Source organism: Papaver somniferum, chromosome 9, assembly GCF_003573695.1.
Source record: "Papaver somniferum cultivar HN1 chromosome 9, ASM357369v1, whole genome shotgun sequence".
Lineage (NCBI taxonomy): Eukaryota > Viridiplantae > Streptophyta > Magnoliopsida > Ranunculales > Papaveraceae > Papaver > Papaver somniferum.
The window spans coordinates 58963045-59035133 of NC_039366.1; positions in this window are offsets into that span (position 1 = coordinate 58963045).

Sequence of the window (72089 nt, forward strand, 5' to 3'; positions counted from 1 at the left end):
ATTCGAAAATAGCCTGGAACAATGATACGTGTCATTGTTATTTATTCAGGAATGTTTCGAATTGATTTAGAGAAATATAGAACTACTATATTCGGAATACAATACAGTGTTATCAGTCTTACAAACTGACAAAATTTTTATATGACTGAAGCCGTATTACATGTATTCGTACGCGTGGCGGAGTAGCTATATATCGACTTTCAGATTTGTGTGATATGCATATTCATATGTACATCATGGAAAAATTTGTTTGTTTTGTGATCCGGATAGGTATGTATATTCGTATACAAGCTATTGTGGTAAGGGAACCGAGTTAAAATAATCAAACTTGTAAGAGAGCCAAAACAGTTCTATGTTCTATAACCAGTTTAGTACCCAAACCGGTACGCAAGCTAAATGTTCTGTGAACTCCGGAACTGGCGAAGGTCTTAATTTTGCAAACCAGTACATGAACTAAAAAGTTCTATAGAATGCGGAACTTTGAGTTGAGTCAAAATTTGCAAAACGGTACGTGAACTGAAAATTTATGTAGAGTCCGGAAATTGGTAATTCCATAAAGTGTGCAAACCGGTTTATGAACTGAAAAGTTCTGTAGACTCTAGAACTCGGTAATTGCATATAAGTTTTCAAACCGGTCCGTGTACTATGACTCAGCCGATTCACCAACGGTTCAAGTAATTTTTTGTACATTTACAAACTATGTCTATCATGATTCAATTGCAATTAAATTATTTCTATGAAGTAATTTGCATTTGATCATTTCTCTATTTAACACTAGCCTCAGTTAATCACATGATTGTGACTTAATATTAATGTCTTAGTAAACATGAAAATGAGTATTAAGCTTTTGAGTTCAAATCGGCTAGTTTCGGCTAACCAAGTTGAACAAAGTCTTTATACACGGTTCGGTTACGGTTTACATAACTATAGTGTATATCTTGTATATGTAATTGAGATTCAAAGCTTTCATCTAACGATGGATATTGTTTGCTTGGTTCCAAAGCTATCTTAGCTTAAACCTAAAGCAACCTCAGCTTTGAAGTTTATATAAGTGGAATTCTTGGAAACTCGGATCTTTGAATCCCGATACTACTTTTTGTTGTGTCCTAGTTGTATCTAGATTCATACTCTCCAGAAAACCTTTTAGGGTTTAGTGATTATAAAGACTTCACAGGGATTCGTGAAGTCAGGTCCAGTTATCTTTTATCTTGATAACTTGAGTATAATGATCTCGATATAAATAAAAAATACAGACATTTGTGAGTTCAATGCGAAAGTTTTTATGGGTTAAATTATAATAAAAAAAAAAGTCAAAACTCAATGTTTGTGAACAATGCGGATATCATTTGAAAATGAGCAGTTCAGATAGAATCGAGCTTTCGGTTGATCCAGGCACTTGGGATCCTATGAGTGAAGACATGGTTTTTATGGACCCCATTGAATTTCATTCAGAAGAGGAACCTTATAAATATCGTATCGATTCTTATCAAATAAAAACTTTCGCATTGAACCCACAAATGTCTATGTCTTGATTGTTTGTAGAGCTTGCTCCAACGATCAAGATAGATAGTAATCAGCAGAGTCTCTTCGTCTCATATTTTGTTGATTCCACAAGTTTTATACTTGTGAAAGGAATAATAATCTAGGTTGCACTTTGGTTTGAATAAGTCCGGATTTTGAGGATAGCTAGACTTTTGTCTAAGTTGCTATCAATTTCCATCAATTGGATCTATCATTTGATCTGATCATCCGTTTAGATCGTAAACCAGGAAATCAGTTATAGGCTTAATCTGTAGGAGTCAGATTTAGTTTAAAGTCTTCAATTGAGGTTGAAGAAACTCTTAGTTGTGGGTGAGATCAACTAAGGGAATCAATTATGCAGAGTCTTACGAGATTCAAGAGGTGTAAGGAACGCAACTGTACCTTAATCGGTGGATTTCCTTTTAGGGCTCAACTACATGTCAGATCGAAGTTAATTGGTAGTAGGCTAGTGCCTGTAGTGGTTTAATACAGTTTGGATTTCAATCTGGACTAGGTCCCGGGGGTTTTCTGCACTTGCGGTTTCCTTGTTAACAACATTTCTGGTGTCTGTGTTATTTCTTTTCCGCATTATATTGTTTATCTTTATAATTGAAATATCACAGGTTGTGCGTTGATCAATCACAATATCTAGGTCCAACCTTGTTATTTGGAAAAGACTTGATTGATCCTTGGTCATTGGTCTTTATGCTAGAGCATATATAGATCGGTTGAACCCACCAAGCGTTGGTATGTCAAGTTTGGTTGTCATATTTTAGTGAATCAAAACTCATCTTAAGAGTCGCTTTATTATGTACTAGAGTCAACTTCGTATAGGTTAGCTTGAAAGTATTAGGATTTGAGACATTACAAGTATTGCGAAGACTTGAAGAAGTGAAGAAGTAAGAAGCTACAACGACAACATCATCCTTCCACTTAAGGTTAGTGATATTTGACTTGAACTGTTTCATTCCCTAATGTATCTTTCAAGTCGTGCATATTGAAAACGAAACTGCGAAGCATGAACACTCTAGATAGACATAGTATTAAGGAATAAAATATGAAGTTTATTGCTTAACCATTAAACTTTGTAGATAAGACATCGACATAATCGCTCACGACTTGTTTGTGAACATCGACATCATACCATCTCAGGTGATTATGTATGGGTATGAGATGAGGATTTCATCCTAGGAAACAATGTTTTACATATGTTTTAAGGAAGTAAGTTCATAAACTTGTTTATGAATCGAAAAGGAAATCGACAGGCGTCATTGGGATTGTTATTCATTGCATATCTTGTGAACATCCAATATGTGTGATTTAGTATAACCGCTCACGACTTGTTTGTGTTCTTGGTAAAACTATTCACAAAGGCCTGACTTATGTACTGGTATGACTTTTATTAGTGAAACCGATCTTAAGTAATCACCTGAGATGGTATGATCGAGTTTGTGATTTTTTGAACCGAATCTGGGTAAAGAGGAACTGATCCTATGAAGAGGTGAAACACATCACAAAGGGGAATCGATCCTTGTATGAGGTGCAACAAGTTTGTAGCAGAAAGGGGAACCGAACCTATGGACATGTGCAACACGTTTTTAGGAAAAGGGGGACCGATCCTATGGACATGTGCAACACATATAAGTTAGATACCATATATATGCGGGGAACCAATCCTAGTACCTAGTCAACTGAATTTTGGAAAGCTAGTGTGACTATGCACAATACTCACATGGAGGTAGAACCGAAACTTGTTTTGGTAGAACCATTAAACCCATGATTTGTGATTGAGTGTTTCTTAATCAATAGCGTAGTTCTTGAAAGTCAGATGAACCAATTCTAAACTTGTTTGGAAGTGTGGGAAATCGGTTTCAAGGTTGTAAGTATGAAAGAGGACTTACAAAGTAAGGATGTCGACATACTTTGAACACGTACAGTAATGTTTATCTTTTATTGTTCAAAGTTATTCCTTAATAGCTACAGGAAGAAAATCCTAGGATCGAAACATAAATAAGTTAAAAATCTTTTAATTAAGGTTGTTAATTTTATTTTAGGAAAATGAGAATTAGTAATGTGCATTTACTAGTTAAGATTTTCCAAAGAGATTTTCGGTCATTATTTTGGACAGAGCATTTCCAGGAATTATGAAAACCGAATTTGGAATATATTGAATATCTTTGAGAATATTTTCGGTTTTGGAAATTCCTCGGTGTCCAAACTTCCTTGTCTATAAATACTTGAAGTTTGCATTTCTAGCAAACTAATCCTTCGTGACAGCAAAATTCCTCAGTTGTGTTGTTACTGGTGTAGCCGCCTATTCGGAGAGGAGAGTAACCTTATTAGGCGAAATCTCTTACGACCTCTCAGTTAAAAATCTTCTTTGGGATTGATAAGCTCTACGAGTACCATTGGTGGGAAACTAGATAATTGCTGTTTATCTTGTGTTTTCGATTGATTTGATTGACTATCGGTGGTTGAACTTTGATTGCATCTAGTTTGTTTATGCTTGAGAATCTTCTCTTCTGATATAAAATTCACTCAAAATAGATCGAAGTTTTGACAGGGATCTTTAGACTGTCGTTGGTGCTAAAGACGATCTTGTGATAATCCATTGTTAACAGACTCCGTTCTGTGCATGATTGATCACAAGAGATTCAACTTGTTGTGTGCAGGTGTTTATTGAAGATCTAAGAAGATTTGAAGATATTGAAGATATTGAAGATTTCTGATTTGGGGTTCAGAATCTTTGGTGTGCACAATACTTTTTTCGATATAAGAGGATCCAATTATAATCGTTTTATCCTTGTGGTAGATTGGATTGATTAGTTGTGTAGATCGGCATCAATACAATTCTTTGTGATTAAAATTATTTATTGCAAAATCTTAACAATTACTTCGGTAGTTGAACATAAGATAGATCTAAGAACCCGACGAAGGAGTTTATGTTAAGATAAACAGAAGAGCCTTTGTCCGACTCACATCACTTGGTTGAATAGAGTTGATACCAAACAGATTTTTTGTTCATTTACTGTTTGGAATACGAACCAAAGGAATTGTTCCAAGTACGTGACTTATTCATAAGTTGGAGGCGTGGGAATACAGACGGAACTAGGTGAACTATAGGTTTAGTTACTCGGTCTCAACTATACGAAGTTAGGTTTAATTTTGTGTAGCGACTTAATCCTGAGAGTATTCAATTATGGAAAAGGTCCCGGGGTTTTTCTGCATTTGCGGTTTCCTTGTTAACAAAATCTTGCTGTGTCATTTACTTTATATTTCTGCATTATAATTGTTTTATTATAATTAAAGTAAATTACACAAATTTTAATTCCTATTTACTTGATAAGCAATCCTATTGTGTTTGGTTAAGTCCGAACCTTTTTATCAAGTAAACATACTTCGTTGTTGTATTGTCTCGATCTCGTATCCATAGACGATCACACTAAGTGTGAACCGATTAGTTGCATTGTCTCGACTCAGTCCATAGACAATCACTTTCGGAGAAAGGACTTATAGGTAGGAAATGTTTTAGCTTGAGGTATATTTGGGTATCGTCGCCTTTTCAATTGGTATCAGAGCAGGCAAACACGAAAAGATCTAACAATCTGTGTTTGGTGTGATCCAACCTATAAGAAATTGAATCAGATGAACGATTCGTTTAACGTTTTAAAGATTTTAGATTGTCTGAAAAGGGACTCTGAAGAATATCCCTCTGCTCTTGTTAAAATGTTAGATAAAAGGATTGCACAGAACCAGTCATATACTGATGAGTTCGGTAATATCATGATTGATAGAAAACTGGTAAAAAACTCTGAAGAGTCAAAATCAAGATATTCTCAAGAATGCTCAATTCTTTCATCCAGACATCTTAAACAGTCTAAAAAGAGTCAGATCAGGAACCGTTATAAAAAAGGATGGAATTGTTTAATTCAGAAGATTTGTTTTACAAAATGTCTGATTAATCGTGTTAAGAAACTTTTTAGAAACTTAACAAACCATGTAAATCTGATGAACAATGTCTTGGAGATTTTGCACTTAAAACAACGTCACCATTTCAATGGTTTCTAGATAGTGGATGTAGTAGACATATGACAAGTGATCTTTCTTGGTTCACAAAAACTGAAGACTACAAAGGAGGATCTGTGACCTTTGGAGATGGAAGCAGCTGTCTTATTAGCAAAAAGGTTACTATCAAACTTCCAGGTATTCCCGAAATCCATGATGTTGTTTATGTTAAAGGAATGAAATCTAATCTTATGTCTGTCAGTCAAATTTGTGATAAAGGTCACAAAGTTATCTTCAATATGAGAGGATGTGATATTGAAGATAATTCCTGAAAAGTAATTTTTCGAGGACGAAGAAGTATGAATAATTGTTATCTCCTTGATATACAATCCAATCTATATTGTAACTTGACTAAAGTTGAGTCCACTCATTTGTGGCATGGACGCTTTGGTCATATCAACTACCGAATGCTAGGAAATCTCATTAACCGTGAACTTGTCAAAGGCGCTCCAAAAATTAACACTAAAGTAGAAGGTGTTTGTGGTGCATGCCAAAAGGGTAAGCAAGGAAAAATTCCACACAAAATTTCTCGAGATATAGCCACTCGTGCTCCTCTCGATCTTATACATATGGATCTATTCGGTCAAATCCAACAAGCATCTGTTGGAGGGAATAAGTATGCTTTAGTGGTGGTAGATGATTATACTCGGTTCACATGAGTTGCTTTTCTGAAGCACAAAAATGACACTCTTGAGGAGTTCAAAATCATTGTGAATAGAATTCAAAATGAACAAGGTCGCAAGCTTAAGAAGATAAGAAGCGATTGTGGTACAGAATTTAAGGATACGAAAGTATATGAATACTGTAATAGTCTTGGAATAAGTCATCAATTCTCTGCTCCTATTACACCTCAGGCAAATGGGGTAGCTGAGAGAAAGAATAGAAATATTCAAGAAATGGCAAGAGTAATGCTTCATAATAAAAACCTACCATTAACCTTCTGGGGGGAAGCTGTATTTACAGCCTGTTATCTTATAAACAGAGTCTATTTAAGATCAAAAACTCTAAATACCCCATATGAATTATGGTATGGAAGAAAACCCAATCTAAGCTATTTAAGGGTTTTCAGAAGCAAATGCTATATTCTCAAAGACGAAGAACATAGAGGAAAATCTGATTCCAAAAGTGATGAAGGAATTTTTCTTGGGTATGCATCTGACAGTCGTGCCTTCAGGGTATACAATCTTAGAACCAAAGTCATGATGAAATCAATTAATGTGGTCATTTATGAAATTAGCGATTTTTTCCAAGAAAATCACACTGCAACAGAGCTTCCTCCCTCTGAAACTGTTGTTAAAGAAAAACAGACTGAAGTGGAATCATCTATTGTTCCTTTAATTATTGACACCGATGATAAAGATGATAATGAAAGTATTGTTGAACAACCCAATGATACCAAAAATATTTTCCAAAAACCCGCTAAATGGGTACATCAAAGACACTCGTCTGAAGACATTATTGGAGATGCCAATGCTAGAGTTATGACTTGAAGAGAACTTCAGAATGTCTATCACTATTCTTGTTTTCTTTCTTCAATAGAGCCGAAAAATGTTGAGTAAGCACTCAGTGAACCTGCTTGGGTAAACTCAATGCACGAGGAACTCAATCAGTTTAAAAGACAAGAAGTGTGGGAACTTGTTCCTAAGCCACCAGGAGTAAACATCGTTGGAACAAAGTGGATCTACAAGAACAAATCAGATGAATTTGGGACGACTATCAGAAATAAATTTAGGCTCGTTGCTCAAGGATATTCTCAAATAGAAGGTATTGATTTTGATGAAACTTTTTCTCATGTTGCTCGTTTAGAATCAATAAGATTATTACTTGCCTATGCATGTTATCTTAAGATAAAACCCTTTCAAATGGATATTAAATCTGCATTTCTAAATGGGGATTTGAAAGAAGAAGTTTTTGTTGCTCAACCTAAAGGATTTGAAGATCCATTATTCCCAGATTATGTCTTTGTTGATGGTGGTTTTTAGTATAGGGCGAAAACTGTAAAAGTCTATCTACCTGACCCGGCATCAGATGTAGTAGACATTGATATGTCTATATTCCGCAGGGAATTTGGAGAATATATCAAAATCTAATGAGTGCCTATGTATCTCTTCATATTATATTGAAACTCAAGCTCTTAGATAAATTGTTCACTAGTATAGAGCCTAATGAGTATATAAGCTCCTAGCTGCATTACTCACTAATGCCGGAGCCTGCCGAGTATTTTTCTTATGCTATGTTCCCTAGCTGAACCCTTTATATTGATATGGTATGACAATTTGTGTTCACTCGCAGCAGAGTAATACGAATTTCCAAGTATCAAGGTTAAGGTCCTTGCATAAAAGTACTCAATCGGAAAGCATACTGCTCTCTGGCAATAAACTTAAAGAACTCTGTGTCATCACATGGAATTCAATCAATTTTGTGATAATTCACAAGATTCAGATATTACCCTGACTAATTTGCAAAAATTAGGGTTTTGCGCCCTGCGCGGTATATTAGACCCCGTCGGTCGAAATTAAGCTTAGGCGAACTAGGAAATTAATCCGCCATGGATTAATAGGTGCAAAATCCTACCCAAAATCAGAAAATACGGAATAAAAGGAGTCGCGGAATAGGAGCAGATACAAAGGGAGGTGTGGCCATGCCATAGGCCAGCCGGCGCCACTTGCTAGTGGCCACACCCCATGTTGCCTGACCGGCCCATGTTTCCCGTCGACCAATCAGGTCGCTTTAAACCCGCCACACGCACATGATTTGTGTCTGGGCCCATACTTTCCGGCCCTATTTCCCATCGACCAATCAGGTCGCTTTAAATCTGCCACACGCACACCAGAAGTGTGGCCACACCCCATGTTGCCCGATCGGCCCCTATTTCCCGTCGACAAATCAGGTCGCTTTAAACCCATCACACGTACATGAGTTGTGGCTGGGCCCATACTTGCCGGCCCTATTTCCCATCGACCAATCAGGTCGCTTTAAATCCGCCACATGTACACCAGAAGTGTGGCCACACCCATGCTTGGCTGACCCCTCTTTTTAATCGACCAATCAGGTCGCTTTAAACCTGCCACAGTATCAAAAGAGGAAAAGTTGCGCCATATGGTCACAATGCCAAATTGGTTTTCCAAAGTCGCGCCAATACGCTAATTGGCATGCCGAACATGCCAAACGTGTCATTCCGCTCCGGCATGCTAGTGACATGCCGAACATGCCATGCCGCGCCAATACGCTAATTGGCATGCCAAACATGCCAAATGTGCCACTTTTTCCACAGAAACATGCCGAACGTGGCAACATACCATAAATAGCGCGACAACGTGCTAACCCACTTCTTGTTCATGGCCAAACGCCATAACATATTCCAATTAGGGTATTCTAAACACGACTCTGCCTTAGTGGCATTAGTCGAAACCCTTATTTCCAGTCGTGGCCCAATTACGCTACTTTGGCCGTACAACATGCCACGAGCCATGTGGGACCAGCCAAACCCTAAAAACGGCGCCATTCTATAATCACCCGTGGTCATCCTTGCGCCTGTGGTTATCCCATATTATGGCCTGCCATAATTCCTTTAATGTGGCCATGGCACCGATTGCATAAAGCGCCACCGTGTCGCGGCCATGCCACACGCGCTAATTAGGGTTTCGATATTTATAAACCCTAATTTAGCTAAAGTTGCCACGCCAATTAAGTCAAGTAATTCTCCTAAGGCCTTAAGTTTGATATAGCAACAAGGCCAATGTTGCCAGAGCCATATTTGGGTCTAACACCAATATGCCAAAATAGTTGTCATGGCTACACCAGGCGCCACTATGCCATTGGCATGCCGCTTTATGCCACTACACCATTGGCATATGCTAATGAAGCCACCGTGCTACCATCAGGCGCCAACAGAATGTGGCCATAATCAATGGCCACCCTTTCTCATGAGTTATGATCTCAGCCGTCCAAATTCGCCACATAATTGACAGGCCTGTGGCAAGTTTTGGGCGACCAACTAAGAGAAGCCAAATAACATCACGTGCTATTCTCATGTGGAAAGTCTCTTGACTTTGACTTGCCACACATAGCAACCTTCTACATGTTTTCCATGAAAACACTCGAGACATCAAACATGTCACAAACTGGGGGATGCTCATCAGGGTATTGGTCTGGCGGTTTACAACGTGCAGCGTGCAGCACGCCCATTATAAGAAAGTGTCAGAAAGCAGGGCAGTTAGTTGCGGCAAGAAGTAGTGGGTGTAAACTAACCAGTTTCCTCCATAGTGGGAACGTGGTTTCTGACAGTTACACATAACCCCACTTCTCCATCACTCAATCACTACTACTTTCTACGAGATCAGGGTGCGTTCAATATGACTTGTATAACTAGGTTTTACCTATTTTTGACCAGACAACAAGTTTTGGTGAGAACAACAACACAGTATCCAGAAAAATACCAAAGAACTGATAGCTTTCATTCCGCAAGCCAGTTCCAAATTCTGATACACGTCATAAAATAACCACACCTTCAGAATTAACCATTCTGGTCTCAACACCTTCTCCGCTTCCCTCCCTAAGACCATCCCTTCTCCTTCACTTTGTGACCGAAGCAAGACTGGAACGACCATTTCTTGGTTTAGGCCAGGATTGTACAGATTGATCTCTCGAATCTAAAGTACTTCCGTGCAGTGCATTTGTTTTAGGTTTAGATTCGTTTCTCATCCACACACCCAAATTTACCAAAACCAGCAGAAACAATTTTTACCCATAAACAATCTTTAAACTTAAAAAGACCTTGTACGGTCTAAAACAAGCTCCAAGAGCTTGGTATGATAAACTGACATCATTCTTACTCCAAAAGGGGTTCTCTAGAGGTGGTGCTGATAAGACACTTTTCACCAAGTGGAGTGGAAAAAATGTACTTGTAGCATAAATATATGTAGGTGACATCATCTATGGATCCACCTCAAAGACTCTAACAGATTAATTTCTGAACCTTATGAGTGGAGGATTCGAAATGAGTAATGTTGGAGAATTATCATATTTTCTTGGTTTGCAAATACAACAACAAAAGGAAAATATTCTTCTTTCTCAAGAAAAATATGCAAGGAATTTAGTTGAAAAATTCTAACTAAGAGATGCACAACCTATGGCAACTCCAATGCCAACTACTGGAAAACTTCAATAAAATCCAGGAGAAAAATCAGTTGATCAGAAACTATACATATCTATGATAGGGAGCTTGCTATATCTAACTGCAACAAGACCAGACATTGATTTTAGTGTGGGTTGATGTGCTAGATTTCAAGCGGATCCAAGAGAATCACATCTCAAAGATGTAAAACGAATCATTAGATATGTTAATGGTACAATAGATTATGGTCTTTCATACTCTATGGTTACGAACAACAGTCTTGTTGCCTATTCAGATGATGATTGGGCATGATGTATAGATGATCGTAAAACCATCTCTGGTGGTTGCTTCTATGTTGGTCAAAATCTTGTAGCTTGGCATAGAAAGAAACAAAATTCACAGTCCTTAGCAACCTGTGAAGCAGAATATATTGCTGCTGGTACATGTTGTACCCAACTTTTGTGGATGAAACAAATTCTCATTGACTATGGAATAAATATTTCAACTATGAGCATACTGTGTGATAACTCAAGCGCTATTCTATTGACTGAGAACCCAGTTGAACATTCTCGTACTAAACACATAGATATCAGATATCACTTTATTAGAGAGTTATATGAGAATGGTGTTATCAAATTGGAGTATGTTCCATCCGAACGTCAGCTAGCTGATATTCTTACCAAACCCTTAGATAGAGAAACTTTCGAAAATCTAAGGAAATCCATAGGGATTGTCAAGGCACATTAGTAACTTGTGTGTCTGGTTTTCAACTTTTGCTTGCAATTGTTAAAATCGGTTTTCAATCTTTCTCTGGTAAAGGTTGGTTGTTGTTGTTATTCTTTTGTTTTGCATAAGGATGAAAACATAATGATATTTTGATATCAATTCTCCCTGGAAGAAGATGCAAAAATATTGGAGAAGTGGATGCGAAATTTGAGGTAACAATGTAGTTAGTTAATTGTTTTCCTATTTAAGAAAAGCCTGATTTTTTCATATATATTTTGCTTTTGCTTAACAAAATTTCAGTAGAATTGATGTTTTATTCAATTATGTGTATAGATGTGTGTGTGATTTAATTGGTTCCGGTTAAGAAAAACTATTTTTATCTTGCTTTATTGTGTGGTATCAATTATTTAGGCGTACAAAATTTCGGTGCAATTGCAGTGTTTTAATGCTTATGTTGAATCAATTGCTTCCGGTTGAGGTGAATAATTTTGAAAGTTGATTTATTTGGTTTGTATGAATTATTTATGGCTTAACGAAAGAAAAGGTTTACGGGATGGATTGTTTAGTCCAATTCGATTCCGGATAAGAGAAGCTAAGTTTATCTTAGTTAAACTTATCAAAGTGGAGGTTTCGATTATTCAAGTCTAATCGAATGCCTTAACAAGAAATGCTAGTTAACTAACCTAGTACTTGTCTTGTTTAAAATTGAAAGTGAAAAAGCGGGGGTATAACAACCACACCCAATATTTTTCTTAGCAATCTGTATGGACAAACTCCAACATACTTTCTAGGGAATCAACTAGACAGTCAGACTCAATCTAGAGAAAATTATATTGAGGAGTTAATATCTCTCTCACTTGATTTGATCTTTACTCAAGCAAATAAGAATTTGTGAGTCATTATCAAATACAAGGATAATAAACTTGGATGGTACCAAAGACCAATATCCAAGGATCAATCAATTTCCAATCAACAACCAAGGTTGGATTTCACAATTGATCGATACAACGCATAACCTGTGATATTTCAATTATATAAAAAAATATAATGCGGAATAGAAATAACACAAACACCAGAAATTTTGCTAACGAGGAAACCGCAAATGCAGAAAAACCCCGGGACCTAGTCCATATTGAACATCACACTGTATTAAACTGCTACAGATACTAGCCTACTGCAAACTAACTTCGGCCTGGACTGTAGTTGAACCCCAATCAATCTCATACTGATTCAAGGTATAGTTGCGCTCCTTACGTCTCTGATCCCAGCAGGATACTACGCACTTGATTCCCTTAGCTGATCTCACCCACAACTAAGAATTGCTTCTGAAAAAGCGGGGGTCTAACAACAACACCCAATATTTTGCTTAGCAATCTGTATGGACAAACTCGAATATACTTTTAAGAGAATCAACATGACTCAATCAATTAAAAGTATATCAACGAGTTTATATCTCTCACTTGATTTGATTTCCTCAAACAGAAACTGCGAGTACTAATCAAATACAAGGAATAACTCGGATGGTACCAAAGACCAATATCCAAGTGTCAATCAATATCAATCAACAACCGTTAGGTCGGATTCTCCAATTGATTGATCTAACGCACAACCTGTATTATTTCAATTATAAAGATAAAACGATATAATGGGGAAATTGAAATAACACAGACACCCGAAATTCTGTTAACGAGGAAACCGCAAATGCAGAAAAACCCCGGGACCTAGTCCAGATTGAACACACATTGTATTAAGCCACTACAGACACTAACCTACTCAAAGCTAACTTCGGAATGGACTGTAGTTGAACCCCAATCAGTCTCCCAGTGATCCAAGGTACAGTTGTACTCCCTACGCCTCTGATCCCAGCAGGATACTGCGCACTTGATTCCCTTAGATGATCTCACCCACAATTAAGAGTTGCTACGACCCAAAATCGCAGGCTTTGACAATAAACAAATCTGTCTCACACAGACAAGTCTATCAAAGGATCAATCTGTTTCCCAAAGAAAAACCCTAAAGTTTTTGTTTCGTCTTTTGATAATAATCAAGGTGGACAGGAACCAATTGATAATCCGGTCTTATATTCCCGAAGAACAACCTAGATTAATCAATCACAACACAACAATTTTAATTGTATGGTAGCGAAACAAGATGTTGTGGAATCACAAACAATGAGACAACGATGTTTGTGATTGCTTTTTATATCTTGCCTATCGGAGATATCAAATCTCAAGCCAATCAATCTGATTGTACTCATACGATAGAAGATGCAATATCAGATCACACAACTACGATAACAGTAGTATCGGTCTGGCTTCACAATCCCAATGAAGTCTTTAAGTCGTTAACCTGGTTTTAGAAGAAGAAAACCAAAGGTTAAAGGAGAATCGACTCTAGTACGCAAACTAGTATCACACGTAAGGTGTGGGGAATAGTTTTGCACAATACTAGATGTCTCCTTTATATAGTCTTTCAAATCAGGGTTTTGCTTGGTAAAAAAGCAATCAATATTCACCGTTAGATGAAAACCCGATTTAGATTCAAGCTAATATTTCCCAACCGTTAGATCGAAAACTTAGCTTGTTATACACAAATGAACTGCACGCTTCTAGGTTTGTTAACAGTACCCAACCGTGTACATTGTTGGTTCGACAATAGTTATCCAAAAGCTTAGCCATATGAGCATTTCATATCAACCATGTTCTTCTTCACCATAACTAGTTCAAATGACTCAAATGAACTAGTTAGAGAGTTGTTCAATTGCAAGGAAATCTTATGTAACTACACAAGACACAATTGAAGCAAGGATGATTTGATTTACTTGAATCGGTTCATGACTTTTATAGCCACGATTTGCAAACTGCATTCCTTAGTCTTTTCAAAGTTTAAGTTCAGAAATCATCTTAAGATATATAACCTTCTTAAGTCCGCACACTAGGTTCGCGGACTTAAGACACCGGACAGACATAAATTCTCAGGATAAGAACTTCGCCGGTTCGCGGACTGGGTTCGCTGACTGAGTTCGCGGACTTAGCTCACGCAAGTAGTTTGTCAACTCCAGCAGAAATTCTCGGGTTTGAGAACTTCGGTAGTTCGCGGACTGGGTTGGCGGACTTGGAAACAAGCCATTCTTCCGGTTCTCTTGATCAACAAAGTTCGAAAAATTTGGTTCAAGGAATAAGACTTATACATAAATGTGTTTCTACAACAATGCTTATGTCCATCATTAGTTATGTAATCTAAACTCTCATTCCGATCATTGAAACATTCTTAGAGGACGTTATATAGTTGTTACACCATTTCTCGTCAAAGCAATTTTCAAGATGATTGAAACATATCATGACTTTCGTCACTAGGTAAAGATAAACTTGGTCGAAGCGAAAAGCTTACCAACACATATTTCGATATATAGATAGGCGAGGTATACTTGGCTCGAAATACCAAATGTGTATAATCTAAGTATATATATATAGCATACGACTTTTTGTCTCAAGAAGTAGGAGATAGAGTAGATAGAATTTTGAGTGACAGATAAGTTCAAGTCTTCATATACCTTTTTGTCGAGAAGTTCCACCGGTTCCTTGAGTAGTTCTTCTAATTGTATGAACTACAAGTATAAGAACTACCAAATGTGTATAATAATTGAAACCACTCCCCATTACATAATGGCCCAAAAACCATATGTATTTATAGTGTGAACTACATATTAATTCTCCCCCTTTTTGTCAATAAAATTGGCAAAGGTACAAGAACGGGATCATAATGAAATTTCCGTAAGAGACATTTCATGACTAAAAAGAAAGAACACACATCATCTTATTTAGATGCAATCATATAGCCGAAGATAATAGTATTCATCAAGGAGTTTAAAGATACAAGATAACCCCTCTAAAATTCCACAACCGCACACCCCTCAGGATATGACCATTAAGCACAAGTTCAAAAGAACTCTCCCCATTTGATGTCATTCCCGAAAGAACAACAAGAGCGACCTTAGTTTTAGAAGAAAAGAAGAATTTTATTGGACACCAAAAACCATAAGAATGATTTTTTATATCCAAAAACTCAATCAAATTAATCACAAGTAAAACCCGTGACTAATTTAATCGGTATACGCAATCAAATCAAACACAAAAAGTGATCAATTCAATTGTTTGTGTTAGAGCATAGCTCGGTCAACCTCGCATGCGTTGCTATCTCAAGCATGTTTGTCAATGTTAGTGATCAAAACTATAAGTCTTGATTTCTAGCCTACATAGCTAAGTCTCGGATTAGGATAGAAAAGTGTAGTTGACCTCAAGGACTTCATGGAGATTCATCATACAACGACGAAGATCTATACAAGGAACCGTGGAACTTCATCAACAAAAAGGTATGTGGAGACTTGAACTTATCTATCACTCAAAAGTATATCTCCTCTATATCCTACTTCTTATGAGACAAAAGTCGTATGCTATATAGACTAGATCATACACATTTGACATTTCGAGCTGAGCATTCATTACTTATCTTTTATCTCGAAATCATGTGTTGGTAAAGCGTTTTGCTTTGATCAAGTTTATCTTCACCTAGTGACGAAATTCATGAAAAGTTTCAATCACTTTGAGAATTGCTCTGACGTGAATCAGTATGTGAATAACGGATACATAGCGTCCTCTGAGAATGTCTCAATGATTGAAATGAGAGTTTAGATTACATAACCATGTATTCCTTGAACCGAAGTTTTCGAACTTTGTTGATCAAGAGAAATCGGGAGGATTGTGGAATTGGCTTGCCAAGTCCGCGAACCAAGTCCGCAGACTCAGTCCGCGAACTGTCGGAAGTTCTCGACCGAGAATTTCTGCTGGGATTTTTCGAAACTCGTTTGTGTGCTTAGTTCGGGAACTGGCGGAAGTTCTCTTTCCGAGAATTTCTGCTGAGTTTGGAAAACTCAACCGATTAACTTAAGTCCGCGAAATTGTTTGTGAACTTAAGAGGTTATGATCTAAATATGTGCTCTGAACATGACACATTAAATTACTAAGGAATGCTTTATGCAAACCGTGGCTATAATGTTCATGAGCCGATTCAATCGAATCGAATCATCTTTGTTTCAATTGTGTCTTGTGTAGTTACATAAGATCTCATAGCAATTGAACAACTCTTTAACTAGTTCATTTGAGTCACTTGAACTAGTTATGGTGAAGAAGAACAAGGTTAATATGAAATGCTCATATGGTTAATCTTTTGGGTTACTATGTTGAACCAACATACACGTACACGTTTGGGAATTGTTTTCACGAACCCAGTAAACGTCTACCCAAGTGTGTGTGACAAGCTAAGTTTTCGATCTAACGATTGAGAAATATTAGCTTGAATCTAAATCAGGCTTTCATCTAACGGTGAATAAGGATTGCTTTGTAACTAAGGCAAAACCCTGATTTGAAGGCTATATAAAAGAGACATCTAGCATTGTGCAAAACTAATCCCCACACGTCTGTGTGCTACTAGTGCGCCCGCTAGAGTCGATCTCCATTAACATTTGATTTTCTTCTCTAAAATCAGGTTAACGACTTAAAGACTTCATTGAGATTGTGAAGCCAGACCGATACTACTTTATCGTAGTTGTGTGATCTGATCTTGCATCTTCTATCGTACGAGTACAATCGATTGATTGGATTGATATCGTGAGAGTTCTCCGATAGGCAAGATAAAGAAGTCACAAACATCTTCGTCTCACTGTTTGTGATTCCTCGACAATCCGCTTGTGTAGTCAGGAAGGATTGTAGAGAGGTGATTGATTAATCTAGGCTGTTCTTCGGGAATATAAGACCGTATTGTCAATTGGTTCATGTTCACCTTGATTTTATATCAAAAGACGGAACAAAACCTAGGGTTTATCTATAGGAGAAATATTTATCCTTTTACAGACTTTTCTGTGTGAGACAGATTTTTTTATTATCAAGTCTGTGATTTTGGGTTACAACAACTCTTGGTTGTGGGTGAGATCAGCTAAGGGAATCAAGTGCGCAGTATCCTGCTGGGATCAGAGGCGTAGGAGTACAACTGTACCTTGGATCGGTGGGAGACTGATTGGGGTTCAACTATAGTCCAGTCCGAAGTTAGTTTGCAGTAGGCTAGTGTCTTTAGCGGCTTAATACAGTGTGTATTAAATCTGGACTAGGTCCCGGGGTTTTTCTGCATTTACGGTTTCCTCGTTAACAAAATTTATGGTGTATGTGTTATTTACTTTCGGCATTATATTTTATATAATTGAAATAATACAGGTTGTGCGTTCGTGATCATCAATTGGAAATCCAACCTTTGGTTGTTGATTGATATTGATTGATCCTTGGACATTGGTCTTTGGTACCGTCCAAGTATTCCTTGTATTTGATAAAGACTCGCTATTGTTTTTAGCTTGAGTAAAAATCAAATCAAGAGAGAGATATTAACTCCTTGAGATACTTTTATCTAGATAGAGTCTGACTGTCTAGTTGATTCTCTAGCAAAGTATTTCGGAGTTAGTCCATACAGATTGCTAAGCGAAATATTGGGTGTTGTTGTTAGACCCCCGCTTTTTCAGTTTGTGCTCAACATAAGAAAACTCATGGAGACACAAAAATACTCAACTAGATTAATTACAAGAGAACCCATAATTAATCTAATTGGAATATACAACCAAACTAATTACGAAAGTAATCAATTTAATTGTCAATTGTTTTGCTCGACATAAGAAAACTTACGGAGCAATAACTAAATAACCAAACAAGATGATTAATTTAGTTCAAAATACTCAACATAAAGTACTTTACAGAACAACCAACAAAGCTAATAAAAAATAATCAACTTGGTTGTATCGTTCTCAACATAAGACACATTACAGATCCTCACAGTAATACATACGAATATGGATCAGGGATGATCAATACTGCGGAATACACAAGGATTCATTTTATCTTTAATCATCATTTGCATAACAACAATAATAGACATAATCCTTTAAAACAAAATATTTTAACCTATCTTCCATCAAAATCATTGACAATACAGGCTTAACTTTTGTATTTGTCAAAAGTCCATTCATCCTTTTACCAATACGTGAATACCGAACACGAACGACTTTACTTTTGACAAAGTATGGGACCTTCAAGTTCACGGACGCAAACATACATATCCCATAACAAGTTGCAATATCACAAATCATAAAGATTAATACTGCAAAAACATCATCCTCCAAATATTTTTAGAATTTAAAACCAATAAACCTAAAAAAATAATACAAGAAGATGAAAAATAATAGCTATGTGTAGTCACAATCATTGCTATTCAAGCACTAGTTATTCTTCTAACTAAACCAAAAAGAAGACATACTAGGCAACAATGTCTTTGAGAAATTCTTTATCATTCCCGAACTCCTTGTCGTCAACAACCATTGGAATATAAGGTTCGTGGAGGAAGGAGTCAATACCAACAAACCGTCTTGGTTGATGATGTCGAACCAGGGATTTCTGAATTTCCAAAGATCTTAAAACACAAGCCTTTATTTCACTAATTTCCTTTTTTACTTCCTTTAACTCATCAAGAACATCGGAAAACTTCTGAGAGTTAGAAGGGACAACCCTTGGCTTTCTTGTATTTCTCCTTTTTCTTTTCAGGGAAGGAGTTACTGGAGATTTCTCTTTTTCCTTGATTGATGGCTTAACAATCATGTTGACATCTTTTCCATCCAAAGACATGATGCTTGGAGAACAGTTATAAACAACTGGTTTTTGTGAGTGGAATTCATAATATCAACAAGTAGTCTTAAGATATAAAGGATCTCAGAGAGGAAAAATGAATGTAGGGTTCACAACCTTTTACACAGGTTCGTGGACGCCCAATTCTAAACCCTATAAAGAATATAATTGTCGATAATAACCATTTTACTTTATTTGATAGACAAGAAACACAAACCTAAGAAAAAAAACTTTTTATGAATCCTGAGCAGTACACAATCTCATCTCTTTTGATCAGGCACATGAGACAAGATTTACCAAAAAACACAATTAATTTGTGTTATGGTGAACAACAATTTGTCCACCATTTTTCTCTTGAGAGGAATCCTCTGACTTCTGTCTATCAAAATGATTTGACCATACCTTCTTCTCTAATGGTCTAATTTTATCTTTGGAAACCAACTTCTTAGACGAAGATAAAATCCTACATACCTCAGCAGTCTTCTGGGAAAGTTTAAGCTTTTTTGCCAATCGATTTGCTCTTCGTTGAAGTTTGTTGGCGTGCCTCACTTGATGCTTGTACTTGTAACATCTTGATAGTTCATGACCCTTCTGAGAACAAAACGAGCACGTCAAACTTGGATAGTATTCAGGCATCTGCGGTGTGAACACAGCTAGACACATAGTGAATCCTGAAACATTAAAACCATTGTTTCCAAAGGATGGGTCAATTGATTCTTCCAGCTTGATTGGATTCTCCTTTTCACCGAAACCATCAAGGTTGATATATGTATTGCTACAATTATCAAAATCAATGTTTTCACATAGAAGACCGACACTTAATTTCCTGTCTTCATCCGAATCATAGATCTCAGACATCTCATCAAGTGTAACAACAAGACCTTTGTTCCCAGTGTATTTTCTACGATTTGGACAATCGTTTGAAAAATGACCAAAACCTTTACACTTAAAGCACTGTGGCATATCCCCGTCATCAGCCTCGTCAGTATCCCTGTTTTTAGGAGGGACGCGATTGTGAGGTTTATCTGACAACCTAGGTTTGTCTCTTGAAAACCGTTTACTTCTCTTCAATAGAAGATCCCTAAACTGTCTTGTGATCAAGGAGACTGATTTGTCAAGATCTTCATCCGAATAATCATCCTCAGACTGATCATCCTCAGAGACGTAAACACTTTTACTTTTATCAAGTAATTTAGTGTTCCTCTGTGCTTTAAAGGCAACATCCTTTCCGATTATGGATGTATGCTCATGATCAAATATCTTTAGCTTTCCAACCAATGTATTTCTGGAAAGATTATCAAGGTTATTTCCCTCAACGATGGCATGCTTCTTAGACTCGTATCTAGATGACAGCGATCTGAGAATTATCATCACAATATCCTCTTCAGGAATAATCTTACCAATGCAAACGATGCATTAACAATTTCAGAAACTTTGTGATTAAACTCATCAAACGTTTCTTTATCTGCCATACGAAGGTTCTCCCAATCGGAATTAAGGTTTTGAAGCCAAGCATTTTTAGACCGAGTGAAATTAGACACATGGTGCTGAAGATTTGGGGTAATGGCATGTATGATAGCATTCAAACCGTCGGAATTTTGCGTTGCTGCATTTATCTCAGCATGGGTGTATTCACCAATAGGTTTGGGAACGTTTACATCTCCAACTGCCACAACGGGAGCATCATATCCATTAACAACATATACCCATGATTGAAAATCACGTGCTTGAAGAAAAGCTCGCATCACAATTTTCCACCATAAGTAATTAGAGCCATCGAAGACTGGTGGTACGTTAATAGAGATAGCACCTCTGTCCATAGAGTCAGATCGCTACAAACACAGACTTGTAAGGTCTTAAACATGTTTGCCTGCTCTGATACCAATTGAAAAAGCGGGGGTCTAATAACACCACCCACTATTTTTCTTAGCAATCTGTATGAACAAACTCGAATATACTTTTAATAGAATCAACAAGACTCAATCAATTAAAAGTATATCAACGAGTTTATATATCTCTTGATTTGATTTCCTCACACAGAAACTGCGAGTACTAATCAAATACAAGGAATAACTTGGATGGTACCAAAGACCAATATCCAAGTGTCAATCAATATCAATCAACAACCGTTAGGTCGGATTCTCCAATTAATTGATCTAACGCACAACCTGTATTATTTCAATTATAAAGATAAAACAATATAATACGGAAATTGAAATAACACAGACACCAGAAATTTTGTTAACGAGGAAAACACAAATGCAGAAAAACCCCGGGACCTAGTCCAGATTGAACACACACTGTATTAAGCCGCTACAGACACTAGCCTACTCTAAGCTAACTTCGGATTGGACTGTAGTTGAACCCCAATCAGTCTCCCACTGATCCAAGGTACAATTGTACTCCCTACGCCTCTGATCCCAGCAGGATACTATGCACTTGATTACCTTAGCGGATCTCACCCACAACTAAGAGTTGCTACGACCCAAAATCGCAGGCTTTGACAATAAACAAATCTGTCTCACACAGACAAGTCTATCAAAGGATCAATCTGTCTCCCACAGAAAAATCCTAAAGTTTTTGTTCCGTCTTTCGATAATAATCAAGGTGACCAGGAACCAATTGATAATCCGGTCTTACATTCCCGAAGAACATCCTAGATTAATCAATCACCTCACAACAATCTTAATCGTATGGTAGCGAAACAAGATGTTGTGGAATCACAAACAATGAGACAACGATGTTTGTGATTACTTTTTATATCTTTCCTATCGGAGATATCAAATCTCAAGCCAATCAATCTGATTGCACTCGTACGATAGAAGATGCAAGATCAGATCACACAACTACGATAAAAGTAGTATCGGTCTGGCTTCACAATCCCAATGAAGTCTTTAAGTCGTTAACCTAGTTTTTGAAGAAGAAAACCAAAGGTTAAAGGAGAATCGACTCTAGTACGCAAACTAGTGTCACACGTAAGGTGTGGGGATTAGTTTTGCACAATACTAGATGTCTCCTTTATATACTCTTTCAAATCAGGGTTTTTCCTTGGTAACAAAGCAATCAATATTCACCGTTAGATGAAAACCTCAAGCTAATATTTCTCAACCGCTAGATCGAAAACTTAGCTTGTTATACACAAATGAACTGCACGCTTCTAGGTTTGTTAACCGTACCCAAACGTGTACATTGTTGGTTCAACAATAGTTAACCAAAAGGTTAGCCATATGAGCATTTCATATCAACCATGTTCTTCTTCACCATAACTAGTTCAAATGACTCAAATGAACTAGTTAGAGAGTTGTTCAATTGCAAGGAAATCTTATGTAACTACACAAGACACAATTGAAGCAAAGATGATTTGATTCACTTGAATCGGTTCATGAACTTTTATAGCCACGGTTTACAAACTGCATTCCTTAGTCTTTTTAAAGTTTAAGTTCAGAAATCACCTTAAGATATATAACCTTCTTAAGTTCGCACACTAGGTTCGCGGACTTAAGACACCAGACAGAGTTTACAAACTCCAGCAGAAATTCTCGGGATGAGAACTTCGCCAGTTCGCGGACTGGGTTCGCGGACTTAGCTCACGCAAGTAGTTTGTCAACTCCAGCAGAAATTCTCGGGTTTGAGAACTTCGGCAGTTCGCGGACTGGGTTGGCGGACTTGGAAACAAGCCATTCTTCCGATTCTCTTGATCAACAAAGTTCGAAAACTTTGGTTCAAGGAATATGACTTATACATAAATGTGTTTCCACAACAATGCTTATGTCCATCATTGGTTATGTAATCTAAACTCTCATTACAATCATTGAAACATTCTTAGAGGACGTTATATAGTTGTTACACCATTTCTCGTCAAAGAAATTTTCAAGATGATTGAAACATATGATGACTTTCGTCACTAGGTAAAGATAAACTTGGTCGAAGCGAAAAGCTTACCAACACATATTTCGAGATATAGATAGGCGAGGTATACTCGGATCGAAATACCAAATGTGTATAATCTAAGTCTATATATATAGCATACGACTTTTTGTCTCAAGAAGTATGAGATAGAGTAGATAGACTTTTGAGTGACAGATAAGTTCAAGTCTTCACATACCTTTTTGTCGAGAAGTTCCACCGGTTCCTTGAGTAGTTCTTCTACTTGTATGATGAATCGCCATGAAGTCCTTGAGCTTAACTACACTTTATATCCTAGTCCGAGACTTAGCTATCATAGACTAGAAATCAAGACTTATAGTTTTGATCACTAACATTGACAAACATGCTTGAGATAGAAATGCATGCGAGTTCGACCGAGCAATGCTCTAACAGCTACGACCCAAAGTCGAAGACTTTAATAAACAAATTTGTATCACACAGAAAAGTCTACATAATAGATAAATCCGTCTCCCACAGAAATACCTACGAGTTTTGTTCTGTATTTTGATAAATCAAGGTGAACAGGAACCAATTGATAAACCAGACTTATATTCCCGAAGAACAACCTAGTATTATCAATCGACTCACAATAATCTTAATCGACGCGACGAAAGAAGATATTGTGGAATCACAAACGATGAGACGAAGATGTTTGTGACTACTTTTCTATCTAGCCTATCGGAGATATAAATCTCAAGCCAATCGTTACGACTGTACTCAAAATGATAGAATCAGCAAGATCAGATCACACAACTACGAGAAAGTAGTATCGGCCTGGCTTCACAATCCCAATGAAGTCTTTAAGTCGTTAACCTGGTTTTCAAGAAGAAACCTAAGGTTAAAGGAGAATCGACTCTAGATAATACAACTAGTATCACACAAGAGGTGTGGGGATTAGGTCTCCCAGTTGCTAGAGTTCTCCCTTATATAGTCTTTCAAATTAGGGTTTGCAATCAATGTTAGCTTGGTAACAAAGCAATCAATATTCACCGTTAGATGAAAACCTGACTAGATTCAAGCTAATATCTTTCAACCGTTAGATCGAAGACTTAGCTTGTCACACACAAATGAAATGTACTATTTTGGGTTTATGTAACCGTACCCAAACATGAACATTTGTTGGTTCAACAATAGTTAACAAATGGTTAGCCATATGAGCACTTTCATATCAACCATGTTCTTCTTCACCATAACTATTTCAAATGACTCAAATGAACTAGTTAGAGAGTTGTTCAATTGCAAGGAAATCTTATATAACTAGAAAAGACACAATCGAAGAAAAACAATTTTATTCACTCGAATCGGTTCATGAACTTTATATCCACGGTTTGCATTTAGCATTCCTTAGTTAATATAAATAAGTTCACAAACAATCGTCTTTAGATATAACCAGCTTAAGTTCGCATACTTAGTTCGCGGACTTAAGTTCCCGGAAGGAGTTCTCAAACTCCAGCAGATTTTCTCGGGTCGAGAACTTCCGCCAGTTCGCGGACTGGGTTCGCGGACTGAGTTCACGACTCTTGTTCCGGTTTTCTTGATCAACAAAGTTCGCAAACTTCGGTTTAAGGAAAAAGGACTTATACATATATGTGTTGCCACACAATGCTTATATCCATCATTGGTTATTTAATCTAAACTCTCATTTCAACCATTGAAACATTCTTAGAGGACATTTCGTCAAAGTAAGCAATTTTCAAGGTGATTGAAACGTGTCATGACTTTCGTCACTAGGTAAATACGAACTTGGCCAAAGCAAAAGCTTACCAACACATATTTCGAGAAATAGATAGGCGAGATAAACTCGGCTCGAAATAGCAAATGTGTATAATCAAAGTCTATATACCAAAACGAATTTTGTCTCAAAATAGGAGATATAGTAGATAGACTTTTGAGTGGTAGATAAGTTCAAGTCTCCACATACCTTTTAGTCGATGAAGATCCACCAGTTCCTTGAGTAGTCCTTCGTATTGTATGATGATCGCCATGGAGTTCTTGAGCTCAAGTACACTTTCTATCCTAGTCCAAGACTTAGCTATAGTAGACTAGAAATCGAGACTTATAGTTTTGATCACTAACATTGACAAACATGCTTGAGATAGCAACACATGCGAGTTCGACCGATCAATGCTCTGACAATCTCCCAATTTGTCAATTTTAGTGACAAAACTATCAATATATATGGAATACAAAAATAAATGAATTAACTTTTATAGCTCCTATTCCACATGCCTAATCTTCAACATTACTCGAAATCTTCGTCACTTCCAAGTACTCCAATGATCCTAAAGGTTGTAAGTTCAGCATCATCGTTGTTGAAAATACGTAGCTATAACAACGAGAACACAAGAGTTCTCAATCATTGTTATACAGTGTCATAGTATCATTATATAGCATCAAAGTTCAATTGTATCACAACTTCGACAACAATACTATGGTCATATGTATCACTCCCCCTTAGTCAATACTCCATCTCACATGGAAACCCCTCCCCCTTACATAATGATCCGAAAACCATATGTATTTGTAATGTGAACTACATATTAATTCTCCCTCTTTTTGTCAATAAAATTGGCAAAGGTACGAAAATGGGATCCTAATGAAATTTCCGAAAGAGACATTTCATGACCAAAAGAAAGCACATATCATCTTATTTAGATGCAATCATATATCCGAAGCTAGCATTCATCAAGGAGTTTATAAAGATACAAGATAACCCCTATAATATTCCACAGCCGCACTCCCCACAAAGATTTGGCAATTAAGCACAAATTCAATTAAGAACTCTCCCCCATAATATGTCATTCCCAAAGGAACAACAAGAGCGACCTTAATTTCAAAAGAAAAGAAGGATTTCTTTGGACATAACAAATCACATACAAGTATGAATTTGAATCCAAAATACTCAATTAAATCAACCATAAGAGAACTCATGATTAATTTAATCGGAAATGCTCAACATAAGTGAACTTATGAAGTCTCAACAAATACACAATTAGATTAATCACAATAGTAATCAATTTAATTGGTCATGCTCGAGATAAGAGAACTTACGGAGCAACAACTAAATAACCAAACAAAAATGATTAATTTAGTTGAACATGCTCGACATAAAGTACCTCACGGAGCATCAACTAAGCTAAGAATAACTCAGTCGATTGTGCTCAACATAAGACACGTTATGGAACAACACAGTATGTACACAAAAATTATGGATCGGAGGTCAACCTTATACCGTGGAATAAGCAAGGATTCATTCTATTTTCCATCACCATTTGCACAATGACATACAATAGACATAATCCTTGTAAACAAAAGATTTTAACCTATCTTCCATCAATAATTGACATAATAGGCTTAACTTTTGTATTTGTCAAAAGTTCATTCCTTCTTTTATCAACACATGCATTTCGACATATAAAGGACTTAACTTTCGGCAAGGTATGGGACAATCACTGTTCACGGACGCAAACACACATATCCCATAACAAATTGCAATATATAAAACCATAAAGATTAATACTGCAAATATCATCTTCCAAACTATTTTATAATTTAAACCAATAAATCTAAAAACATGAAGATGAAGACGTTGGACATAGCTATGTGTAATCACAATAATGGCTATTCCAAACTCTAGTTATTCTTCTAATCAAAACAAGAAAATAGAAGATTTACTAGGCATTAAGACCTTTGAAGAATTATTTATCGTCCTCGAACTCCTTGTCGTCAACAACCATTGGGACATAAGGTTCATGAAGATAGGAGTTAATATCAATAAACCTTCTTGACTGATATCGGACCAGGGCCTTCTGAATCTCATGAGTCTTAAACATAAAAGATTTTATTGATGAATCTCCTTTTGCATCTCCTTCAACACTTCAAGAAAATCAGAAAACTTCTGAGAGTTTGAAGGAACGGCTCTAGGCTTCCTCACATCCCTTTTTTTTTCTTTTCAAAGTCGGAGCTAGAGGAGATTTCTCTTTTTTCCTTCATGATTGATGGCTTGATAACCATATTAACATCCTTTCCATCAGAAGACATGGTACTTGGAGCATCCATAGTCCTATGGGTTTGTGAGAGGAAATCACAATCTCAACAAGTGGTCTTGAGATAAAAAGAAGTTTCAAGGAAGGAAAAAGAAACGTAGGGTTAACCTTTAACAGGTTCGTGCACACACAATTCTGAACCCTAAAGAGAGTAGAATTATCGAGAATAACCCTCCTTTATTGATAGACACAAAACTAAGAAAAAAAGAAAAAAACTTTTCTTAGAGCCTGAGAGGTACACAATCTTGTCTCTTTTGATCAGGCACATGAGACAGGATTTACCAATCAACACAATCAAGTTGTGTTGCGGTGAACAACGATTTGTACACCATTTTCCTCTTGAGAGGAATCCACATACCTCTGTATATCAAAGCGATTTGACCATACTTTCTTCTCTAGTGGTCTTGGTTTATCCTTGGAAACTAACTTCTTAGACGAAGATAAAATCCTACATACCTCAGCGGTCTTCTGAGCAAGTTTAAACTTGTTTTCTAATTGATTTGTTCTTTGTTGAAGTTTGTTGACGTGCCTCAATTGGTGTTTGTACATGTAACACTTTGAAAGTTCATGACCCTTTAGAGAACAGTACGAGCACGTCAATCTAGAATAAAAATCAGGCAAGGAAATGGTCAATTTTTTCTTCCAGATTAGTTGGGTTTTCTTCTGAAAGAATATCAAGATTGATACATGTATTGCTACAATTATCAAAGTCAATATTTTCACTAAGAAGTGCAACACTTGATTTTTCGTCTTCATTAGAATCATAGATGTCAGACATTTCATCAAGAGTTGTAGCAAGACCTTTGTTCCCAGTGTATTTTCTACGATTTGGACACTCGTTTGCAAAATGACCAAATCATTTACACTTAAAGCACTGAGGCATATCCTCGTCATCAGTTTCATCAATATCCCTATTTTTAGGAGGAACACGATTATGAGGTTTGACTGATGCTTTAGGCTTATCTCTGGAGAACCGTTTACTTCTCTTCAACAGAAGATCCCTAAACTGTCTTGCGATCATCGAGACCGATTTATCTAGATCTTCATCTGATGAATCAGTCTCAGAGTGATCGTCTTCAGAGATATACATTTTTTTTTTTACTTTTATCAAGTAATTTAGTGTCCTTTAGTGCTTTGAACGCAACATCCTTAGTTGGATGAATGTTCATGATCAAAGATCTTAAGCTTCCAAACCAGCGTATTTCTGGAGAGATTATCCAAGGAAAGCTTCCCAAATGTTCATGATTAAAGGAGAATCGACTCTAGCTAATACAACTAGTATCACACAGGAGGTGTGGGGATTAGGTTTCCCATTTGTTAGAGTTCTCCCTTATACAGTATTTCAAATCAGGGTTTTCAATCAATGTTAGCTTGGTAACAAAGCATTCAATATTCATCGTTGGATGAAAACCTGATTAGATTCAAGCTAATATCTTTCAACCGTTAGATCGAAGACTTAGCTTGTCACACACAAATGAAATGTACTATTTTGGGTTTATGTAACCGTACCCAAACATGAACATTTGTTGGTTCAACAATAGTTAACAAATGGTTAGCCATATGAGCACTTTCATATCAACCATGTTCTTCTTCACCATAACTAGTTCAAATGACTCAAATGAACTAGTTAGAGAGTTGTTCAATTGCAAGGAAATCTTATATAACTAGAAAAGACACAATCGAAGCAAAAACGATTTTATTCACTCGAATCGGTTCATGAACTTTATATCCACGGTTTGCATTTAGCATTCCTTAGTTAATATAAATAAGTTCACAAACAATCGTCTTTAGATATAACCAGCTTAAGTTCGCAGACTAAGTTCGCGGACTTAAGTTCCCGGAAGGAGTTCTCAAACTCCAGCAGATTTTCTTGGGTCGAAAACTTCCGCCAGTTTGCAGAATGGGTTCACGGACTGAGTTCACGACTCTTGTTCCGGTTTTCTTGAACAACAAATTTCGCAAACTTAGGTTCAAGGAAAAAGGACTTATACATCTATGTGTTGCCACACAATGCTTATATCCATCATTGGTTATTTAATTTAAACTCTCATTTCAACCATTGAAACATTCTTAGAGGACATTTCTTCAAAGTAAGTAATTTTCAAGGTGATTGAAACGTGTCATGACTTTCGTCACTAGGTAAAGACGAATTTGGCCAAAGCAAAAGCTTGCCAACACATATTTCGAGAAATAGATAGGCGAGATAAACTCGGCTCGAAATAGCAAATGTGTATAATCAAAATCTATATAGCAAAACGACTTTTGTCTCAAAATAAGAGATAGATTAGATAGACATTTGAGTTGTATATAAGTTCAAATATCCACATACCTTTTAGTCGATGAAGATCCACCAGTTCCTTGAGTATTCCTTCGTCTTGTATGATGATCGCCATGGAGTTCTTGAGCTCAACTACACTTTCTATCCTAGTCCAAGACTTAGCTACAGTAAACTAGAAATCAAGACTTATAGTTTTGATCACTAACATTGACAAACATGTTTGAGATAGCAACGCATGCGAGTTCGACCGAGCAATTTTCTAACAGAAAGGTCTAAGTTATATGGATAATTAGAACCTTATGAGAAAAATAGAGTTATCTTTATTTTGGTCTTATCGAATGAAGCGGTTGTATTTGTACAATCGGTTTAGCAAAGGGACTAAGTTGCTTAGTTGATTTTTGGTTTGCTAAACTAAATTGGGAAAATTGCTTCGGGAAATTGTTTCCTTGATAACATATCAAAACAAATTACTTTGTAGTTTCGGTTTTGATATTGGTTATCAAAAATGGTGTGAGGAACCCCCGTGCTTAACTCTATAGGTTTGAAAGTCTATTTTTGAGATTTGTAAGATTCTTTTCGTGTTGTCCTTTATTTTTTCGTTTCTTTGTCATTTTGTGACAAAAAAGGGGGATAAATATATGGAGTAAACAAGTGATACTGGTATTGATTTTATATTGATTGGTCTCACTAAGGAAAAGAACATTTGTGCTTAAACGTTTATCTAACGAAAGAGTGAAAGCATAGACTAAGGGGGAGTAGCATATCATATTAATTGGTATAACAAAGACGTGCGGATTGATGAAATCTACCTATCTCGCCTTTAGGTGGAGTATTAGCTTTGTTATTATAATGTCAACAATGACATTTAAGGATTGAATGAATGCAGGTTATTGTGCTGTTGAATTCGGGAATCAAGTGTATGTGTAATGAATTCTTGTAATTTGTTTATCCATATGATTGTAAGAGTTTTGTCACTAAAATTGAAAAAGGGGGGGATTGGTAGAGCATAGATCGGTTGAACCCACCAAGCATTGGTATGTCAAGTTTGGTTGTCATATTTTTGTGAATCAAAACTCATCTTAAGAGTCGCTTGATTATGTACTAGAGTCAACTTCGTATAGGTTAGCTTGAAAGTATTAGGATTTGAGACATTACAAGTATTGCGAAGACTTGAAGAAGTGAAGAAGTAAGAAGCTACAACGACAACATCATCCTTCCACTTGAGGTTAGTGATATTTGACTTGAACTTTTTCATTCCCTAACGTATCTTTCAAGTCGTGCATATTGAAAACGAAACTGCGAAACATGAACACTCAAGGAACCGGTGGAACTTCTCGACAAAAAGATATGTGAAGACTTGAACTTATCTGTCACTCAAAAGTCTATCTACTCTATCTCCTACTTCTTGAGACAAAAAGTCGTATGCTATATATATTGACTTAGATTATACACTTTTGGTATTTCGAGCCGAGTATACCTCTCCAGACCGATATTACTTTTATCGTAGTTGTGTGATCTGATCTTGCATTTTCTATCGTACGAGTACAATCAGATTGATTGGCTTGAGATTTGATATCTCCGATAGGCAAGATATAAAAAGAAATCACAAACATCTTCGTCTCATTGTTTGTGATTCCACAACATCTTGTTTCGCTACCATACGATTAAGATTGTTGTGAGGTGATTGATTAATCTAGGTTGTTCTTCGGGAATATACGACCGAATTATCAATTGGTTTCTGTTCACCTTCATTATTATCAAAAGACGGAACAAAAACTTTAGGGTTTTTCAGTGGGAGACAGATTGATCCTTTGATAGACTTGTCTGTGTGAGACAAATTTTTTTATTGTCAAAGCCTACGATTTTGGGTCGTAGGAACTCTTAGTTATGGGTGAGATCAACTAAGGGAATCAAGTGCGCAGTATCCTGCTGGGATCAGAGGCGTAGGGAGTATAACTGTACCTTGGATCGGTGGGAGACTGATTGGTGTTCAACTACAGTCCAGTCTGAAGTTAGCTTGGAGTAGGCTAGTGTCTGTAGCGGCTTAATACAGCGTGTGTTCAATCTGGACTAGGTCCCGGGGTTTTTCTGCATTTGCGGTTTCCTCGTTAACAAAATTTCTGGTGTCTGTGTTATTTCAATTTCCGCATTATATTGTTTTATCTTTATAATTGAAATAATACAGGTTGTGCGTTAGATCAATCAATTGGAGAATCCAACCTAACGGTTTTTGATTGATATTGATTGACACTTGGATATTGGTCTTTGGTACCATCCAAGTTATTCCTTGTATTTGATTAATACTCGCAGTTTGTTTGAGGAAATCAAATCAAGAGAGAGATACAAACTCGTTGATATACTTTTAATTGATTGAGTCTTGTTGTCTCTCTTAAAAGCATATTCGAGTTTGTCCATACAGATTGCTAAGCAAAATATTGGGTGGTGTTGTTAGACCCCCGCTTTTTCAATTGGTATCAGAGCAGGCAAACACGTTTAAGACCTTACAAGTCTGTGTTTGTAGTGATTGGACTCTATGGAAAGTTGTGTTATCTCAGTAAACGTACCACCAGTCTTCGATGGCTCTAATTACTTATGGTGGAAAATTGTTATGCGAGCTTTTCTTCAAGCACGTGATTTTCAATCATTGGTATATGTTGTTAATGGCTATGATGCTCCTGTTGTGGCAGTTGGAGATGTAAATGTTCCCAAACCTATTGGTGAATACACCCCTGCTGAGATAAATGCTGCAAAGCAAAATTGCGACTGTTTGAATGCTATCATACATGCCATTGCCCCAAATCTTCGGCACCATGTGTCTAATTTCACTCGGTCTAAATATGCTTGGGATATCTTAGAAACCGTATTCGAAGGTAACTCCAGTGAAAAGGAAGCTAGGCTTCAAAACCTTAACTCTGATTGGGAGAACCTTCGTATGGCAGATGAAGATACGTTTGATGAGTTTAATCACAAAGTGTCTGAGATTATTAATGCATCGTTTTCATTGGGTAAGACTATTCCTGAAAAGGACATTGTGATGAAAATTCTCAGATCGCTGCCATCTAGATAAGAGTCTAAGAAGCATGCCATCGTTGAGGGAAATAACCTTGATAATCTTTATAGAAATAAATTGGTTGGAAAGCTAAAGATATTTGATCATGATCATACATCCAAAATCGTAAAGGATGTTGCCTTTAAAGCACAGAGGAACACTAAATTACTTGATAAAAGTAAAAGTGTTTATGTCTCTGAGGATGATCAGTCTGAGGACGATTTTTCGGATGAAGATCTTGACAAATCAGTCTCCTTGATCACAAGACAGTTTAGGGATATTCTATTGAAGAGAAGTAAACGGTTTTCAAGAGACAAACCTAGGTCGTCAGATAAACCTCACAATCGCGTCCCTCCTAAAAACAGGGATGCTGACGAGGCTGATGACGAGGATATGCCACAATGCTTCAAGTGTAAAGGTTTTGGTCATTTTTCAAACGAGTGCCCAAATCGTAGAAAATACATTGGGAACAAAGGTCTTGTTGTAACACTTGATGAGATGTCTGAGATCTATGATTCTGATGAAGACATGAAATCAAGTGTCGGTATTCTATGTGAAAACATTGATTTTGATAATTGTAGCAATATATATACCAACCTTGATGGTTTCGGTGAAGAGGAGAATCCAATCAAGCTGGAAGAATCAATTGACCCATCCTTTGGAAACACTGGTTTTAATGTTTCAGGATCCACTATGTGTCTAGCTGCGTTCACACCACAGATGCCTGAATACTATCCAAGTTTGACATGCTCATTTTGTTCTCAGAAGGGTCATGAACTATCAACATGTTACAAGTACAAGCATCAAGTGAGGCACGCCAACAAACTTCAACGAAGAGCAAATCGATTGGCAAGGAAGCTTAAACTTGCCCAGAAGACTGCTGAGGTATGTAGGATTTTATCTTCGACTAAGAAGTTGGTTTCCAAAGAAAAAATTAGACCATTACATAAGAAGGTATGGTCAAATCGTTTTGATAGACAAAAGTCAGAGGATTCCTCACAAGAGGAAAATGGTGGACAAATTGTTGTTCACCACAACACAAATTAATTGTGTTGTTTGGTAAATCTTGTCTCATATGCCTGATCAAAAGATATGAGATTGTGTACTGCTCAGGCTTCAGAAAAAGTTTTTCTTAGGTTTGTGTTTCTTGTCTGTCAAATAAAGTAAAGGGTTATTATCGACAATTCTACTCTTTATAGGGTTTAGAATTGGGCGTCCACGAACCTGTGTAAAAGGTTGTGAACTTTACATTCCTTTTTCCTCTCTGATATCCTTTATATCTTAAGACTGCTTGTTGAGATTGTGAATTCCACTCACAAAAGCAGTTGTTTATAACTGTTCTCCAAGCATCATGTATTTGGATGGAAAAGATGTCAACATGATTGTTAAGCCATCAATCAAGGAAAAAGAGAAATCTCCAGTAACTCCTTTCCTGAAAAGAAAAAGGAGAAATACAAGAAAGCCAAGGGCTGTCCCTTCTAACTCTCAGAAGTTTTCCGATGTTCTTGATGAGTTGAAGGAAGTAAGAAAGTACATTAGTGAAATAAAGGCTTGTGTTTTAAGATCTTTGGAAATTCAGAAATCCCTGGTTCGACATCATCAGCCAAGACGGTTTGTTGGTATTGACTTCTTCCTCCATGAACCTTATATTCCAATGGCTTTTGACGACAACGAGTTCGGGAATGATAAAGAATTTCTCGAAGACATTGTTGCCTAGTATGTCTTCTTTTTGGTTTAGTTGGAAGAATAACTAGTGCTTTGAATAGCAATGATTGCGACTACACATAACTATTATTTTTCATCTTCTTGTGTTATTTTTAGGTTTATTGATTTAAAATTCTAAAAATATTTGGATGATGATGTTTTTGCAGTATTAATCTTTATGATTTGTGATATTGCAACTTGTTATGGGATATGTATGTTTGCGTCCGTGAACTTGAAGGTCCCATACTTTGTCAAAAGTAAAGTCGTTCGTGTTCGGTATTCACGTACTGGTAAAAGGATGAATGGACTTTTGACAAATACAAAAGTTAAGCCTATATTGTCAATGATTTTGATGGAAGATAGGTTAAAATCTTTTGTTTTCAAGGATGATGTGTATTATTGTTTTTATGCAAATAATGATTGAAGATAGAATGAATCCTTGTGTATTCCGCAGTATTGATCATCCTTGATCCATATTCGTATGTATTACTGTGAGGCTCTGTAACGTGTCTTATGTTGAGCACGATACAACCAAGTTGATTATGTTTGATTAGATTTGTTGGTTGTTCCGTAAGGTACTTTATGTTGAACATTTTGAACTAAATTAATCATCTTGTTTGGTTATTTAGTTATTGCTCCGTAAGTTTTCTTATGTTGAGCAAAACTATTGATAATTAAATTGATTACTTTCGTAATTAGTTTGGTTGTGTATTCCAATTAGATTAATTATAGGTTCTCTTGTAATTAATCTAGTTGAGTATTTTTGTGTCTCCATGAGTTCTCTTATGTTGAGCACAAACAATTGAATTTATCACTTTTTGTGTTTGATTTGATTGCGTATACCGATTAAATTAGTCACGGGTTTTACTTGTGATTAATTTGATTGAGATTTTGGATATAAAAAATCATTCTTATGGTTTTTGGTGTCCCATAAAATCCTTCATTTCTTTTGAAATTAAGGTCGCTCTTGTTGTTCTTTCGGGAATAACATCAAATGGGGGAGAGTTCTTTTGAACTTGTGCTTAATGGTCATATCTTGAGGGGTGTGCGGCTGTGGAATTTTAGAGGGGTTATCTTGTATCTTTAAGCTCCTTGATGAATGCTATTAGCTTCGGCTATATGATTGCATCTAAATAAGATGATGTGTGTTCTTTCTTTTTAGTCATGAAATGTCTCTTACGGAAATTTCATTATGATCCCTTTCTTGTACCTTTGCCAATTTTATTGACAAAAAGGGGGAGAATTAATATGTAGTTCACACTACAAATACATATGGTGTTCGGGTCATTATGTAAGGGGGAGTGGTTTCTATATGAGATGGAGTATTGACTAAGACGGAGTGATACATATCACCATAGTATTATTGTTGAAGTTGTGATACAATTGAACTTTGACGCTGTGTAATAATACTATGACACTGTATAACAATGATCGAGACCGATGCTTTCTCATTTTTATATCTACGGATCTTCAACAGCGGCGATGCTAAACTTACAACCTTTGGGATCATTGAAGTACTTGGAAGTGACGAAGATTTCAAGGAATGTTGAAGATTAGACATGTGGAATAGGAGCTACTTAAGTTTCTTTATCTTTTTTTGTATTCCATATGTATTGATAGTTGTGTCCCTAAAATTGACAAAGGGGGAGATTGTTAGAGCATTTCTCGGTCGAACTCGCATGCGTTGCTATCTCAAGCATGTTTGTCAATGTTAGTAATCAAAACTATAAGTCTTAATTTCTAGTCTATTATAGTTAAGTCTCGGGACTAGGATAGAAAGTGTAGTTGAGCTCAAGGACTTCACGGCGATTCATCATATAAGTAGAAGAACTACTCAAGGAACCGGTGGAACTTCTCGACAAAAAGGTATGTGAAGACTTGAAATTATCTGTCACTCAAAAGTATATCTACTCTATCTCCTACTTCTTGAGACAAAAAGTCGTATACTATATATATAGGCTTAGATTATACACATTTGGTATTTCGAGCCGAGTATACCTCGCCTATCTATATCTAGAAATATGTGTTGGCAAGCTTTTCGCTTCGACCAAGTTTATCTTTACCTAGTGACGAAAGTCATGATATGTTTCAATCATCTTGAAAATTGCTTTGACGAGAAATGGTGTAACAACTATATAACGTCCTCTAAGAATGTTTCAATGATTGAAATGAGAGTTTAGATTACATAACCAATGATGGACATAAGCATTGTTGTAGAAACACATTTATGTATAAGTCTTATTCCTTGAACCAAAGTTTGCGAACTTTGTTGATCAAGAGAAACCGGAAGAATGGCTTATTGCCAAGTCCGCAAACTCAGTCCGCGAACTGCCGAACTTCTCATCCCGAGAAATTCTGCTGGAGTTAACAAACTAGTTGCGTGAGTACCAGTCCGCAAACCCAGCCCGCGAACCCAGTCTGCGAACCGGCGGAAGGTCTTTTGCCGAGATTTTCTGCTGGAGTTTGTAAACTCTGTTGGTTGCTTAAGTCCGCGAACCTAGTGTGCGAACTTAAGAAGGTTATATATCTGAAGATGATTTCTGAACTTAAACTTTTAAAAGACTAAAGAATGCAGTTTGCAAACCGTGGATATAAAAGTTCATGAACCGATTCAAGTGAATCAAATCATCTTTGCTTCAATTGTGTCTTGTGTAGTTACATAAGATTTCATTGCAATTGAACAACTGTCTAACTACTTCATTTGAGTCATTTGAACTAGTTATGGTGAAGAAGAACATGGTTGATATGAAATACTCATATGGTTAACCTTTCTGTTAACTATTGTTGAACCAACAATGTACACGTTTGGGTACGACTAACAAACCTAGAAGCGTGCAGTTCATTTGTGTATAACAAGCTAAGTTTTCGATCTAACGGTTGAGAAATATTAGCTTGAATCTAAATCAGGTTTTCATCTAGCGGTGAATATTGATTACTTTGTTACCAAGGCAAAACCCTGATTTGAAAGACTATATAAAGGAGACATCTAGTATTGTACAAAACTAATCCCCACACCTTACGTGTGATACTAGTTTGCGTACTAGAGTCGATTCTCCTTTAACCTTTGGTTTTCTTCTTCTAAAACCAGGTTAACGACTTAAAGACTTCATTGGGATTGTGAAGCCAGACCGATACTACTTTTATCGTAGGTGTGTGATCTAATCTTGCATCTTCTATCTTACGAGTACAATCAGATTGATTGGCTTGAGATTTGATATCTCCGATAGGCAAGATATAAAAAGTAATCACAAACATCTTCATCTTATTGTTTGTGATTCCACAACATCTTGTTTCTCTACCATACGATTAAGATTGTTGTGAGGTGATTGATTAATCTAGGCTGTTCTTCGGGAATATAAAACCGGATTATCAATTGGTTCCTGTTCACCTTGATTGTTATCAAAAGACGGAACAAAAACTTTAGGGTTTTTCTGTGGGAGATAGATTGATCCTTTGATAGACTTGTCTATGTGAGACAAATTTGCTTATTGTCAAAGCCTGTGATTTTGGGTCGTAGCAACTCTTAGTTGTGGGTGAGATCAGCTAAGGGAATCAAGTGCGCAGTATCCTGCTGGGATCAGAGGCGTAGGGAGTACAACTGTACCTTGGATCAATAGGAGACTGATTGGGGTTCAACTACAGTCCAGTCCGAAGTTAGCTTGGAGTAGGCTAGTGTCTGTAGCGGCTTAATACAGTGTGTGTTCAATCTGGACTAGGTCCTGAGGTTTTTCTGCATTTGCGGTTTCCTCGTTAACAAAATTTCTGGTGCCTGTGTTATTTCAATTTCCGCATTATATTGTTTTATCTTTATAATTGAAATAATACAGGTTGTCCGTTAGATCAATCAATTGGAGAATCCGACCTAACGGTTGTTGATTGATATTGATTGATACTTGGATATTGGTCTTTGGTACCATCCAAGTTATTCCTTGTATTTGATTAGTACTCGCAGTTTCTGTTTGAGGAAATCAAATCAAGAGAGAGATACAAACTCGTTGATATACTTTTAATTGATTGAGTCTCATTGATTCTCTTAAAAGTATATTCGATTTTGTCCATACAGATTGCTAAGCAAAATATTGGGTGGTGTTGTTAGACCCCCGCTTTTTCAGACGTAGTATTAAGGAATACAATATGAAGTTTATTGCTTAACCATTAAACTTTGTAGATAAGGCATCGACATATTCGTTTAAATGCTATTGTGATTATGTATGGGTATAAGGTGAGGATTTCATCCTAGGAAACAATGTTTTACATATATTTTAAGGAAGTAAGTTCATAAACTTGTTTATGAATCGAAAAGGAAATCGCCAGGCGTTATTGGGATTGTTATTCATTGCATATCTTGTGAATATCCAATATGTGTGATTTAGTATAACCTCTCACGACTTGTTTGTGTTCTTGGTAAAACTATTCACAAAGTCCTGACTTATGTATTGGTATGACTTTTATTAGTGAAACCGATCTTAAGTAATCACCTGAGATGGTATGATCGAGTTTGTGATTTGTTGAACCGAATCTGGGTAAAGGGGAACCGATCCTATGAAGAAGTGCAACACATCAAAAAGGGGAATCGATCCTTGTATGAGGTGCAGCAAGTTTTTAGCAGAAAGGGGAACCGTTCCTATGGACATGTGCAACACGTTTTTAGGCAAAGGGAAACCGATCCTATGGACATGTGCAACACATATAAGTTAGATACCATATATATGTGCGGAACCGATCCTATGACCTAGTCAACCAAATTTTGGAAAGCTAGGGTGACTATGCACAGTACTCACATGAAAGTAGAACCGAAACTTGTTTTGGCAGAATCGTTAAACCCATGATTTGTGATTGAGTGTTTCTTAATCAATAGCATAGTTCTTGAAAGTCAGGTGAACCAATTCTAAACTTGTTTGGAAGTATGGCAAATCGGTTTCAAGGTTGTAAGTATGAAAGAGGACTTACAAAGTAAGGATGTCGGCATACTTTGAACACGTACAATAATGTTTATCTTTTATTGTTCAAAGTTATTCCTTAATAGCTACAAGATCGAAATATAAATAAGTTAAGAATCTTTTAATTAAGGTTGTTAATTTTATTTTAGGAAAATGAGAATTAGTAATGTGCATTTACTAGTTGATATTTTCAAAGAGATTTTCGGTCATTATTTTGGACAGAGCATTTCCAGGAATTATGAAAACCGAATTTGGAATATATTGAATATCTTTGAGAATATTTCGGTTTTGGAAATTCCTTGGTGTCCAAACTTCTTTGTCTATAAATACTTGAAGTTTGCATTTCTACAAACTAATCCTTCGTGACAGCAAACTTCCTCGGTTGTGTTGTTACTGGTGTAGCCACCTATTCAGAGAGGAGAGTAACCTAATTAGGCGAAATCTCTTACGACCACTCAGTTTAAAGTCTTCTTTGGATTGAGAAGCTCTACGAGTACCGTTGGTGGGAAACTAGATAATTGCGGTTTATCTTGTGTTTTTGATTGATTTGATTGACTAACGGTGGTTGAACTTTGATTGCACCTAGTTTGTTTATGCTTGATAATCTTCTCTTCTGATATAAGATTCACTCAAACTAGATCGAAGTTTCGACAGGGATCTTTAGACTGTTGTTAGTGCTAAAGACGATCTTATGATAATCCATTGTTAACAGACTCCGTTCTGTGCGTGATTGATCACAAGAGATTCAAGTTGTTGTGTGCAGGTGTTTATTGAAGATCTAAGAAGATTTGAAGACAAGGAAGATATTGAAGATTTCTGATTTGGGGTTCATAATCTTTGGTGTGCACAATACTTGTTTCAGTATAAGAGGATCCAATTATAATCGGTTTATCCTTGTAGATTGGATTGATTAGTTGTGTAGATCGGATTGATTAGTTGTGTAGATCGGCATCAATACAATTCTTTGTGATTAAAAGTATTGATTGCAAAATCTTAACAATTACTTCGGCAGTTGAACATAAGATAGATTTAAGAACCCGAGGAAGGAGTTTATTTTAAGATAAACAGAAGAGCCTTTGTCCGACTCACATCACTTGGTTGAATAGAGTTGATACCAAACAGATTTTTTGTTCCTTTACTGTTTGGAATACGAACCAAAGGAATTGTTCCAAGTACGTGACTTATTCATAAGTTGGTGGCGTGGGAATACAGACGGAACTAGGTGAACTATATGTTTAGTTACTTGGTTTCAACTATACGAATTTAGGTTTAATTTTGTGTAGCGGCTTAATCCTGAGAGTATTCAATTCTGGACAAGGTCCCGGGGTTTTTCTGCATTTGCGGTTTCCTCGTTAACAAAATCTTGCTGTGTCATTTACTTTATATTTCCGCATTATAATTGTTTTATTATAATTAAAGTAAATTACACAAACGTTAATTCCTATTTACTTGATAAGCAATCCTATTGTGTTTGGTTAAGTCCGAACCTTTTTATCAAGTAAACATACTTCGTTTTTGTATTGTCTCGGTCTCGTATCCATAGACGATCACACGAAGTGTGAACCGATTAGTTGCATTGTATCGACTCAGTCCATAGACAATCACTTTAGGAGAAAGGATTTATAGGTAGGAAAAGTTTTAGCTTAAGGTATATTTGGGTACCCTCGCCTTTTCACTTTGGTACCATCCAAGAACTCTCTTTGTAAGTTAGGTTCACAGATTCAATTTCTGTAAATGTTCTAACAACAAGAGAGAGAGAAAGATATAACTCTAGGCACTTTCCTTGATTGAGTTTTTACTCTCGGAGTTGTGTTGAGTTTGTCCATACATATTTCCTAAGAAAAAGTTGGTGGTGTATTTTGGTACCCCCTGCATTTTCATGTTTCCATAAGAACTGCGTTATTCTTTGGAGCATGGGAAGTTTGCACAACTCCTTAAAGATCTTCTTCATTCTCTGTCCCACCGAGTTATTGTTAGAGCGTCATCCGGTCAAACTCGTAAGTTTTGGTATCTCAAGTTTGTTGTTAATGTTAGATGTACAAACTATATCTTGATTTCTAGTCTACTAAAGTTAAGTCTCGAACTAGGATTACAGTATGGTAGTTGAGTATTATACATCACTGAATAACCCTCGAAGATTGAAGACTGAAGAACAACCGAAGAAATTTGCGAGGACTCATCAACAAAGAGGTATGTGAAGACTGAAATATCCTATTTACTCACGGCATTTACCATTCTATCTTATGATACTATCTCTTATGATTTTAGTACACTTAATATTGCAAAGAAGAAATTTTGAGTTTAAGCTTATCTTGGTTAAAATATCGAAATATGATTCAAGTAATAGATGCTCGTAGATCCTTAGCAATCTTAATTAGAACAATTTTTTGTTCATAAACTATTTTATTTCAAGTTGATCATTTGGAAATTTCCCAGGCAACAATACGTATTGTCTATGGCTATTGGGAATGTTTCAAATTAATTATATGAGAAAAGAACTGCTTGGCGATAATTAAGTACACATACATGTATGCTTTACCAAAATCGGTCTGAATTCCGATTGTATAGGTTCGAAGAACCAGGTTTGCAAACCCTTTACATCCGATTTCGGAAATTATGTGGGTTTGTAAACCCGGTTTGCAAACCCCTACCATCTGACTTCTGCGAACTGCCAAAGTTTGCAAGCCCTTATGCCCTGACTGCGCGAACTATCATAGGTTTGCAAACTCGGTTCGCAAACCTATCCAGTACCAGTATTAACAGAAGTATACGAACTACTCTATATATTTATGTTCGATTTTGCTACAGTTCTCATAGACACTTCTAAGACAACTTTAGTCACAAAAAATCATATTGTTCTTGTGGATCATTGATAAGTCTTAAGTGTTACGTTATGTGCTTGTAGGTGCAAATGCTATTGGTCCACTATGAACTGTCATTGTGCACGGTTCCAGAATCCTGGACCATAATGCATATTCTTATGTGTAATTTCAAGGTGGACTTCTCACATGCTTACATGATTTCCTAATTAATAAGAATTTCATCTAAACTGAGAAAGTGTTTACTTGGATCTCAAGCTATCTAAGCTTGAATTCAAAACTACATAGAGCCTTGAAAATCTAAGAATACAGACACTCTTGCAATTGGATTTCTCTATCCTAGCAATCTATTATCCTAGTTGCTAATCTAGAGTTGTCCTCTATAACCTAGGTTTTCTCTGAGAAACATAATTATGTTACGACTTTGAAGACCTCACTTAGGGATTCATGAATCCCGGCCAGACTATCTTTTACCTGATAGTTCTTGTAGATGGATCTTGTTCTTCTTAATCTTTAAGGTTTTCATAATTTTGGATCAGGAACGAGATAAAAAAAATCACAAAGTTTTTTTCGTCTCAAACTTTGTGTAAGAGCACTGCTCGGTCGAACTAGCAAGCGTTTTGAAAAAGCGGGGGTCTAACAACCACACCCAATATTTCGATTAACAATCTGTATGGACTAACTCCAATATACTTTCTAGAGAATCAACTAGATAGTCAGACTCAATCTAGAGAAAAGTATATCGAGGAGTTAATATCTCTCTCACTTGTTTTGATCTTTACTCAAGCAAATAAGAATTTGCGAGTCTTTATCAAATACAAGGATAATAAACTTGGATGGTACCAAAGACTAATATCCAAGGATCAATCAATTTCCAATCAATAACCAAAGGTTGGATTTCACAATCAAATGCACAACCTGTGATATTTCAATTATATAACAAAATATAATGCGGAATAGAAATAACACAGACACCAGAAATTTTGTTAACGAGGAAACCGCAAATGCAAAAAAACCCCGGAACCTAGTCCAGATTGAACACCACACTGTATTAAGCCGCTACGGACACTATCCTACTACAAACTAACTTCGGTCTGGACTGTAGTTGAACCCTAATCAATCTCACACTGATTCAAGGTACAGTTGCGCTCCTTACGTCTCTGATCCCAGCAAGATACTATGTACTTGATTCCCTTAGCTGATCTCACCCACAACCAAGAGTTTCTATGACCCAAAGTCGAAGACTTTAGTAAACAAATCTGTATCACACATAAAAGTCTACAAGGATATATAAATCTGTCTCCCACAGATAAACCTAAAAGCTTTGTTCTGTCTTTTGATAAAAATCAAGGTGAACAAGAACCAATTGATAAACTGGACTTATATTCCCGAAGAACAGCCTAGTATCAATCACCTCACAATAATATAAATCGTATGGTAGCGAAACTAGATATTGCGGAATCACAAACGATGAGACGAAGATGTTTGTGATTTCTTTTTATCTTGCCCTATCGGAGATATAATCTCAAGTCAATTATTCAATTGAAATTGTACGATAGAAAATGGCAAGATCAGATCGCTCAACTACAAGAGAAGTAGTTTCGTTTGGCTTCACAATCCCAATGAAGTCTTTAAGTCGCTACTCGACAGGGTCTCGAGAAGAAACCTACGATTAAGGAGAATCGACTCTAGCAAACCAACTAGTATCACACAGGAGGTGTGGGGATTAGTTTTGCACAGTTGCTAGACGTCTCCTTATATAGTTTTCAAATCAGGGTTTACAATCTAAGTTACCTTGGTAACACAACATTCAATAATCACCGTTAGATGAAAAACATGATTTATCCAAGATAATATCTTTCAACCGTTAGATCGAAACTTAGCTTGTCACATACAAATGAAATGTATTCATTTAGGTTTGAGTAATCGTACCTAAACGTGTACATTGGTTGGTTCACAAATGGTTGAACAATGGTTAGACATATGAGTGTTTTCATATTAACCGTATTCATCTTTCTCATAACTAGTTCAAATGACTCATAAGAACTAGTTCAAGAGTTGTTCAATTTCTTAGGTCTTTATACATAGACACAATTGAAACAAAATCGATTTGATTCATTTGAATCAATTCATGAACAATATACCCACGGTTTGCAAAGATTGCATTTCTTATAATTTATTGTTTTAATTCCATGAACTACCGATTTGAGAAATAACTAGCTTGGGTACGCGTACGGGTATGCGTACCTTGGCTACCGGATTTGAGTTGGTTTTAGTTTCCAAACTCAGCAGACTTTTTTGGGTGAAAAATTTCCGCCAGTACGCGTACCTAAGGTGACTGGTTTTTTTGAGTTCGTAAACTTCAAACTTAGCAGAATTTCACAGACGTGAACTTCCGCCAGTACGCGTACGGGTACGCGTACCCAAGCTGTCTCCTTCACCAATACCGCATGCACACACATGCACGCACTTGGTTTCCGGCACATGGATTTATACACTAATGTGCGAACACACTATATGCTTACATCCATAGGTGGTTACATATTCTCAACTCTACATTTCAATCATTGAAACATTCTTCTATAATGTTATAACAGTCGTTAGACATAAAGAATCGACTATCGTCATCAAAGATATTTTCAAGATTGAAACATCATCATGAATTTCGTCACAGGTAAAGATGAAGATGGTTAAAGTAAAAGCTTACCAACACGTATTTCGAGAAAAAGATAGGCGAGTAAACTCGGTTCGAAATAGCAAATGTGTATGTATGAAAACTATCATACTTATACGACTTTTGTCTCAAGAGTAGGAGATAGAGTAGATAGACTTTTGAGTGACAAGATGAGTTCAAGTCTCCACATACATTTTGGTCGGATGAATTTTCACCGGTTCCTTGAGTAGTTCTTCGTCTTTGCAAGATAATCGCCATGAAGTCTGGAGCTCAACTATTCCTAACTATCCTAGATCGAGACTTAGTCATAAGTATACTAGAAATCAAGAAATATAGTTTTGATCACTAACATTGACAAACATGCTTGATATAGCAACACATGCGAGTTTGACCGAGCAATGCTCTAACACATTGCTATCTCAAGCTTGTTTGTCAAGTTTAGTTGATCAAAACTATATACTTGATTTCTAGTATACTTATAGATATGTGTCGGATTAAGATAGAAGTGTTTAATTGAGCTTTAGACTTCACAACGTTCACCAATTGAAGAAAAATATCTACTGAAGAGCTTGGAGGAACTTCATCAACAAAAGGTATGTGGATACTAAAACTTATCTATCACTCAGAAGTCTATCCTATTTTATCTTCTAAAGAGACTATGTATGATAGATATATAGACTTTTACATTATAGAAATACGTGTTGGAAGCTTTTAGCTTTAGCTTTAGATTAAACTTCATCATCTACTTGACGATTTTAGTTGTAGATAATTATCTCTTTCACAAGCAGCCTTGCCTGTGGAGCGATTCATTTGTGTTTCACAAAGCCATATTTTTTTTCTCACGAATCATGGAGGCTCCAAGCACGACATCTTCTCGTGAAACCTATGCTCCAATGGTTGTTGATATTGTTCCAACTAACAAGTAAAAAGAGATGTTTATTCCTTTTGGCTCATATCTTAAGAAAAGAATGAAGAATCAGAAGAAACCTAGATCGGATTACTCCAATCAGAAAAGGTTTGAAAATCTTCTTGGAGAAGTTAATAAAACTAAGAAGGAGGTGCATGGACTAAAGAAGATTTTACAGAAATCTCTCAAACTACAAGATGCTCTTGTCAATCAACAGCGTATCAGGTTTGCAGGAACTAACTCTTTCATTCATTAACCATATGTTCGTTTGCCAATCATTGATAAGGAGTTTGGAGATGATACGAAACTCTTCAAAGACCTTAATGTCTAGGAAACTTCTTTTGAGGATTTTATTCTTGAGAAGGATAACTAGGGTTTGGTATAGCAAAGACTGTGATTACACATAGCTATTTCTAACATTTTTTTCATCTTGCATGTTTTTATATTTATTTATTTAAATTCTAGAGTTTTTGGAAGATGAATTTGCAGTATGTAATCATCTTTGGATTAATTATTGTAAAATTCTTATGAAATATTTGTGCCTTTACGTTCTCGTGAATCGAGCTAATATTTCATATATGCTCAGAAGTTAAACCTATTATGTTTTTATAAACGAAAAATAGAAAAAAAACTCTTAGAGATTTTTCTCGCGGTATTGATCTTTTTGTGATCACACTTTGGTGTTTCTCTGCTTGACACACTCCGTAATATTCTCTTATGTTGAGTAAAATCGAGTAAAATTGTCTTGTTGTTCGTAACTGGCCTTGAGATTAATTTATGTCGATACTATGGATACAAATCCGTGTGATTTGTTAATGTCCAAAGTCCTTCTTTTTCACGAAAGTAAGGTCACTCGTATTGTTCTCTTGGGAATAACATTTTATGGGGAAGAGTTCTTAATTGAACTTGTACTTAATTGCTATATCTTTGTGGGGAGTGCGGTTGTGGAATTATAAAGGGGATTCTTGTATATTTGTAATCTCCTAGGATGAGCACTAAGTATTTATTACTATGTGATATTATTTAAACAAGTTGATATGAGGAGTTGCATTTTAACTATGTTATTATGTAGTATCTCTGTCTTCCTTAAAACTTGAGATATCTTTTGGTTGTATTCATTACGATCCCGCAATTTTCCTACCTTTGCTAATTTTATTGACAAAAAGGGGGAGAATCATTATAGTAGTTTCTGTTGATACCCCAATCTCGCACCCTCCACAGAAATATATCAGTCTTATGTTTTGAAGCCGGATGCAAGAGAAATTTTATGTGGAACCATTGGGGATTTTCATATCCTTTAAGTCAAGCCCATAAACACTACAACCACCAATTTTATCACCCAATTATCCATTTTACTACCCATTTCACCACCCACTTCACCACCCAATCACCCATTTCCATGACCCATGTGAAATAAATAAAAGAAAAAACATAAAAAAAACTTTCTATTACTAACACTTCTTTTCTCACAAATTAAAAGAATTCAACTATACATCATTATCCCCATCCCACATCCCTATTATCCAATAAAATAAATCCTCTTATTTTTTCACATGCCCCCAATCAATCCCATTATCCAAAAAAGCAAAAACTTATCTTTCTCAAATCCCACTAAAAACCGCCTTTTCCAAAATAATAAAACTTCTTTCATCCCATTATCCCAAAAATAATTTTTAATCTCATCAAAATAAACCCCATGCACCTTCTCTCCTCAATCTACTCCTCTTTCTACCCGTACACCTATTCAAGAAATTGCTTTACACCCTAAAAAAAAAAAGAAAAAGAAAAAAAAAAAAGTAAATCAATCCCAACATCTTTTGTCCCCCAATATTCCTTCTCATCATTCCTGATACATGTGTATCTTCCTTTTCCTGGGAACTATTGATCCTCAAGAAGAATTGAGGATAAAATCCTATATTAGGAAGGATTCCATGTTTAGGATAAATTCCTAGTTTAGGAAGGAGTATTGTTTTGAGCAGTATTCTTAGTTTAGGTAATATACCTAGAAGAGGAATTAGTCCTACAAAAGGAAATAGATTCCTAAGAGGTTTGGGAAACCAAACCAAGACTATAAATAGGGATGTTTAGATCATAACTAAACACATCTAGTTAGTGTGTTCTTGATACAGACGCACCTAGAGAAGAAAGGTTTACACAAAAAACCTAGAGAAGTTTGTGAGACAATTATTCATTGTAAAAGCAAGCTTAGCAGACAGTTTACGGTTAACTACTGTTTATAGAGATTGTGAGCGTAACAAAGAGAGAATTGTAATAGTTTTCTTGTTCATAATCTAGAGAAGATATTTCTCTTCGAATTACTACTTGTGTTCTGTGTTCTTCTTAGTTTCTCGTCTATTATTATTTTGAATTCCTCCTTTATAGTAATAGTTACCAAGGTATAGAGATCATACGTATCAAGTTGGCATCACGAGCAAGGTTAGTTTCTAGGGTAAATCCTTGTGGTTTATGGTTTTCACTAGATCTTTCTACATAAAGCTTGGTGAGGTACTTGAGAAGCTAGAAGACGTTAAGACAACAAGGGGATCAAGGATGACAAAGTCAGATGATGATCCTAAGGAAGGGGAACCACAAACTATAGAAGAAAAGGTGGCTACGCTGCAAACAGACATGAAGTATGTTCAAGTTACCCTTCAGGAATTGAGTGAATGTATTCGTTCTCATACACCTAAGAAGGAGACGAAGAAAAAGGTTACACCTTCACCTGCAGCTTCAGAAAAATATGATTCTGAAGAAGACGAGTCGGAAGAAGAAGAAGAGGAAGAAGATGATGATGAAAAGGAGGAAAGCGAGCTTCCTAAAGGTCCTACAACAACTAAACCTCATGGTAAGAATCTGAAAATTGATTTTCGTGTTGATATTCCACTTTACGACGGAAGTGTCGATGTAGAAAAATTGGATGATTGGGTTGAACGTCTAGAAACGTATTTTTCTTTCTTTGAATATGGTTCAAAGGAAAAGATTGCTCTCGCGGCATTGAAGCTACAAAAGCATGCTCTAACATGGTGGAAAGCTTATCAAAGACAAAACCTAGGTAAGGGAGAATTGTCGTGGAAAAGATTCAAGGCAGTTGTCAGGAAACAGTTTTATCCGGTTGGATACCTTGAGGAGACATGGTTCAAGTGGTACTACTTGAAGCAGACTTACAACCAAACCGCGCAGGAATATACTATGGAATTTCAGAATCAAGCTATGGTTTTGGATTTAAACTTGGAAGATTATACTATCTATATGAAGTATATTTCCGGGTTCCATGAGTATATACGGAAGGAGTTGAAGATGTTTTCATTTGATAATATTGCTGAAGCAAGTATAAAAGCTAATGATATTGAAGGCAGGCTGAAGAAAACTGGTGTTGAGGGAAACGTCAAGGGGAAGTCTGGAAGTTTCGTCACTAAAGGAGATGAAAGGAGCAAATAGAAAGGGGTCTAATGATCAAGAAGGTTTAGTTTGTAAACATTGCAAACGAAAAGGGCATGTTGTTGATAAGTGTTGGATGAAGTATCCTAATTTAAAACCAAAAGTGTTGCAGAAGAAAGAAGCCACGATGGCAACACTAGTCGCACAAGCTCCAAAAGAAGTCCAAGGAATAACACGCCTAATCAAAAGCTCTCTCTAATGGCAGGAGGTATAGAAGAACTTACGAAAGACGATACCACGGAACGACTCTTCACGGTTAAGATGCAGGTTAAGACAACACTAATAGATGTTTTTATTGACCCGGGAAGTCAAAAGAATTTACTTTCACATTCTTTGGTACATAAGTTGGGTTTGAAATATTTCAAACATCCGAGACCCTATCCTTTAGGGTGGCTTCAAAAGGAAGGTGGTCTACAGGTTGCAGAGCAGCGCACGTTCAAGTTCGCTTTTGATGAGTCATACATTGATGAGGTTACATGCAACGTGGTTCCATTGGATGTTTGTCAAGTTGTACTTGGTAGTCCTTACTTGTGGGATCGAGATGCGGTTCTACATAGAAGTGAGCAGAAGTATACCTTTACCAAAGATGGGAAAACTTTTGTAATACGAGCTATTGACTCTCCTCTTGAGGGAGCAAGCTTGATTACAACCACTCAGGCTAAGCGGTTGGTGAATGCTAGTACAAAGTTCATTCTCCTTGTGATCCGCTCTCTTGACGAGAAGCCGAATAGAGTTTGTTTGGAAGTTCTAACCAAACAAAAAGAAGAAGACCTATGAAGGTTGAAGATGTTTGAACCACCATTACTAGATGATGATGGAGATGACAAGATGATCTTGCCACATGTGGAAGACTTGTGGTTTGATAGAGAAGAACCACTCGAGGAGTATTGCATTACGGAGCGAAGAGTGACTAAGATAAGACAAGAAGATAAGGACGCTTTTCTAATTGGAAGTCAAAGTCAAGTTTCCAGCAAGGATAAATGGTTCAGCAGGGTGAAAGGAACTCACGAGTTCCCTAACCTACAAATATAACTTTCACAGGAGTTCAAGTTCTTGAAGGGGGGGGGGGGGCGCATGATACATGTGTATCTTCCTTTCCCTCGGAACTAGTGATCCTCAAAACGAATTGAGGATAAAATCCTATATTAGGAAGGATTCCTTGTTTAGGATAAATTTCTATTTAGGAAGGAGTATTGTTTTGAGCAGTATTGTTAGTTTAGGTAATATACCTAGAAGAGGAATTCGTCCTACAAAAGGAAATAGATTCCTAAGAGGTTTGAGAAACCAAACCAAGCCTATAAATAGGGATGTTTAGCTCATAACTAAACACATCTAGTTAGTGTGTTCTTGATACAGACGCACCTACAGAAGAAAGGTTTACACAGAAAACCTAGAGAAGTTTGTGAGACAATTATTCATTGTAAAAGCAAGCTTGGCAAACAGTTTAGGATTAACTACTGTTTAGAGAGATTGTGAGCGTAACAAAGAGAGAATTGCAATAGTTTTCTTGTTCATAATCTAGAGAAGATATATTTCTTCGAATTACTACTTGTGTTTTGTGTTCTTCTAAGTTTCTCGTCTATTATTATTTTGAATTCCGCATTTATAGTAATAGTTACCAAGGTATAGAGATCATACGTATCAATTCCCTCCATACCTTTCTACAACTATATAAGGCATGCCTTACTTCATTTGGAAAGACACGAATTACACCAAGAAAATCTTATTCTACCCAAGAAAGATTTATTCTTCCCATGCAAAGAAAAGTTCATTTTCTCCCCTGCAAACCCAAAAATCCTGATTTTTCATACTCAATATTCCTAACCAAGAAGAATTATTATCGTAAAAAATAGAAAATATTTCTTCTCACATGTCCCAAGTCTACAACCCCATTCCATTTAAGCAAATATTCACGTATTGTGCTATTTAATTAAAGAAAAATTTCAATTCCCACATAAATATTAGCAAATATTGTCATATTATTTTTTAGTATTTTGAGAGAAAACCCCAAAAAATAGAAATAATCAATCAAGTATTGTCTTTAAGTTTTTAAAAGATTAGCATTAAATTGATGGTACTTTAACTACTTTTATCCTACTTGCCAAAAACAAGAAGGAGAGTATAAAAATCTCTCTGAAGCAAATACCCCATCCAAGGTATATTTCAAATGAATTCTCGTGGGTAAATCAAAATCGTGAGTATAAAGTGGATTACCCTTCTCACATTCTGATTGTGCATGCCAGTTCATGTATAATTTATTTTAATGATGTATTTGGTAGTATAATATAATTAATTCATGTTGTGGAAAAATCTAAATGTGAGCATAGAGCGGCTTCCCCTCTCATATTATGATCCCGCACGTGAATAGCATGTAAATAATTTATTAAATTTATGGTTAAGCTGCAGGTTATCAGTTCTTACCTCAAAACTTCAATAAACCTTAAATAGGTAGTCCGTGGTATTTTCCAATTTTCCATCATCATCCAAGGATATCTAGAATAAATATAAACTCTTTACATAAATAAATTACGACTTTATATTTGTCCTATTAACATTATCAACATGCTAGGAATTGATCTAGATTCCCGATACCCTTGAATAATTAGTTGTTCTGTCGAATATATATATATATATATATATATATATATATATATATATATATATATTAGTCAAAAAAATCACAGGTGTGTATAAAACATTTTAAAGAGAATTTGTAAATATTATTCCCATTTAATCATGAAGTATAGGCCAATCATATGATTGGCGACTGATGGGTGCCAAACACCTTCCCATCTCGTACTAGAATCTCCTTACCCCGAACTCTCTGATAGAAGACCATGAATATGTAAATCATAACTATATCTTGATTACCCGAAAGAATTCAAACTAGTTAGAAAGGGTCCTGACTCCTCTTAGTCAGGTAGCGACTTCAAAACATCTATTTACGGATACAATTCTTGATATTGAAATATTAAAAAATTATCTTCGTGTGGTTGTGCGATAAATATTCACGAATGGATAAGCATACACCACAAGCGCTTCATCCTTCGATAACTCTTCTGGACATAATAGAGACCGGATAGGACCTCGACCGTCCCGACCGCGATTTCTACAGTTTCATACTACATACATATGGTTTGAGAATTATTATGTGTGTGGGGGGGATCATTTAAGCAATAGGTTTTACCTATTAAACAAAAGATGTAAGTATTGGTTAAGGGGGAGAAACATATCACCGTAGTATTACTTCAGAGTTGAGATACAATTGAACTTTGGAGAGAAGATAATAATACTATGTTTCTATATAGCCACGATTGAGAATATTTGTTTTCAAAAAGTTGTTATCGCTATGGAATCGGTTCTTCAACAACAACGATGCTGAGTTGAACACGTTTTGAATCATTGCAACTTGAAATAACGAAGAATTCAAGGAGAGTTGGATAAACCAAGGAAATCAATAAGACATGGTGGATTGAGGAGTTTTTCAAAAATTTATTTTTGTTATCCATATGTATTAACAGTTTTGTCACCAAAATGACAAAGGGGGAGATTGTTAGAGCATTGCTCGGTCGAACTCACAAGTGTTGCTATATCAAGCTTGTTGTCAAATTTAGTTTTCAAAACTATATCTTGATTTCTAGTCTATAATTAGTTAAGTCTCGGTCTATGATAGTGGAGTTGAGAAATGAGCCAGTCATCATTTGCGTTCTACCGCTTGAAGGCGAAGATCAACCGAAGCTTTTGGATAACTTCATCAACAAAAGGTAAGTGAAGACTGAACTACTTATTTCTCAAGTTATATTCAACTTTATATCCTTGAGTTAGACTAGATTGCATAGAAAAGAATTTCGAGTCGAGAACTAATTATTTAGTTTAAGAATTTTTCGAAATATAATGACTAAGCTTAATGAACAATTATTCATACTTGATCAATTTCGGTGGAGAACAATTTATTGTTCGGAACCAAATCATTATTCAATTTTATCATTCAAAAATAACATGTAACAATGATATGTGTCATTGATATTATTCAGGAATGTTTTGAATTGATTTAGAGAAATATAAAACTACTATATTCGGAATACAAGACAGTGTCGAAAGAGTGGGGGTCTAACAACCACACCCAATATTTCGCTTAGTAATCTGTATGGACAAACTCCAATATACTTTTAAGAGAATCAACTAGACAGTCAGACTCAATCTTAATAAAAGTATATCAAAGAGTTATATCTCACTTTCTCGATTCAATACTTACTCAAGCAAATAGAAATCTGCCAGTCTAATTAAATAAAAGAGAAATCACTTGAATGGTACCAAAGACCAATGTTCAAGGATCAATCAATTTCAATCAACAACCAAATGTTGGGTTTCCCAATTGATCGATTCAACGCACAACCTGTTAGAGCATAGCTCGGTTGAACCCACTAAGCGTTGGTATGTCAAGTTTGGTTGTCATATTTTAGTGAACCAAAACTCATTTAAGAGTCGATTGATTAAATGCACTAGAGCCAACTTCGTATACGTTATCTTGAAAGTATTAGGATATGAGACATTACAAGTATCGCGAAAGAAGTGAAGAAGTAAGAAGATACAACCACAACATCATCCTTCCACTTGAGGTTAGTGATATTTGACTTGAACTATTTCATTCCCTAACGTATCTTTCAAGTCGTGCATATTGAAAACGAAACCGCGAAGCATGAACACTCTAGATAGACATAGTATTAAGGAATACCATACGAGGTTTATTGCTTAACCATTAAACTTTGTAGATAAGACATCGACATAATCGTTTGAATGCTATTGTGATTATGTATGGGTATGAGGTGAGGATTTCATCTTAGGAAACAATGATTTTACATGTGTTTTAAGGAAGTAAGTTCATGAACTTTGTTTGTGAATCGAAAAGGAAATCGCCAGGCGTTATTGGGATTGTTCTTCATTGCATATCTTATGAACGACCAATATGTGTGATTAGTATAACCCCTCATGACTTGTTTGTGTTCTCGGTAAAACTATTCACATGAGGCCTGACTTTTGTATTGGTATGACTTTTATTAGTGAAACCGATCTTAAGTAATCACCTGATGATATGATCGAGTTTGTGTAGTTTGTAAGACCTAACACTGGGTAAAGGGGAACCGATCCCAGTAAGAGGTGCAACACATCACAAAGGGAATCGATGTATGGGGTGCAACAAGGTTTATAGCAGAAAGGGGAACCGATCCCATGGACATGTGCAACATGTTTTTAGGCAAAGGGGAACTGATCCTATGGACATGTGATAAACACATTTTTGTGTCTAAATTGTCCTCAATTTTCTGTATCGTTGGTACTCGATTTTGTACTTATTATGGTGTTTTGTGTGTTTGTAGGTATTTTTGGGAAATAAACATTTTTGGAAAAACCGACTCGAAAAATTACTCAGAGCATCCCCGGAGGACACGTGTTATTCGGACTCTCAATGTTGGTTAAGGGGCACCTCAATTATTAAGAGGCACCCAACTGCTAAGGGGCACCCTATTTACCATTTTCACCAACTGCTACTCGCACCCCGACCGAGGATAAGGGTAACCTTCTTTTTCTTCACGCGAAACAATTTTGGGCGGGAAGATTCAGTTCGAATTTTCAGTTCCTGCAAAATATTTTGGACCGATTTGGGAAGAGATTTAATCGGATTTCTTTCCGTGTTTGGATCGCTTTGACCCTGTTTTATCTAAACAGGGGAGGTACGTGTCTTGAATTTGAATATAAAGAAGATTTCCACGAGATTAAGCAAAACAGAGGAAGGTACATATCTTGATGATATCTCGGGCTTTTGGTTGATTATTTTGGGAAGAAATCTTGTGGAAGCAGCATGTTCAATGTCTTTGGAGTCGTGTTGCATTGAGTTGGAGTGCGCTAGACACCTACAGGCGCATGTAGGAGAGAACAAATGGAATTATTCCCGAGAGCGAATGAGAAGATTTGGAAAGATTATTTGCATTTATAGCGAGATATATGGGTCCTGTGAGTATAAATAGAGTGGCCTGAAGTCGGAGAAGGGACTATGGGCAGTTAGGGGTGAAGTTCTGGTTCGAAGAAAAAGCTGCAGACGAGTTTTGCACTTTCAGGCGAAGAAGAAGAGGAAGAACACTAAACAACATATTTAGACAGTCGCAAACCTTTGCCTATACATTCAAATCCAATAACTTTGTAACAATTTCTGTAACAATTATTTCGAGTTCGCAACAGTCTGTTAAGTGTTTCTCTGTAATAGTGGGTTTTGTAACAATTATATCTGTTACAAACACACTGCTTTATACCCTTTCCTCTTCCAAATACCTTTTTGAGCAATGAAATCAACTTTTGAGTGTGTTTCCAACCTAATGAGCTAAATCCTATCACCGGGACGACGGAGGAAGCCAAACTTCACGAATGCGGTAATTATATTAATTCTTTTTATGACTAATTGTACAGTTATTTAATTGAATTATGATTATCATTGAATAGTTGTCATTTCAATTGATGGGTTATGCTTTCTTAATTGTTTTGATATCCCATACTTTAGATTTACAACCATTACTTTCGAAATCTACTTTAGGCAATGAATTAGAGTCAATGAAACTTTATATTATGAGCTATTATTGTTTAGAATTGGTAGTTGAATTGTATGAAATTGAAGTCTGGTGGAATCCTGAGTCCCGATCATCTCTTCATCTTGTCGACTTTTGTATATGTATTTTCTTATTTTTAGTATTTTCCATTATTTAAGCCTAAAATCAATTTCAACAAAGTCCGAGTGAAAGACAAACTTTTTACCACTATATAAAATTCGATCAACATGTGCAACACATATGAGTTAGATACCATATATATGTGGGGAACCGATCCTAGTACCTAGTCAACCGAATTTTTGGAAGCTAGTGTGACTATACACAATACTCACATAGAGGTAGAACCGAAACTTGTTTTGGTAGAACCGTTAAACCCATGATCTGTGATTGAGAGTTCTTAATCAATCGCATAGCTCTTGAAAGTCAGATGAACCAATTCTAAACTTGTTTGGAAGCGTGGTAAATCGGTTTCAAGTGTGTAAGTATGAAAGAGGAATTACAAAGTAAGGATGTCGACACACTTTGAACACGTGCATTTATGCATATCTTTTATTGTTCAAAGATATTCCTTAACGGCTAAGAAGGAAGTAAATCCCAGGATCAAAATAAAATAAGTTAATAATCTTATTTATGCGTATCTTTTATTGTTCAAAGATATTCCTTAACAGCTAAGAAGGAAGTAAATCCCATGATCGAAATTAAATAAGTTAAGAATCTTTTAATTAAGGTTTTTAATTATATATGGAAAATAAGAATTAGTAATGTGCATTTGCTAGTTAAAAATTTTCCAAGGAGATTTTCGATCAATATTTTTGGACAGAGCATTCTCAGGAATTATGAAAACCGAATATGGAAATTATTATTGAATATCTTGAGAATATTTCCGGCTTTGGAAATTCCTTGGTGTCCAAACTTCCTTGTCTATAAATACTTGAAGTTTGCATTTCTAGCAAATTAATCCTTCGTGACAGTAAACTTCCTATGTTGTACTGTTACTGGTGAAACCGCCTATTCGGAGAGGAGAGTAACCTAATTAGGCGAAATCTCTTACGGCTGCTCAATTTAAAGACTTCTTTGGGATTGAGAAGCTCTACGAGTACCGTTGGTGGGAAATTAGATAATTACGGTTTATCTTTTGTTTTCGATTGATTTGATTGACAAACGGTGGTTGAACTTTGATTGCACCTAGTTTGTTTATGCTTGAGAATCTTCTCTTCTGATCTAAGATTCACTCAAACTAGTTCGAAGTTTCGACAGGGATCTTTAGACTGTTGTTAGTGTTAAACACGATCTTGTGATAATCCATTGTTAACAGACTCCGTTCTGTGTGTGATTGATCACAAGAGATTCAAGTAGTTGTGTGCAGGTGTTTATTGAAGATCTAAGAAGATTTGAAGACAAAGAAGAGATAGAATATTTCTGACTTGGTTATATAAATCTTTGATTGCACAATACTTGTTTTGGTAAAAATAGGATCTCACTATAATCGGTTTATCCTTGTGGTAGATTGGATATAATAGTTGAGTAGATCGGCATCAATACGGTTCCTTGGGAATAAAGGTATTGATTGCAAAAGCTTATGATTACTTTGGGTAATTAAACATAAGATAGATCTAAGAACCTGACGAAGGAGTTTATGTGAAGATAAACAGATGAGCCTTTGTCCGACTCATATCACTTGGTTGAAGAGAGTTGATACCAAACAGATTGTTGTTCCTTTACTGTTTGGAATACGAACCAAAGGAATTGTTCCAAGTACGTGACTTATTTATAAGTTGGAGGCGTGGGAATACAGACGGAACTAGGTAAACTATAGGTTTAGTTGCTTGGTCTCAACTACACGAAGTTGGTTTGTTTTGTATAGCGGCTTAATCCTGAGAGTATTCAATTCTGGACAAGGTCCCAGGGTTTTTCTGCATTTTCGGTTTTCCTCGTTAACAAAATCTTGATGTGTCATTTACTTTATATTTTCGCATTATAATTGTTTTATTATAATTAAAGTAAATTACACAAACGTTAATTCCTATTTACTTGATAAGCAATCCTATTGTGTTTGGTTAAGTCCGAACCTTTGTATCAAGTAAACATACTTCGTTGTTGTATTGTTTCGATCTCGTATCCATAGATGATCACACAAAGTGTTAACCGATTAGTTGTATTGTCTCGACTCAGTCCATAGACAATCACTTTCGGAGAAAGGACTTATAAGAAGGAAAATTTTTAGCTTGAGGTATATTTGGGTACCCTCGCCTTTTTACAACCTGTGATATTTCAATTATATAACAAAATATAATGCGGAAAAAAAATAACACAGACGCCAGAAGTTTTTTTAACCAGGAAACCGCAAATGCAGAAAAATCCCTAGACCTAGTCCAGATTGAACACACACTGTATTAAACCGCTACAGACACTAGCCTACTACAAACTAACTTCGGTCTGGACTGTAGTTGAACCCCAACCAATCTCACATTGATCCAAGGTACAATTGTGCTCCTTACGTCTCTGATCCCAACAGGATACTACGCACTTGATTCCCTTAGCTGATCTCACCCACAACTAAGAGTTGCTACGAACCAAAGTCGAAGACTTTAATAAACAAATCTGTATCACACTGAAAAGTCTACGGCAATAAATAAATCTGTCTCCCACAGAAATACCTACGAGTTTTTGTTCCGTCTTTTGATAAATCAAGGTGAACATGAACCAATTGATAACCCAGACTTATATTCCCGAAGAACAGCCTAAAATTATCAATCACCTCACAATAATCTTAATCGACTAGCGAAACAAGATATTGTGGAATCACAAACGATGAGACGAAGGTTTTTTCGACTACTTTTCTATCTTGCCTATCGGAGAAATTAATCTCAAGCCAATCTTACGGTTGTACTCAAATACGAAAGAAACAACAAGATCAGGTCATGCAGCTACAGAGAAAATAGTTGGGTCTGACTTCACAATCCCAATGAAGTCTTCAAGTCGTTAACCTGCAGTGTCTCGATAGAAACCTAAGGTTAAAAGAGAATCGACTCTAGCTAATACAACTAGTATCACACAGGAGGTATGGGGATTATGTTTCCCAGTTACTAGAGTTCTCCTTTATATAGTCTTTCAAATCAGGGTTTGCAATCAATGTTAGCTTAGTAACAAAGCATTCATTATTCACCGTTAGATGAAAACCTGATTAGATTCAAGCAAATATCTTTCAACCGTTAGATCGACCTTAGCTTTTTACACACAAATGAAATGCACGTTTATTTAGGTTTGTGTAACCGTACCCAAACATGTACATTTAGTTGGTTCAACAGTAGTTAACCAAGTGGTTATCCATATGAGCACTTTCATATCAACCATATTCATCTTAACCATAACTAGTTCAAATGACTCAAGAGAACTAGTTAGAGAGTTGTTCGATTGCTTAGATCTCATAGAAGTATATAAGACAAAATCAAAGCAAAAACGATTTGATTCACTCGAATCAATTCATGAACTTTATAGCCACGGTTTGCAAGTATGCATTCCCTAGTTTATATAAGTTTAAGTTCACGAATAATCGTTTTTAGAAACTAACCCACTTAAGTACGCATACTGGTACGCGGACTTAAGTACGCGGAATAAGTTTGTTTTCAGTTCACAAACTCCAGCAGAAATTCACGGGATGTGAACTTCTGACAGTGCGTGTACTGGTACACGGACTTCAGTTCCGGTTTTCCTGAGCAGCAAAGTACACATACTTTTGTTCAAGGCATAAGGACTTACACACGTATGAGTTATCACACAATGTTTATATCCTTTCAAGGCTATATTGTAGACTCTCATTTCAATCGTTGAAACATTCTTAGTGGACGTTATATAGTTGTTGTTCACAAGCTATTTTTTGTCAAAGCGATTTTCAAGTAATTGAAACTAATATGACTTTGGTCACTAGTAAAGATGAACTTGGCCAAAGCGAAAGCTTACCAACATACATTCCGAGAAATAGATAAGCGAGATAAACTCAGCTCGAAATAACAAATGTGTATAATCATAGTCTATATAGCAATACGACTTTTGTCTTAAGATAGGAGATAGAGTAGATAGACTTTTGAGTGATAGATAAGTTCAAGTCTCCACATACCTTTTAGTCGATGAAGTTCTACCAGTTCCTTGAGTAATTCTTCGTCTTTGTATGATGATCGCCATGGAGTCTAGAGCTCAACTACACTTTCTATCCTAGTCCGAGACTTAGCTAATAGTAGACTAGAAATCAAGACTTATAGTTTTGATCACTAACATTGAAAAACATGCTTGAGATAGCAACGTATGCGAGTTCGACCGAGCAGTGCTCTAACAATCTCCCCTTTTGTCAATTTTATTGACAAAACTATCAATACATATGGAATACAAAATAAGTAAATAAACTTTTGTAGCTTCTCTTCCATATGCATGATCTCCTTGGTTCTTGAACATTACTCGAAATCTTCGTCACTTCCAAGTACTCCAATGATTCCAAAGGTTGTAAGTTTAGCATCATCGTTGCTGAAAATCCGTAGCTATAACAATGAGAAAACAAGAGTTCTCAATCATTGTTACACAGTGTCGTAGTATTATTACACAACATCAAAGTTCAATTGTATCACAACTTTGACAACAATACTATGGTGATATGTATCACTCCCCCTTAGTCAATACTCCATCTCACATGGAAACCACTCCCCCTTACATAATGATCCGAAAATCATATGTATTTGTAGTGTGAACTACACATTAATTCTCCCCCTTTTTTTCAATAAAATTGGCAAAGGTACGAAAACTAGTGGGATCCTAATGAAATTTTCATAAAGACATTTCATGACCAAAAGAAAGCACATATCAACTTTTTAGATGCCATCATATAGCCTAAGCTAAATGCATTCATCAAGGAGCTTGTAAATATACAAGATAACCTCTATAATATTCCACAGCCGCACTCCCCACAAAGATTTGGCAATTAAGCACAAGTTTAATTAAGAACTCTCCCCCATAAAATGTCATTCCCGAAAGAACAACAAGAGCGACCTTACTTTCACAAGAAAAGAAGGATTTCTTTGGACATAGAAAATCACATACGAATATGAATTTGAATCCAAAATACGCAATTAAATTAACCACAAGAAAACCCATGATTAATTTAATCGGAAATGCTCAACATAAGATAACGTATGGATCCGCACAATATATACATAAAATTATAGATCAAGGAAGATCAATACTGCGGAATAGACAAGGATTCATTCTATTTTCCATCACTATTTGCACAATGACATACAATAGACATAATCCTTGTAAAGAAAAGTAAAAAGTCATCCTATCTTCCATCAATATTTGCATAATGACATACAATAGGCTTAACTTTTGTAACGTCAAAAGTTCATTCATTCTTTTATCAATACTTGCATATCGACATGTGAAAGAGTTAAATTTTGACAAAGTATGGGACAATCATAGTTCACGGACGCAAACACACATATCCCATAACAAATTGCAATATGTAAAACCATAAAGATTAATACTGCAAAGATCATCTTCCAAACAACTTTAGAATCTAAACAAATAAACCTAAAAACAATGAAGATGAAAACGTTGGACATAGCTATGTGTAATAATCACAATAATGGCTATTCCAACCTTTAGTTATTCTTCCTAAAAACACAAGAATAAAATTCTCATAAGAAGATTTATTAGAAAAATAACTCCTATAAAGCATTTCACTTACTTTGAATACTCTTCTCATATTCTCTGTATTCATCAAGCTCATCTTCAATCAAATCAATTCTAGATTCCAGATTATCCATCTTTTCTTCAAGTCTCTTGGAAGGGGCTTCAAGTTCACTTTTCAGGGTACGAACTTGTTCTAGGACGAGATTCATGGTTAAGGAGAGCTTGTCAAAATGATAAACAGAGAATTTCCCATCTAGATAGGAACCATGATTGTCAGGGATCATCACATTATCGGAATAATCAAACCGAATCTTCTTAGAAGGAAAAAAAACAGTCCAAACATCACTTTCTTTGCTTGAGAGACTTGAACAGGACATGATAGAAGAGATAGATGAAATGTTTATTCTTAGGAGAAGAAATCCCTCTTAAAAAGAACTGAGGATAGGGGATAACTATACAAAATGAACTTTGACCAAAAATCCTAACTGAATTTGGTTATCCCCAGAAAAAAGTCTTAAAGGAGAAAACGTTTGTAAACATAAACAGTTGTGGACTAAAACAAATTGAAACAATAACAAAAATATTTCATCACAACCCTCTTGAAGATTATGATTTTTTGTCTAAGAGGGATAGACAAAAATCATCATCACAGAATTACAGGATGTAATTGTTCCAATCCACTATAGGACTGAGTGACCTCTTACGAGGGGATGAAGTATTCATTATTTCTTGTTTCTGTCTTGTTTTTAAGATAGAAGAGTTGTGTACATCATTCTTTGAATACCTTGACTGTTGATTTTCGCAAACTATGCAGTCTTTTGGAAATCTCTTTTACAAAGAACGAGGGTTTTGTATGAGATTTCTTTTTGTTCTTATGCAAACAACGTTTGTCAGAGGAGAGCTTCTCCTGTTTCTTAGTGCTAAATGTTTTAAGATGATCCTGATTTTCTATACTATCCTTGTTGTCAGGGTAACTTAAGAATGATATAGAATCAGGAGAAAATTGCTGATAATTTTTAAGAGGCATAATCGAAGAGGTTCGACATATCTTATAAGAATCACGATTGCAACTGATCATCTCCAATTTTAAATTAGACAGTTGGCATTCCAGATATTCAACCTTTTCAATTAAGACTTCCTTTCCAGTTGGAGTACTTCTGGAGAAGTAAGATTGTTTATCATGGAATAATCAGGACTGTTAGGAGGATAAACGTGATTATCAGCAAAAAGATTAAGAGAACCATCAAGGATATCATCATCAGGACAGTAGTCAAGAGTATCCATCCATGCTTTAGTTATCTCACTCAACTCCGTATCAGGACTTTCAGAAGTATCGTGGATATTTCTATAGCACTTAAAACAAGTTTCGCTAACATAGTTTTTCTGAACCTTTTTATTTATTGACTGAGCCTTCTTTTGTGACTTTCTTTTACTCTGTCTAAGAGTTTTCTTAAGCTGTTGTATAAACAGTGACAGAGTTGAATTAAAGCAATTTTCATTCTTTTTATCAATCAATTTAGGACGTCGAGACTTACTATCAGACGCAGCAACATGGTTGCTGAACATGTGACGCTTCTCTCTTTGTTTAAGTTCAAGATCGAAAATTTTCAGCTTTCCAGCTAGGAAATTTCTGGAAAGAGTAATTTCCCTCAACTGGCATGCTTCTTATATTCGTATATAGATGGCAGCGATCTGAGAATTTTCATCACAATATCCTTTTCATGAATAGTCTTACCCAATGCAAAATATGCATTAACAATTTCAGACACTTTGTGATTAAACTCATCAAATGTTTCTTCATCTGCCATACGAAGGTTTTCATAATCATATTTTAGGTTTTGAAGCCTAGATTCTTTTTCACTGACATTTCCTTCAAATATGGTTTCTAAGATATCCCAAACTTCTTTAGACTTTGTGCACGTAGTCACATGGTGCTGAAGATCTAGGGTAATGGCATATATGATAGCATTTAAGCCGTCAGAGTTTTGCTTTGCAGCAAGGATTTCTTCCGGACTATATCTACCAATATCCTTAGGTATAGATACATCGTCTTCTGTATTAACCGGAGGATCATATCCATTAACAACACGTACCGATGTTTGAAAATCTCGGGCTTGAAGAAAAGCATGCATAGAGATTTTCCACCATAAGTAGTTTGAGCCATCGAAAACTGGTGGTATGTTTATGGAGATAGTTTTTATGTCCATAGAGTCAGATCGCTACAAACACAGACATATAAGGTCTTTAAACGTGTTTGCCTGCTCTGATATCAATTGAAAAAGCAGGGGGTCTAACAACCACACCCAATATTTCGCTTAGCAATCTTTATGGACAAACTTCAATATACTTTTAAGAGAATCAACTAGACAGTCAGACTCAATCTTAATAAAAGTATATCAAAGAGTTATATCTCACTTTCTCGATTCAATACTTACTCAAGCAAATAGAAATCTGCGAGTCTAATTGAATACAAGAGAAATCACTTGAACGGTACCAAAGACCAACGTTCAAGGATCAATCAATTTAAATCAACAACCAAAGGTTGGATTTCCCAATTGATCGACTCAATGCACAACCTGTGATATTTCAATTATATAACAAAATATGATGCGGAAAAGAAATAACACAGACATTAGAAGTTTTGTTAACGAGGAAACCGCAAATACAGAAAAACCCCAGGACCTAGTCAAAATTGAACACACACTGTATTAAGCCGCTACAAACACTAGCCTACTACAAACTAACTTCGGTCTAGACTGTAGTTGAACCCCAATCAATATCACACTGATCCAAGGTACAGTTGCGCTCCTTACGTCTATGATCTCAGCAGGATACTACGCACTTCATTCCCTTAGCTGATCTCACCCACAACTAAGAGTTTTTACGACCCAAAGTCGAAGACTTTAATAAACAAATCTGTATCACACTAAAAAGTCTACGGTAATAGATAAATTTGTCTCACACAGAAATACCTACGAGTTTTTTTTCCGTCTTTTGATAAATCACGGTGAACATGAACCAATTGATAACCCGGACTTATGTTCCCGAAGAACGTCCTAGAATTATCAATCACCTCAAAATAATCTTAATCGACTAGCGAAACAAGATATTGTGGAATCACAAACGATGAGACGAAGGTGTTTGTAACTACTTTTCTATCTTGCCTATTAGAGAAATTAATCTCAAGCCAATCTTACGATTGTACTCAAATACGATAGAAACAACAAGATCAGATCACAACTACAGAGAAAATAGTTGGTTCTGGCTTCACAATCCCAATGAAGTCTTCAAGTCGTTAACCTACAGGGTATCGAATAGAAACCTAAGGTTAAAGGAGAATCGACTCTAGCTAATACAACTAGTATCACACAGAGGTGTGGGGATTAGGTTTCCCAGTTGCTAGAATTCTCTTTTATATAGTCTTTCAAATCAGGGTTTGCAATCAATGTTAGCTTAGTAACAAAGCATTCAATATTCATCGTTAGATGAAAACCTGATTAGATCCAAGTTAATATCTTTCAATCGTTAGATCGAACTTAGCTTGTTACACACAAATGAAATGCACATTTATTTAGGTTTGTGTAAACATACCCAAACATGTACATTTAGTTGGTTCAACAGTAGTTAACCAAATGGTTATCCATATGAGCACTTTCATATCAACCATATTCATCTTAACAATAACTAGTTCAAATGACTCAAGAGAACTAGTTAGAGAGTTGTTCGATTGCTTAGATCTCATAGAAGTATATAAGACAAAATCGAAACAAAAACGATTTGATTCACTCGAATCAATTCATGAACTTTATAGCCACGGTTTGCAAGTATGCATTCCCTAGTTTATATAAGTTTAAGTTCACGAATAATCGTTTTTAGAAACTAACCCACTTAAGTACGCATACTGATACGCGGACTTAAGTACCCGGAATAAGTTTGTTTTCATTTCATAAAATCCAGCAGAAATTCACGGGATGTGAACTTCCGACAGTGCGCGTACTGGTACACGGACTTCAGTTCCGGTTTTCCTGAGCAGCAAAGTACGCATACTTTGGTTCAAGGAATAAGGACTTACACACGTATGAGTTATAACACAATGTTTATATCCTTTCAAGGTTATATTCTAAACTCTCATTTCAATCATTGGAACATTCTTAGAGGACGTTATACAGTTGTTGTTCACAAGATATTTTTGTTAAAGCGATTTTCAAGGAATTGAAACGAATATGACTTTCGTCACTAGTAAAGATGAACTTGGCCAAAGCGAAAGCTTACCAACACATATTTCGAGAAATAGATAAGCGAGATAAACTCGACACGAAACAGCAAATGTACGTGTATAATCATAATCTATATAGCAATACAACTTTTGTCTCAAGATAGGAGATAAAGTAGATAGACTTTTGAGTGATAGATAAGTTCAAGTCTCCACATACCTTTTAGTCGATGAAGTTACACCAGTTCCTTGAGTAGTTCTTGTTAGAGCATTGCTCGGTCGAACTCGCATGCATTGCTATCTCAATCATGTTTGTCAATGTTAGTGATCAAAACTATATGTCTTGATTTCTAGTATACTAATGACTAAGTCTCGGTCTAGGATAGTTAGGAATAGTTGAGCTCCAGACTCCATGGCGATTATCTTGCAAAGACGAAGAACTACTCAAGGAACTAGTGGACTTCATCCGACCAAAAGGTATGTGGAGACTTGAACTCATCTTGTTACTTAAAAGTCTATCTACTCTATATCCTACTCTTGAGACAAAAGTCGTATAAGTATGATGGTTTTCATACATACACATTTGCTATTTCGAGCCGAGTTTACTCGCCTATCTTTTTCTCGAAATAGTGTTGGTAAGCTTTTGCTTTAACCATCTTCATCTTTACCCGTGACGAAAGTCATGATGACGTTTCAATCTTGAAAATAACTTTTGCTTTATGTCTAACGACTGTTATAACATTATAGAAGAATGTTTCAATGATTGAAATGTAGAGTTGAGAATATGTAACCACCTATGGATGTAATATATAGTGTGTTCGCACATTAGTGTATAAATCCATGTGCCGGAAACCAAGTGCGTGCATATGTGTGCATGCGGTATTGGTGAAGGAGACAGGTTGGGTACGCGTACCCGTACGCGTACTGGCGGAAGTTCACGTCCGTGAAATTCTGCTGAGTTTGAAGTTTACGAACTCAAAAACCAGTAACCTTAGGTACACGTACTGGCGGAACTTTTTCACCCGAAAAAGTCTATTGAGTTTGGAAACTAAAACCAACTCAAAATCCGGTAGCTAAGGTACGCATACCCATACGCGTACCCAAGCTAGTTATTTCTCAAATCGGTAGTTCATGGACTTAAAACAATAAATTATAAGGAATGCAATCTTTGAAACCGTGGGTATATTGTTCATGAATTGATTCAAATGAATCAAACCGATTTTGTTTCAATTGTGTCTATGTATAAAGACCTAAGCAATTGAACATCTCTTGAACTAGTTCTTATGAGTCATTTGAACTAGTTATGAGAAAGATGAATATGGTTAATATGAAAACACTCATATGGCTAACCATTGGTCAACCATTTCTGAATCAACCAATGTACCCGTTTAGGTACGGTTACTCAAACCTAAATGAATACATTTCATTTGTGTGTGACAAGCTAAGTTTCGATCTAACGGTTGAAAGATATTAGCTTGGATAAATCAGGTTTTTCATCTAACGGTGATTATTGAACGCTTTGTTACCAAGGTAACTTAGATTGCAAATCCTGATTTGAAAAATATATAAGGAGACGTCTAGCAACTATGCAAAACTAATCCCCACACCTCCTGTTTGCTAGAGTCGATTCTCCTTTAATCGTAGGTTTCTTCTCGAGACCCTGTCGATTAACGACTTAAAGACTTCATTGGGATTGTGAAGCCATACGAAACTAGTTCTATTGTAGTTGAGCGATATGATCTTGCCATTTTCTATCGTACGAGTTCAACTGAATAATTGACTTGAGATTATATCTCTGATAGGGCAAGATAAAAAGAAATCACAAACATCTTCGTCTCATCGTTTGTGATTCCACAATATCTAGTTTCGCTACCATACGATTTAGATTATTGTGAGGTGATTGATAATACTAGGTTGTTCTTCGGGAATATAAGTCCGGTTTATCAATTGGTTCTTGTTCACCTTGATTTTTATCAAAAGACAGAACAAATCTTTTAGGTTTATCTGTGGGAGACAGATTTATCTATCCTTGTAGACTTTTCTGTGTGATACATATTTGTTTATTTAAGTCTTCGACTTTGGGTCGTAGCAACTCTTGGTTGTGGGTGAGATCAGCTAAGGGAATCAAGTGCGTAGTATCCTGCTGGGATCAGAGATATAAGGAGCGCAACTGTACCTTGAATCATTGTGAGATTGGTTAGGGTTCAACTACAGTCCAGACTAAAGTTAGTTTGTATTAGGCTAGTATCTGTAGCGGCTTAATACTAAAAAAGCGGGGGTCTAACAACACCACCCCAATAATTCGATTAGCAATCTGTATGGACAAACTCCGAAATACTTTGCTAGAGAATCAACTAGACTGTCAGACTCAATCTATATTAAAGTATCTCAAGGAGTGAATATCTCTCACATGTTTTGATTTACTCAAGCTAAAATAATAGCGAGTCTTTAATCAAACACAAGAAATAACTTGGACGGTACCAAAGACCAATATCCAAGGATCAATCAATATCAATCAACAACCAAAGGTTGGATTTCCAATTGATGATCTTAACGCACAACCTGTATTATTTCAATTATATAAAGTATAATGCGGAAAAGAAAGAACACAGACACCAGAAGTATTGTTAACGAGGAAACCGCAAATGCAGAAAAACCCCTGGACTTAGTCCATTTTGAATACACATTGTATTAAGCCGCTACATACACTAGCCTACTCCAAGATAACTACGGACTGGACTATAGTTGAACCCCAATCAGTCTCCCACCAATTCAAGGTACAGTTGAACTCCTACGCCTCTGATCCCAGCAGGACATTGCGCACTTGATTCCCTTAGCTGATCTCACCCACAACTAAAAGTTGTTGCAACCCAAATCGCAGACTTGATAATAAACAAATCTGTCTCACACAGAAAAGTCTATCAAAGGATAAATCTATCTCCCACAGAAAAACCCTAGGTTTTGTTCCGTCTTAAGATATAAAATCAAGGTGAACCGGAACCAATTGATAATCCGGTCTTATATTCCCGAAGAACATCCTAGATTAATTAATCACCTCTCAACAATCCTTCTTGACTACACAAGTAGTTTGTCGAGGAATCACAAACAGTGAGACGAAGATGTTTGGGACTTCTTTATCTTTCCTATCGGAGAACTCTCATGATCTCAAGCCAATCAAAGATTGTACTCGTACGATAGAAGATACAAGATCATATCACACAACTATGATAAAAGTATTATCGGTTTGGCTTCACAATCCCAATGAAGTCTTTAAGAGAAGAAAACCAAAGGTTAAAGGAGAATCGACTCTAGCGAGCGCACTAGTATCACACAGACGTGTGGGGATTATTTTTGCACAATGCTAGATGTCTCCTTTATATAGCCTTCAAATCAGGGTTTTGCCTTAGTTACAAAGCAATCCATATTCACCGTTGTATGAAAACCTGATTTAGATTCAAGCTAATATTTCTCAACCGTTAGATCGAAAACTTAGCTTGTCACACACACTTGGGTAGACGTATACTGGGTTTGTGAAAACCATGCCCAAACGTGTACGTGTATGTTGGTTCAACATAGTAACCCAAAAAGTTAACCATATGAGCATTTCATATTAACCTAATTCTTCTTCACCATAACTAGTTCAATTGACTCAAATGAACTAGTTAGAGAGTTGTTCAATTGCTATGAGATCTTATGTAACTACACAAGACACAATTGAAACAAAGATGATTCGATTCGATGAATCGGCTCATGAACTTTATAGCCACGGTTTGCATAAATCATTCCTTAGTAATTTAAGTTTCATGTTCAAAGCACATCTTTAGATCATAACCGCTTAAGCTCACAAACAAGTTCGCGGACTTAAGGCAACCGGCAGAGTTTTCCAAACTCAGCAGAAAATCTCGGCAAAGAGACTTCCGCCAGTTCGCAGATTGAGTTCGCGGACTAAACACGCAAACGAGTTTTTGGAAAATCCCAGCAGAAATTCTCGGTAAGAGAACTTCCGTCAGTTCGCGGACTGGGTTCGCGGACTTGGCAAATCCAATTCCTCCGGTTTCTCTCAATCAACAAAGTTCGAAAACTTCGGATTAAGGAATACATGGTTATGTAATCTAAACTCTCATTCCAATCATTGATACATTCTCCGAGGACGTTATATAGCCGTTATTCACAGACCGTTTCACGTCAGAGCAATTCTCAAAGTAATTGAAACTTTTCATGACTTTCGTCACTAGGTGAAGATAAACTTGATCAAAGCAAAACGCTTTTCCAACACACGATTTCGAGAAAAAGATAAGTAGTGAATACTCAGCTCGAAATGTCAAATGTGTATGATCCAGTCTATATAGCATACGAATTTTTGTCTCATAAGAAGTAGGAGATAGAATAGATAGACTTTTGAGTGATAGATAAGTTCAAGTCTCCACATACCTTTTTGTTGATGAAATTCCACGGTTTCTTTAGTAGATCTTCGTCGTTTTATGATGAATCGCCATGAAGTCCTTGAGCTCAACTATACTTTTCTATCCTAGTTCGAGACTTAGCTATAATAGACTAGAAATCAAGACTCATAGTTTTGATCACTAACATTGACAAACATGCTTGATATAGCAATGCATGCGAGGTTGATCGATCCATGCTCTAACAAATACAGTGTGGTGTTCAATCTGGACTAGGTCCCGGGGTTTTTCTGCATTTGCGGTTTCCTCGTTAACAAAATTTCTGGTGTCTGTGTTATTTCTATTCCGCATTATATTTTGTTATGTAATTGAAATATCACAGGTTGTGCGTTGTATCGATCAATAGTGAAATCCAACCTTTGGTCGTTGATTGGATATTGATCTTTGGTACCATCCAAGTTTATCTCTCTTGTATTTAATCGAGACTCGCAGATTGCTTGAGTAAGATTTAAATCAAGAGATAAAGATATTAACTCCTTGATATACTTTTTATTAAGATTGAGTCTGACTGTCTAGTTGATTCTCTTAAAAGTATAATAAAGTTAGTCCATACATATTGTTAATCGAAATATTGGGTGAGGTTGTTAGACCCCCGCATTTTCAATTGGTATCAGAGCAGGCAAACACGTTCAACACCTCAAAAGTCTGTGTTTGTAGAGATCTGACTCTATGGACAGAGGTGCTATATCTATTAACGTACTACCAGTCTTCGATGACTCTAATTACTTATGGTGGAAAATTGTTATGCGAGCATTTCTTCAAGCGAGTGATTTTCAATCATGGGTATATGTTGTTAATGGCTTTGATGCCCCGGTTGTTGCAGTAGGTAACGTTAATGTTCCAAAAAATATTAGCGAATACGATGCTGCTGAGATACTTGCTGCAAAGCAAAACTCCGACGGTTTGAATGCCATCATACACGCCATTACCCCAAAATCTTCAGCACCATGTGTCAAATTACACTAGGTTTAAATATGCGTGGGATATCTTAGAAACCGTATTCGAAGGAAATACCAGTGAAAACGAAGCTAGGCTTCAAAACCTTAATTCCGATTGGGAAAACCTTCGTATGGCAGATGAGGATTCATTTGATGAGTTTAATCACAAAGTGTCTGAAATTGTTAATGCATCTTTTGCATTGGGTAAGACTCTTCTTGAAAAGGACATTGTGACGAAAATTCTCAGATCGTTGCCATCTAGATACGATTCTAAGAAGCATGTCATCGTTGAGGGAAATAACCTTGATAACCTCTCCAGAAATACACTGGTTGGGAATCTTAATATCTTTGATCATGAACACTCGTCCAAATCTAAGGATGTTGCGTTCAAAGCACTGAAAGACACAAAATTACTTGACAAAAGTAAAAATGTGTATATGTCTGACGATGATCACTTTGAGACAGATTCATCAGGTGAAGATCTTGACAAATCAGTCTCGATGATCACAAGACAGTTTAGAGATCTTCTGTTGAAGAGAAGTAAACGGTTCTCCAGAGATAAGCCAAAAGCATCAGTCAAACCTCATAATTGTATTCCTCCCAAAAACAGGGACATGGATGAGACTGATGATGAGGATATGCCTCAGTGCTTTAAGTGTAAAGGATTTGGTCACTTTGCAAACGATCCCAAATCGTAGAAAATACACTGGGAACAAAGGTCTTGCTGCGACACTTGACGAGATGTCTGAAAATTATGATTTTAATGAAGACAAGAAATCAAGTGTTGCTCTTCTATCTGAAAATATTGATTTTGATAATTGTAGCAATACATAAATCAATCTTGATAATCTTTTAGAAGAGAGCCCAATTAAGATGGAAGAATCAATTGACCCGTCCTGTGGAAACTCTTTGCTTAATGTTTAAGGATCTACTTTGTGCCTAGCAGCTTGCGTTTCAAAGGCCCCTGAACCATCCTTTGCTTTGACATTCTCCTATTGTTCTCTCAAGGGACATGAATTTTCAAAGTGTTTCAAGTAAAAACACAAGATGATATATGTCAACAAGCTTCAACGAAGAGCAGATCGTCTATCCAATAAGCTTAAACTCGCGGAGAAAACAACTAAGGTATGTAAGATCTTGTCCTCTTCGAAAAGACTAGTTTCCAAGGAAAAATATAGACCATTAGAGAGGAAAACCTGGTCTAAACATGCGGAAAGGCAGAGCTCCATTGATTCCGTACAAAAGGGTCATGGTGGACAAATCATTGTTCACCAC